The sequence below is a fragment of the Hyperoodon ampullatus genome (assembly GCF_949752795.1).
Source record: "Hyperoodon ampullatus genome assembly, chromosome: 4".
In the NCBI taxonomy this organism is placed as follows: domain Eukaryota; kingdom Metazoa; phylum Chordata; class Mammalia; order Artiodactyla; family Ziphiidae; genus Hyperoodon; species Hyperoodon ampullatus.
Window position 1 is genome coordinate 131,804,060 of NC_136917.1, and position 72,089 is coordinate 131,876,148.

At 39.1% G+C, this 72,089-nt stretch overlaps 2 protein-coding genes across 2 annotated transcripts in view; one reads left to right on the forward strand and one right to left on the reverse strand.

Annotated features, from left to right (window-relative positions):
* Positions 1-31,915: 31,915 nt before the first annotated feature.
* On the forward strand, positions 31,916-58,863 carry MIER3 (MIER family member 3; the record flags this gene model as incomplete). Its single annotated transcript, XM_079703636.1, has 13 exons — positions 31,916-31,975; positions 32,824-32,848; positions 35,806-35,951; positions 44,806-44,940; positions 46,156-46,276; positions 47,548-47,633; positions 47,824-47,896; positions 49,664-49,815; positions 52,257-52,338; positions 53,670-53,764; positions 57,941-58,068; positions 58,152-58,294; positions 58,406-58,863. The coding sequence occupies 13 exons, from the start codon at positions 31,916-31,918 to the stop codon at positions 58,861-58,863; spliced, it is 1,704 nt and encodes a 567-aa protein (XP_079559762.1).
* A 7,706-nt stretch (positions 58,864-66,569) lies between these two features.
* The window catches only part of SETD9 (SET domain containing 9), a gene marked incomplete at its 5' end in the record, with an annotated part of 7,018 nt that continues 1,498 nt past the window's right edge, over positions 66,570-72,089 (reverse strand). The window contains 5 exons of the mRNA XM_079702977.1: positions 66,570-66,981; positions 69,033-69,138; positions 69,860-69,975; positions 70,198-70,321; positions 71,546-71,913. Coding sequence (XP_079559103.1) covers positions 66,894-66,981; positions 69,033-69,138; positions 69,860-69,975; positions 70,198-70,321; positions 71,546-71,913 — 802 coding nt within the window. The 3' untranslated portion in view covers positions 66,570-66,893. The remainder of the gene's footprint in view (positions 66,982-69,032; positions 69,139-69,859; positions 69,976-70,197; positions 70,322-71,545; positions 71,914-72,089) is intronic.

Consider the following 72,089-nt stretch of genomic DNA (forward strand, 5'->3'; position numbering starts at 1 on the left):
ACGGGTGAGCCTAGCATATCTTTTCTTTCCCTCAATCAGACCATCTGACCAATTTCCTAAAACTGGTGCTTTGCCCTTTTCAGAAAACAATTATGTTCACTGGTTAATATACATTTTTATGCTAACCTCTCTGAATTCTCCTGCAATTTCAGTTGCCATGCTGAGCCATTAGTTAGACGTGTGGTATTGGACAAGTCACTTCACTACTCTGGACCTAATTTCTGCCATTGAATAAGATCACTGGTTGAGCTCTAAGGCCACTTCAAGCAAGGAGGGGACCAAATCTCTCCAAATTCTATGATTATAAATATATGTATTGAGCCCACACTGCATGGTAGGCATTCTGTCGGGTGCAAACAACTTCAGATCTAATTCCTTGTGCTCTAGTAGCTTATGTCTCAGGCAGTAAATACCAGAATCAGGGCTAGGATGCCTGGGGCATGTGAAGTTCGACAAAGCTCTCCAGGTGATCCTGGTACTCACTCCCTCTATCAGTTGAGAACTTGATGTTCATTCTGAAAAGGTTATCCACAACAGGCCATTAGGATACATTATTCCCCTATATACTGGCTAGATAAAATCAAGCTGGAAGTCACCCCACTCTTCACAGCCACAGTTTCACCACTCCACTGCCTAGTGTGTGCATCAAGTACTATTTTAGCCAATGCTGGGTAGCTGGCTGGTCTTTCAGAGGCACAGGATTTCATTTGCATGAAAGCATTAGTTATAAAATCTGTGAGTGATTCTGTTTCTTTTTGTAGTATCAGGGAGTAAACATAAGGGGCTTGTCAGAGAAAGGACTGGTTTAGTGGAGCATCCTTTGACTTGGGCCCCTCTTTGCTCCATATCCCATGGGGGAAGGAGAGAGTTGAACGTGACAGCCGTCGGCTATCAGGATACAGCTGCCACACATATCTGTTGCCATCGAGGGGTGAGGGTTTCTGAGGCAATTTAGGTCTTGTTACTCCCCTTTACTTTGTCACCAATCCCTCTCTAAGAGCCAGAGTAGCCCTCTGTGTACCTATTATACCCATCAACCCTCTGAACTCTTCCTCATTCATACACACACACACATATACACAATCATACACATATCTGTATAGTGATGGTTGCACACTGCCATTTTCCTATCCTCATCAGTCATTTGTTTATCAGTCCACTGATTCTTTGAATCATTCACTGATTTATTCATTTGTCCATTCATTCATTTATTCGTTCCTTTGTAGATCAGCATCAAAAAGATTTATACCCAAGGATGACTCAATCCTAGCACAGAATGCTTTGGAGGGCAACCTGCAGTCTCTCTTTATACCGCTTACTTTTCAGTTTCCTTCCAACTTTGACTTCAGTTAGAGCTGGTCCTTTTCCCTCCCCCGTTCCTTTCATCCAATTCTCTCTCCCATTTAGACACCTCTGATGGGCTTTGTTCAAAGAGAATGCTCACAGGTTTAGGAGGTCGGGGCTGGCTACCTAGAAGGAGCTCTAGTGGCAGGTGCAAGGTGGCACCAGGGAGCAAAGAAGTCGACTGAGAATCAATTGCAGAGAATACTGTAAATATTTAAAATCTCAACCCAGAGCGTTTCCCAAGTTTTCCTTTATCTCTTTAGTAATAGCTCTGCGGTATGACCCATGGGGCTACTCCAGGGGCAGCAGGTGAGACGGGAATGTTCTGCAGCCCAGAGACTCTAGCATGCGGGGTACTGTGCTCACAGTGGGGCAACAGAGGCGATCAAGGGTCCCACTGCCTCCTGACAGCTGACAGCTCCCTCCTGCTTTGTCCAGTCTGGAGCCTGGTTTATTCCTTTTTCTCTCCCCAGAGAGCAGTCTTTCTACTCCAGCTGAGCAACCCCCGTAGAGGTCCATAAGCAGTGCCTAATTTGTTCCTGAATTCTCCATCTTCTTTCACAGGCCCCATGTCTTGAGCCTGGGCTTCTGTATTTGAGCCTGTTCTCAATAACCTGGTGATGTCCCCATCTCCTCTTAGAACAGGAGCCTCCCTTGGCCTCGCCAGTCCAGATCCCAGGGATCAGAATCACAAATATCCCCAGTGCTGACAGATTCCTGGCTGGGTGTCCCAGACTTCTAAGGGTGCTCCACCTTGAATGCCCCACTCCTGTACTTCACATGCTTGCTGGGGTCCTCTTCCTTCTCAGCTGCCTGCTCAGCTTTCTCCAGTTGCACCCGCCCCGGCAGCGTGCACAAAACTGGAATTCCCTGCAGCCGCAGCTGCTGGTTCCCTCTCCCTCCCTTGTGTTTGACCCGCTGGACAGAGATGCGTCCAAGTCCTGGTGCCTCCTTTCCTTCTATCCATCCATGAGTATTGTCAGGCCTGGCTGAATCCCACAGAGTGACACAGGAGACAGTCATGCGTGAATTAAAGGTTATGGCACTTGCTGTTCTGTAGATCCGTGCCACAAAAAGAGTGGCCAAAACTTGAATGAGCAGAGAAATTTCAGGGCCACGTGCAAATCCTCTCTGAGCGGAATGTTTCAAACCAAAAAAAAAAAAAAAAGACAACTAGCTGCATAGTTTCACTGTTTCCCAATTTTACATCTGGGACATGACTATAAAAATATCCTTAGGGTGTATGCTGTGCAGCTTCCTTTCATGCCAAACCCTTTTATAATGTGATTGTTTTGTATTACTTTATCAAAGTCATTTTCACATGTCTTCAAAGGACCTGCTTAGTAGCCTAGTATCTTAGTTGAAAGAGCATTGGTCTGTGTCCCGGCCCAGTCTCTCTGGAACATACCAGCTGTTTGAACTATGCAAAACATTAACCTGTGAGGGACTCAGTTTTCCCATCTGTGAAATGGGAAGAGCATTTCTCTGCCTGCCTGGGAAAATGCCAGGGCGTGGGGATGTGGTCTATAAATATACATATATTTATATTTATTTATATCCATTTTTTTAAAAGTTGGTTTCTTTGACAGTTACTAAAGACTTTTAGGTTATTTGTAAACCTTTCTGAAAATCACCTTCATGTTATCATTTTATTACAAACCACTTTATAAAATAGGTTGAAAAGCATTATTGTTTCCATTTTATGGATGAAAAAACTGAGGTAAAGAAAAAGTAAATATGAGATTTTACCCAAGATATTGCTGATAAGCAGAAGAACCAGGGTGAGAACATAGTTCTTCTGCTTCCCTGGGCCAGACCTCTTTTATCCTCTTCATTCAGGACCTTTCTTTAACCAGTTATAATAACTGTGTTCTCCCTTCATCTAATCTCCTCACAGCCAGGGGCAGAGCTGAAGCAAGCATTCAGGTGCCAGGCAGGAGGGTGAGATGCTGAACACTAGTGGATGGCAGGGCTGCGCTCTCCAGAGAAGTGGACCAACGTTGAATTTCAGGGTTAGAGCAAAGTTCAGGTATCTAGCCAGAGATCAACTACCAAAAGAATAATAATAAAATTCTTAGTGGGTAGATATGACAGGCAAAAACAGTATAAGCAGATGAGGATCAAACCAACTACAGCTGACCAGCTGTAATATGCAGAAGTTGGATCAGGAACAGAGTAGTCTAGATTTTTTTAATAGATCTTTATTGGAGTATAATTGCTTCACAATACTGTGTTAGTTTCTGTTGTACACTAAAGTGAATCAACCATATGCATACATATGTCCCCATATCCCCTCCCTCTTGCGTCTCCCTCCCACCCTCCCTATCCCATCCCTCTAGGTGGTCACAAAGCGCCGAGCTGATCTCCCTGTGCTATGCGGCTGCTTCCCACTAGCTGTTTTACATTCGGCAGTGTATACATGTCGATGATAGAGTAGTCTAGATTAATTTTCTGGGAAGGGGTCTGTTTGTGCCCCTTTGAAGTCTTGGGCCCCGACTCTGGGAATGTGCCCTCAATTCTCTCAAAGGCTTCTCTCTCATTTAGTCAGTTTGCATGCATGCACCAACACATACTTATTATTTACTATGGACCATGAGATGTTAAGTACTAGAGATACAATTGTGAATAAATACCTATGTGGTTACTGTTCTCCTGAAGTGCATAGTCTAGTACAGGGTTCTCCACCTGGGCACTATTGACATTTTGTTGTGAGGACTGTCCTATTTAGTACCTTTCCACCAGACACTAGACCACCTCTCCAGTTGAAACAGCCAAAGAAGTCTCCAGACATTGTTAAATATTCCTGGGCTGGGGGACAGAGTGGCAGGAGCAAGAGACAGGTTGCCCAGGGTTAAGAACCACTAGTTTAGGGCTTCCCTGGTGGCGCAGTGGTTGGGAGTCCTCCTGCTGATGCAGGGGACGCGGGTTCATGCCCCGGTCTGGGAAGATCCCACATACCGCGGAGTGGCTGGGCCCGTGAGCCATGGCCGCTGAGCCTGCGCGTCCGGAGCCTGTGCTCCGCAACGGGAGGGGCCACAGCAGTGAGAGGCCCGCGTACCGCAAAAAAAAAAAAAAAAAAAAAAAAAGAACCACTAGTTTAATATAATAATGATTAACAATTACCGAGCACTTACTAGGTGCCAGGTGCAGTGTTCAGCACAGCCAACCAAAAGGCAGATAACAATGGAAACTCCTAAGCAGAATCCACTAAAATAACTCATCAGATTCTCCAGGGCTCTCCATTTCCTCCATGACCCACAAGGATGAATTCCGAGGACACATGGAATATTTATAGCTAAGGACTCTGGTTTGCCTGTGTACTTCTGCTCCCCCATGTTGAGTCATATGCTTATGAAATTATCTTTGTTCTCAAACCTGTTTGTGCCTATTGTGCTTGTTACAATTGTGCAATTTGATTAATTAGTACATAAACATTAGATATGAGTGTGAAGAGTTGTTCCTAAGAAAATTAAGTGGATTGCTCTGGAAAGGTATTATAAAAAAAACTTTCTGTCGATTAAATATGGGTAAGAATAATTGTAACAGGTAGAAAAAACTTGTAAAAATATAGGAGATACAAATTCTTGATATACCTTAAAGAATCCCAAACTGGAAATTATTGCCAATGCATTGTGGATTGGATTAGGTAAGAAGAAAGATGTGCAGTATAGCCAAAGAAAAAGCCTATGCTCTATGTAAAGATGTATAAATAAATACATATTTGTATGTTTTAAGTTAAAAGAAAATGTTTAACATAGGTATGGCATTTTATGATTCTCCATTTTAAGTTGATCTATTTATCCCAATTGCTTCAGATGGGTGGGATTCTCTTATATTATCCCCATTTTAGAGATGAAAAGTTGAAAGAGAGGTAACTTGCCTAGATGTACACATCTAGGAGATGGTGAGCCTAGAATGAAGTCTGGATATTTCTGGCCATGATTCAAATTTTTGACCATGATGTGATATGTTAACAGCTCTCCCCTTCCCCAAAGATGTTCTTGTATTAAAATGAATGATTTCTGTTCAGTCAAGGATATCATGAGCAAAGTTACTGGATGGTAAATTGTGAGATGTTTGCAAAGCCTAAAATCAACAGGGGCTCAGTATCCAGAATATACAAGAAATTCCTTAAAACCAAAAAGGAAAAGAAAGCAATCCCAAGATAAAAATGGGTAAAGAATGTAACAGGCAATTTACAGAAGAGGAATTCCTAAAGACTAAAAAGCATATGAAGAAATGATTGGTAATTTTAGCAATCAGAGAAAAGAAATTTAATACAACAAAGAGATACTACTCTACGCTTGTTAGATGGACAGAAATGAGTGGATAATGCCACAGAGAGCCAGAGATGAGAAGATATAGGAATCCCATGTATTGCTGTTGAGAATGCAGATGGGAGCAGCCCCTCCAGGGAGCAATCTGGTCCCACCTTAGGATTCAACAACTTCCCTCCTAGATGTACGTCCCCAAGAAATCTTTACACAACTTAATAGGGGACACGTAGGAGGATGTTTGATACAGCATTATGGATTAGCCTGAGTCTTACAAAAAACAGATGCCAAGATGTGGGTTAAGTCAATTAAATGTACAAAGATTTTACTAGGGAATATGCCTGTGAGCAAAAATGGGGAGGGTTGGGAGGACTGTCATACCATGTTGCAAGTCTGATCCCAAGTGAAGGAGAGAGGGAAGGACTGTTGGTGGAAGTGTCCTAGACTGCTGTACAAACTAGGGAAGGTTATTTGAGTCCGGCAGGAAGTCTTCAAGCCAAAATCAGCTGTGACAGGAATCCCATGTCTCCCAGGAATGGGCCTGTCTTAGTGTCCCTGCTGCACTTAGTCACTGGCTGGGAGCAGCCCGTGGGAAACACGACCTCAGGTGAAACGCAGTGCTGGATTTCAGAGTACAGCAGCTGGGGCCTTTGCTCAGTTACCCTGACTGTGGCTGGAGATCTGTGAGGAGCTTTCTCACGGATGCCACACATTACTGGGGGTAGCAGAGAGAGGAAGGCAGCCTATATGTCAGTCACATATAGGAGAGAAGTTTGGTAACATGTAGAGGATGCACACCAGTTAGAAGCAAAGACGTACACCGAACAGCATGGCTAGGCCTTAAAAACAGTGTGCTGAGTGAAAAAAAAGGGGGGAGAAAAAAGAAGAACCAGAATGAGCTGTCCAATGCAATAATATTTGCTAAATTTAAGAATACTTGCATACAAATCAGTAACACTCAATATGCAAGTATGCACATACTATCCAAAAGATGTTCATTATGCCCACTAGAATGGTTGCTTGGGTAGAATATAGGAGTAAAAAGGAATAAATATAAAGGAATATACCCACCACCAAAGGCCTTATATGGGATCAAAGAGGATAAAATGTCTTAAACTGAGTATGAGTGAGTCAACTTCCTGACTCTGAGGACCTAAATAAACAAACGAACATGGGGCTCACCATCTGCCCCCTAAAAAGACCTGAACACAGAAGCAGCCTCTTGGCACTTTTGCGGTACGCGGGCCTCTCACTGTTGTGGCCTCTCCCGTTGTGGAGCACAGGCTCCGGACGTGCAGGCTCAGCGGCCATGGCTCACGGGCCCAGCCGCTCCGCGGCATGTGGGATCCTCCCGGACCGGGGCACGAACCCGTGTCCCCTGCATCAGCAGGTGGACTCTCAACCGCTGCGCCACCAGGGAAGCCCTTGGCACTTTTTAATAGCAACTATAGAAGCAGTCGTCTGCCATAAAAACAGCAGCTTGCTGTGCAGTAGTGTCTAGCCCATCCCTGGCCCTTTAAATTCAGCTCATCCCATCCATGCCTCATGTTGTAGCAAATACAGACCGACAGCAGGGGTACTGTAGTGTGGCCTAGGAACTGCCTCAGGCCACCTGCCTGCTTCCTCTTTCCCTCTGGCTAATTTCCGGGTGTTCCATTCCTGCCCTGGTCCCCTGTATGTTTTGGGTATTTTTGTTTTTCTTATAATAGCTTTACTGAAATATAATTCACATGCCCTACAATTCACCCATTTGAAGTGTACAATTCAATGACTTTTAGTGAATTTAGAGTTGTGCAACCATCACCACAATGAATTTTAGAATACTTTCATCACCCCAAAAAGAAACACTGCACTACTTAGCCAACAACCCCCAACCCTTCCATGTGCCTGTTCCCCCTTGCTACTCTAGGCAATCACTAATCTGTTGTACTTTCTGTCTCGATAGATTTGCCTATTCTGGGGGTTTCATTTAAATGGAATTATACAATATATGATCCTCTATGACTGGCTTCTTTCATGTAGAATAATGTTTTCAAGATCTATCCATATTATATCAGTGCTTCATTCTTTTTTATTGCCAGGTAATATTCCATTGTGTGGATATACAACATTTTGTTCATCCTTTCTTCAGTTGATGAATATTTGAGTTGTTTCCCCTTTTTGGTGGTTATGAATAATGCTGCTCTGACATTTGTATATAAATTATTGTATGGACACATGTTTTCCTTTTTCTTGGATATACATCTAGGAGTGGAATTGCTGTGTTATGTGGTAACTTTGTTTAACCTGTTGAGAACTGCCAGGATGCCTTTCAAAGCAGCTGCACCATTTTACATTCCCACCAGTGGTGTATGAAGGTTCTAATTTTTTCACATCTTCATCCAGAGTTATCTGTCTTTTGGATTATGGTCCCCGTAGTTCTTGCTATTGACTCCTGGCTTCCCCTGGGCTTCCTGACCTCAGTTGTCTTGCACTTCCTTGATATCAGGGCTCTTCACATTTTCCTACAAAAGACATTTTCCATCACAGAGGCATAACTATCTCTTGCTTCCCCAACTTAAGGAAAAGGGGTTGCAGATAGTGAGGTTCTCAGATTCTACCCTCGAAATAAAAGAGTAGAGAAAGAGGAAAGTTGAATGTGACTGACAGTTATCTTAGCCCTTTTCTTTCTCTTTTGCTCTTGTTGCTGGAATGACAAGCTGAGGGGTGCAGGAGGGGCTGACTTGGGGGCAGCAGCTATTCTGGAATTCCAGCCTGAGAGTAACAAGGATGAGAGCATGGCCAGTGCAATTACCAATTTAGAGGTAGACTCTCATTTCCTCCAGTCTTTTCATTTTCTGCAAATGCAAAGATAAGAGAGAGGAGGGTCAGCATTAGGCTTGGTTATAAAAAATCACAGTTCTTACTGACAGTAACTTACAATTGATAATGTTGATTGTTCCTCTTATCAACAACTTCTCTTTTATGGCTGGTTTATTTAGAAACAAGTGTTGCCGTTTGTACCATTTCTATGTGTTCCAGGCTGAAGTGTCCTAGTTCAGGGTGAGACAGATATCAAGATTATCGCAGCTAAAGAAGAAATGCTTTCAGCACAATGAGAAAAACCATCAGAAAAGTCATGGATTGTGTTTCTGTTTAACCCTTTATTCTGAGGCTGAGATCACTTAAGTAGAGGTTTCTCCCTTGGAAAACTGACTTGGGTTTGGATTTCTCAAACATAGTTGAATTTCACCCTGGGAAAATAGGCCCAGTGAGTACACTTCCCTACAGTAATGATTCTATACACAGCAGTAGCCTTTACTTAACAACCATTTAGACTTGGAAAATAGATTAAATCCATTAACTAGGCCAGTGTTTTCTCTTTTACTGTGGTCATTAACCAAATTGCTAGCTTTAGTTGTAACACAGATAACCATGCTTAAAGATAACCTAAACCTACTATTTTAGCATTTTTATTTTAATGGGCATGACAAGGAAATACATTCTCAACCTATTTAGTTTCACAGAATTCAAGTATAAACTTTTAAACATCAACTCTCTTGAGGTGAAATTCACTTACATTTAAGTGCACCCATTTTAAGGGCTTGATTAATGAGTTATACATTTGTATAACCACTACAAATATAAATTTGTATAAGCACTACCATAATCAAGATACAGAATATTTCCATCACCATTTCCTCCTGCCCTGTGCTGTCAATCCCCACCCACTTTCTGCCACCAGGTAAGCACTGACTTACTTTCTGTCTCTAGATTAGTTTTGCTATTTCGTGAATTTAATATAAATGGAACCAGAGTGCTTTTGAGAGTCATCCATGTTGTTGCATGTATCAGTTCATTCCTTTTTAGTGCTCAACAAGGTGAATGTATTGTAGAGTGGGAATGACAAAGTAACATTTTATCCCAGGAATGAAAGGTTGGTTAGACGTTGAAAATCACCATATTACCAGAATAAAGGTGAAAAACCATATGATCATCTCAATGTATGGAGAAAAGGTACTTGACAAAATTCAACCCTCATTTACAATAAATAATCTTAGCCAACTAGTAATAGAAGGGAATGATGATAAAGGGCATATACAGGAAACATTATGATACTTAATGACTGTATTATTTATCTATTGTTGTATAAAATATTACCCCCAAAACGAACAGCTTAAACAATAAATACTTATCATCTCACAATTTGTGAGGGTTAGGGATTTGGGAGCAGCTTAGCAAGGTGGTTCTGCTTGAGATTCTCTCATGAGGTTGCATTCAAGACATCAGTTAGGGCTATAGTCATCTGGAGACTTGACTAGGGCTGAAGGATCTGCTAAGATGGTTCATTCATGAAGCTGTTGGGATAAAGCTTCAGGTTCTTACTCACTGTTTATAGAAAGCCTCAGGTCCTTACCATATGGATCTCTTCACAAGGCTTCTTGAAAGTTCTCACGACTTGGCAAGTGGCTTCCCCCAGAGTGAGTGATCCAAGAGAAAGGGAAAACAAGGAGGAAGCCACAATGTCTTTTATGACCTGGTCTTTTGGAAGTCACATACCATCATTTCCACCAGAGTCTATTCATTAGAAACAAGTCACTAACTACAGCCCACATTCAAGAGGAGAATATTAAGGCTCCACTTTTTGAAGGGAGGAGTGTCAGAGAAATCATGAATATATTTCATAACCACAACAGTAAAAAATAAGATGCCTTCCCCCAGGAATATCAGGAACAAGGAAGGATAAGTACTCTTAACGCATTTTTTTTTTAAACATTGTCCTGGAGGTCCTAGCCATTGTACTACAGCAAGAAAAAGAGAAAGATATTTGGATTAGAAAGACAGAAGTAAACTGTCTTAACTATGGATGACAAACTTGTGAACATAGAATATTCTACAGATGCTACAAAAAGCTACTAAAACAATAAATAAGTTCAGCAAAGTTGTAGGATACAAGGTCAATATATAAAATTTAAGTTTTTATATACTGGCAACAACCAATGGTGAAATGAAAATTTTTAAATGTCATTTAAAATAGTCTTGAAAACACATAAAATACTTAGGGATAAGCTTAATAAAGGATGTGCAAGACTTGTACACTGAAAACTATAAAACATTCCTGAAAGAAAGTTAGACCTAAATGAATGGAGAGATATGTCATGTTCGTGGATTGCAAAACTCACTGTTGTTCAGATGTCATTTCTTTCCAGATTGATCTGTAGATTCAGTGCAATCTCAGTGAAAATATTGGTAGGCATTTTGTAGAAACTGATGAACTGATTCTAAAATTCATATGGAATAAGCAAAGGATGTTGAATAGCTAAAATAATTTTGAAAAAGAGCAAAGTTGAAGGGTTTACACTACCTGATTTCAAGATTTATTATACATCTTATTACTATAAGTCATCGAGACAGTGTGGAATTGTCTTAAGGATGGACATATAGAACAATGAAACAAAATATGAGGCCCAGAAATAGACATTATATATATATATATATATAATGTATATAATGTAATATAAATATCTCAGTTGATCCAGTTGAATATATATATTATATATATAGTCATCCCTGGGTATCCAGGAGAATGGTTCCAGGACTGCCTAAGGATACCAAAATCCACGTATGCTCAAGTCCCTCATGTAAAACCGCAGAGTACAGTCTGCCCTTTGTATTGGTGGGTTCCACATGCACACATTCAACCAACCTCAGATCAAAAAAAATTTTTTTTAATATTTATTTATTTATTTGGCTCTGCCACGCCTTAGTTGCAGCATGCAGGATCTTCACTGTGGCACACAGTATCTTTAGCGGTGGCATGTAGGATCTTTAGTTGTGGCATGCAGGATCTTTTAGTTGTGGCATGCGAACTCTTAGTTGCAGCATGTGGGATCTAGTTCCCTGACCAGGGATTGAACCCGAGCTCCCTGCATTGGGAGTGTGGAGTCTTAGCCACTGGACCACTGGGGAAGTCCCAGATCGAAAATATTTTTTAAAAATTCCACAAATTTCCAAAAAGCAAAACTTAAATTTGCCACACTTCTGTAACAATTTACATAGCATTTACATTGTATTTGCAACTATTAACATAACATTTACAGTATCAATATTAGGTACTGTAAGTAATCTAGAGATGATTTAAAGTGTATGGGAAGATTTAGGTTATATGCAAATACCATACCATTCTACATAAGGGACTTGAGCATCTGTGGATTTTGGTATCTAAGCAGGGGTGGGAGTCCTGGAACCAACCCCCAACAGATACAGAGGGACCACTGTACTCAGTTGATTTTTGACAAAAGTGCCAAGTTATTTCAATGGGGAAAGCTTTTCAACAAATGGTGCTGGGACAACTATATATCTATATAGAAAAAATTAACCTTGACCTTTAACTCACACCATACCTAAAAATTAACTCAAACTAGATCATATACCTAAATGTTAAAGTTAAAACTATAACATATTTTGAAAAAAAGATATTGGAGAAAATCTCTGAAAACCTGGAGTAGGCAAAAATTACATAGGCTACAAAAGTACCAACCATTAAAAAAAAATGGATACACTGGACTTTATCGAAATTGAAATCTTCTATTAAGTGTAAATGTAACCAAGAGAATAGCAGGGATCGAGGCAGATAAGGCTGTGTGTACACCACATCCTCGGTGGGTGAAGGGCACTGGCCAGGCAGTCAGTAAATGACAGTGACGGGGGCGAAGGTTGTATGACTGAGTGCTAGGATTCTCAGAGGGTGCAGCACCCTGCTTCCTATCAGAAGAGCAAGGCCATAGACCTCCCCTCCTGACTCTGAGGTCTGTGCAGTCTGAAAAGATGGTATCCTGGAGGGGGGGGCAGTCAAGGAGAGGAGGTAGATTTCAGTTAAGGCAGGTGGTGGAGGGAAATGCCTGGGAAGTGATTCATGGTGTAGGGGTGTGTTGATCACAGAATATAACTTCCAGGGGCTTAGTGGAAGGGCTTGGGAAGCAAATGAGACAGGTTAGGAAGAAGGAGTCTTGAGGATACAGGACAGAAGAGACATGTTTTAGACCATGGCTATAGGAAAACAAGGAAAAACCCAGGAAAATCTAGTCTTCTTATTCTCCTAAAGCAGTAGTCTGCAACATTTTTTGCTTGAATACTCTCACAAAAGAATTTTGGAAAAAAAACTTTACTTTTTTCTTGCTTTTATTAAAATATAACTTTTCTAAAGTACACAGATTTTAAGTGTAAGGCTCAGTGAATTTTTCCGTATTTATACACTCACGTTGCCACCACCAAGATCAAGACGTAGAACATTTCCATCACCTTAGCAGGCTCCTTCATGCTCCCTTCTTATTGATACCTGCCCTCTCTTACCCATAGGTAACCTCTATTCTGGCTTCTATCACCCTTTCTCTCACATTTTTTTAAGTTGAATTATAGTTGATTTATAATACAATGTTGTGTTAATTTCTGCTGTACAGCAAAGTGATTCAGTTACACATGTATGTACGTTCTTTTTATATTCGTTTCCATTATGGTTTATCTTAGGATATTGAATACAGTTCCCTGTGTTGTACAGTAGAACCTTGTTTATCCATTCTATATATGATAGACTGCATCTACTAACCCCAGACTCCCAATCCATCCCTCCCCCGCCTCCTTCCCCCTTGGCAACCACAAGTCTGTTCTCTATGTCCGAGAGTCTGTTTCTGTTTCATAGATAGGTTCATTTGTGTAATATTTTAGATTCCATATATGAGTGATATTGTATGGTATTTGTTTTTCTCTTTCTGACTGACTTCACTTAGTACGATAATCTCTAGTTCCATCCATGTTACTGCAAATGACATTATTTCATTCTTTTTTTATGGTTGAGTAGTATTCCATTGTATATATGTACCACATCTTTTTTTTTATCCATACATTTTTATTTTATTTTATTTTATTTTTTTAACATCTTTATTGGAGTATAATTGCTTTACAATGGTGTGTTAGTTTCTGCTTTATAACAAAGTGAATCAGTTATACATATATATATGTGCCCATATCTCTTCCCTCTTGCATCTCCCTCCCTCCCAGTCTCCCTATCCCACCGCTCTAGGTGGTCACAAAGCACTGAGCTGATCTCCCTGTGCTATGCGCCTGTTTCCCACTAGCTATCTATTTTACATTTGGTAGTGTATATATGTCCATGCCACTCTCTAACTTTGTCCCAGCTTACCCTTCCCCCACCCTGTATCCTCAAGTCCATTCTCTAGTAGGTCTGTGTCTTTATTCCCATCTTGCCCCTAGGTTCTTCATGACCAGTTTTTTTTTTTTTTTTTTAGATTCCATATATATGTGTTAGCAGACGGTATTTGTTTTTCTATTTCTGACTTAGTTCACTCTGTTTGACAGACTCTAGGTCCATCCACCTCACTACAAATAGCTCGATTTCGTTTCTTTTTATGGCTGAGTAGTATTCCATTGTATATATGTGCCACATCTTCTTTATCCATTCATCTATTGGTGGACAGTTAGGTTGCTTCCATGCCCGAGCTATTGTAAATAGAGCTGCAATGAACATTGTGGTACATGACTCTTTGTGAATTATGGTTTTCTCACAGTATATGCCCAGCAGTGGGATTGCTGGGTCATATGGTAGTTCTATTTGTAGTTTCTTAAGGAACCTCCATACTGTTCTCCATAGTGGCTGTATCAGTTTACATTCCCACCAACAGTGCAAGAGAGTTCCCTTTTCTACACACCCTCTCCAGCATTTATTGTTTGTAGATTTTTTGATGATGGCCATTCTGACCGGGTAGTTTTGATTTGCATTTCTCTGATGATTAATGATGTTGAGCATTCTTTCATGTGTTTGTTGGCAATCTGTATATCTTCTTTGGAGAAATGTCTATTTAGGTCTTCTGCCCATTTTTGGATTGGGTTGTTTGTTTTTTTGATATTGAGCTGCATGAGCTGCTTGTAAATTTTGGAGATTAATTCTTTGTCAGTTGCTTCATTTGCAAATATTTTCTCCCATTCTGAGGGTTGTCTTTTTGTCTCGTTTATGGTTTCCTTTGCTGTGCAAAAGCTTTTAAGTTTCACTAGGTCCCATTTGTTTATTTTGTTTTTATTTCCATTTCTCTAGGAGGTGGGTCAAAAAGGATCTTGCTGTGATTTATGTCATGGAGTGTTCTGCCTATGTTTTCCTCTAAGAGTTTGATGCTGTCTGGCCTTACATTTAGGTCTTTAATCCATTTTGAGCTTATTTTTGTGTATGGTGTTAGGGAGTGAATAATCTCATACTTTTACATGTACCTGTCCAGTTTTCCCAGCACCACTTATTGAAGAGGCTGTCTTTTCTCCACTGTATATTCTTGCCTCCTTTATCAAAGATAAGGTGACCATATGTGTGTGGGTTTATCTCTGGGCTTTCTATCCTGTTCCATTGATCTATATTTCTGTTTTTGTGCGAGTACCATACTGTCTTGATTACTGTAGCTTTGTAGTATGGTCTGAAGTCAGGGAGCCTGATTCCTTCAGCTCCGTTTTTTTTTTTAACATGGATCATCATAGCATCTTTATTTTATTTTATTTTTTTATTAGTTTCTGCTTTATAACAAAGTGAATCAGTTATACATATACATCTGTTCCCATATCCCTTCCCTCTTGCGTCTCCCTCCCTCCCCCCCTCCCTATCCCACCCCTCCAGGCGGTCACAAAGCACCGAGCTGATCTCCCTGTGCTATGTGGCTGCTTCCCACTAGCTATCTACCTTACATTTGGTAGTGTATATATGCCCATGCCTCTGTCTCGCTTTGTCACAGCTTACCCTTCCCCCTCCCCATATCCTCAAGTCCATTCTCTAGTAGGTCTGTGTCTTTATTCCTGTCTTACCCCTAGGTTCTTCATGACCCTTTTTTTTTCTTAAATTCCATATATATGTGTTAACATATGGTATTTGTCTTTCTCCTTCTGACTTACTTCACTCTGTATGACAGACTCTAGGTCTATCCACCTCATTACAAATAGCTCAATTTCATTTCTTTTTATGGCTGAGTAATATTCCATTGTATATATGTGCCACATCTTCTTTATCCATTCATCCGATGATGGACACTTAGGTTGTTTCCATCTCCGGACTATTGTAAATAGAGCTGCAATGAACATTTTCGTACATGTCTCTTTTTGAATTATGGTTTTCTCAGGGTATATGCCCAGTAGTGGGATTGCTGGGTCATATGGTAGTTCTATTTGTAGTTTTTTAAGGAACCTCCATACTGTTCTCCATAGTGGCTGTACCAATTCACATTCCCACCAGCAGTGCAAGAGTGTTCCCTTTTCTCCACAACCTCTCCAGCATTTATTTTTTCTAGATTTTTTGATGATGGCCATTCTGACTGGTGTGAAATGATATCTCATTGTAGTTTTGATTTGCATTTCTCTAATGATTAATGATGTTGAGCATTCTTTCATGTGTTTGTTGGCAGTCTGTATATCTTCTTTGGAGAAATGTCTATTTAGGTCTTCTGCCCATTTTTGGATTGGGTTGTTTGTTTTTTTGATATTGAGCTGCATGAGCTGCTTGTAAATTTTGGAGATTAACCCTTTGTCAGTTGCTTCATTTGCAAATATTTTCTCCCATTCTGAGGGTTGTCTTTTGGTCTTGTTTATGGTTTCCTTTGCTGTGCAAAAGCTTTGAAGTTTCATTAGGTCCCATTTGTTTATTTTTGTTTTTATTTCCATTTCTCTAGGAGGTGGGTCAAAAAGGATCTTGCTGTGATTTATGTCATAGAGTGTTCTGCCTAAGTTTTCCTCTAAGAGTTTGATGCTGTCTGGCCTTACATTTAGGTCTTTAATCCATTTTGAGCTTATTTTTGTGTATGGTGTTAGGGAGTGATCTAATCGCATACTTTTACATGTACCTGTCCAGTTTTCCCAGCACCACTTATTGAAGAGGCTGTCCTTTCTCCACTGTACATTCCTGCCTCCTTTATCAAAGATAAGGTGACCATATGTGCGTGGGTTTATCTCTGGGCTTTCTATCCTGTTCCATTGATCTATCTTTCTGTTTTTGTGCCAGTACCATACTGTCTTGATTACTGTAGCTTTGTAGTATAGTCTGAAGTCAGGGAGCCTGATTCCTCCAGCTCCGTTTTTCGTTCTCAAGATTGCTTTGGCTATTCGGGGTCTTTGGTTTTTCCAAACAAATTTTGAAATTTTTTGTTCTAGTTCCATGAAAAATGCTAGTGGTAGTTTGATAGGGATTGCATTGAATCTGTAGACTGCTTTGGGTAGTAGAGTCATTTTCACAATGTTGATTCTTCCAATCCAAGAACATGGTATATCTCTCCATCTGTTTGTATCATCTTTAATTTCTTTCATCAGTGTCTTATAATTTTCTGCATACAGGTCTTTTGTCTCCTTAGGTAGGTTTATTCCTAGATATTTTATTCTTTTTGTTGCAGTGGTAAATGGGAGTGTTTTCTTAATTTCACTTTCAGATTTTTCATCATTAGTGTATAGGAATGCCAGAGATTTCTGTGCATTAATTTTGTATCCTGCTACTTTACCAGATTCATTGATTAGCTCTAGTAGTTTTCTGGTAGCATCTTTGGGATTCTCTATGTTTAGTATTATGTCATCTGCAAATAGTGACAGCTTTACTTCTTCTTTTCCAATTTGGATTTCTTTTATTTCTTTTTCTTCTCTGATTGCTGTGGTTAAAACTTCCAAAATTATGTTGAATAATAGTGGTGAGAGTGGGCAAGCTTGCCTTGTTCCTAATCTTAGTACCACATCTTCTTTATCCATTCATCTGTCAATGGACATTTAGGCTGTTTCCATGTCTTGGCTATTGTGAATAGTGCTGCTATGAACATAGGGGTGCATGCATCTTTTTGAATTATAGTTTTGTCCAGATATATGCCCGGGAATGGGATTGCTGGATCATGTGTTAATTCTCTTTTTAGTTTTTTGAGGAACCTCCATACTGTTTTCCACAGTGGCTGCACCAGCTTACATTCACACCAACAGTGTCACCCTCCTTTCACATTTTTAAGTTAACATGTAAATATTTCTATTATAAATCTAAATAATTGAAAAAGATGTTATTTCTGGCCGTTGTATATTGTACCTTGGTCTGCAGATTTAGCCAATTTAGTTTATGGAAATGTATGCTGTATAATTGAAATGGCGAAGCCAGTCCTCATTGTCAGACCCATTAACCAGATTGAATTTTCAGTCGGAAAAAAAAATATGGCTTCATTTATCAATTAATATAAATGTGTTCATATGTCTCCCTGTGATCACCTTATCTTTTGGATTATAATTCTAAGACATATAGATGGCTGCATAAGGTTCAGAGGCTTGCAGGAGTTTGTCACCTGCAAGAAACAAGATGCTGCTGCTTTAGTGTTTTTATGAAGCTCTTTTGCTTTGCACCCAGGGAACTGCCTCACAGTTCCTTCTCACAGGAGGGAGCTGTAGACTCAAATTGTCCCTTACGGGGTGTCTTGGAAGTTTTTATACCTGGGAATGTTTATTTGGGATTTGGGGAAAGGGTCATTGTAAAAGGGAGGTGGGGGGCTTCCCTGGTGGCGCAGTGGTTGAGAGTCCGCTTGCCGATGCAGGGGACACGGGTTCGTGCCCCGGTCCGGGAAGATCCCACATGCCGCAGAGGGGCTGGGCCCGTGAGCCATGGCCGCTGAGCCTGCGCGTCCAGAGCCTGTGCTCCGCAATGGGAGAGGCCACACCAGTGAGAGGCCCGCGTACCACAAAAAAAAAAAAGGGAGGTGGGAAAGGAGAATTGGCAGACCATGGAAGACCAAATTTAGGAAAGATTACAAATGGAATTGAAGCTAAATAACCAATCAGCTTAGAACAATCTGCCTGCTCACCCCTGGGAAGCCTACATGTACCCTGGGGGTCGGGTTTCTCAGTCTCAGCACTACTGGTGTTTTGGGTTATTTAATTCTTTGTTGTGGGGACTGTCCTGTGGATTGTAGGATATTTACCGACATCCTTGACCTCTGCTTACTAAAATGCCAGTGGCAACGCCCTCGCCCCAGCTTGACTACCAAAAACATCTCCAGATATTGTTAAATGTTCCAGGGGCCAGGCGGGGTGGGGGGGCGCGGCAGAATCGCTGCTGGTTGAGGCCCACTGCCCTAGCATCCTCCAGTTTGAGGATTGCTGTCCTGGAAGATAGTAGCTTCACAGAACTCACCTGCTGCCTGGAGAAGGGGCCCACAGTTGCAGTGTGGGACCCCGTTTTCCTCCTTTTCTGGTCCACAGAAGTGGAACTCGAATCTCATTTCCCCATAGGCTGGGTGGCAGCAGGGACAGGGAATCAGGAGCATGGACCACGTGGTCCTTCTTGCAGGGGTGAGCAGAGGGGGTGGGCAGTCGTCTTCACCCTCGCTTCTAGCCTTCAGCACTAAGGAGAGGGTGGGGACCATCTGTAAATGTGGTTTGATGACATCATCAGAGATGACCCTTAGAGACCCCAAGAAAAAACTGAGGAAGATTTTGGAGGACTAGGGATCTTTTAACGACAGAGAAGGGCAAATGTTAGAAAAATTCTTTCTTTACCCTTAAAACAAGCCATTTTTTAAACCCCATTCAAGTGTGGTCTAGGGTAGTACTACTCAAAGTGTGGATCCATGAACTGTTGGTCTCTGACTAGAGAAGGAGCTTGAGCCAAAATATGAATCAACACATATTGCTTCCTTCATTGAGAATATATTGCTATGAAAAAATGTCAGCTGAATTTAGTGCTTAATGACTTTAGTGCATAGTAACAAAGTTTATTTACATTCTGGCTCCAGTTCCTTAACTTGTCACGGCAGCAGCCCACACTTAGAGTAGCTAAGAAAATACACTGAGGGTTTTAGAGGGTCATGAAATCAATTTTGTGACTTGCAACCTTTCTTTAAAAAAGTCTAATGAAATAAAAAGATATCAGAGTCCATGCTACTTAGAATAAATATTGTTTAATGAAACTTTTGTTTAAGTTATATATAAGTATACAAGCACACGTGTACTGGATCACAATGTAAAATTATATTTCTAACTGTGGATATTGGTCAGAAAAGTTTGAAAAGCACTGGTCTAGGGAAACATGAAAGCACAACTGTGCTGATTTAAGGCTGGATTGTGGTCCATTATGATCCCCAGATCTTTTTCAGTTCTATATCAGCAACAGATACTGCCAATGTTTGATCCATATTCCTCAGTCTACCCTGGAGTTGTCTTTGGACAGTACCTGTTCACACCTGGTTCCCACATCTCTCTGCCTAAGGTGGTTCTTTGCCTGAGACAGTGGGCCTGGCCCTCCTGAAGGAAGGTCAGGCCAAAAGTGCCCAGGAGTGAATGCCAGGAGTGACCTTCAATGGGGATGGGAATTAGTGGATAAAATTCCAACTTCCTCACCCCTCAGTGGGACAATTCTAAAGCATTACACATCGTTTCTAAGAGGGTTACAACACAGATTGACAAGAGGAAACTGAGGTTCAGATAAATTAAATGACTTTTCCAAGGTCACATGTGCAAATAACATTTGAACTCAGGGCTGTTTTATTCCAATGTCCACTATGCTATAGCTGTGTTACATATCTATTTTTCCCCTAAGGTACAGTACCCTGACCTGTAAAGTTATTGACCTTATAACAACTTCTCCAAGTTATTGACCTTCTAACAACTTCTCCAAGTTAACCTCTCTTGTTTTCTGGGCCAGTCCTTACCCTGTGCTGTTAATTTCACTCTATATCCTTCCCTTGAACTGCTCCATATGACAGGCGCCAATTCCTGCAGGCTGCATTTCCCAGGCTCCTGGGTCAGCTGGCTTCTTCCCAGTTCAGGTAATGGGAGGCACTGGCAGGAAATTGGAGGGGGAAGAGAAAAACCAGGGTATTTGTCCTTTTCTCTCTATGCCTAGTTGCATCTCCAGCACAGCTGTCAGCTGTAGCTAGTCAAGCATACAGTAGTACCAGCTTCCCCCAGTGACTGGCCTCTGGGCTGTGGTAACATTGATTCTTCCTTTTGTCTTTCCAGCTTAGAAGGCGTAGCACTTTCTGCTTTTGCAAATCTATGGATCGCTTCACAGTCCTCTGTTTGGCATCTCAGCCAAACCTATGGCCTATGTAACCAATTCATGGATTAATTTCCTTTGTTTTAAATCTTAGAATGGTTCCCAGTTGGAACCAACTGATACACTTTCTAATCTCATATTTCATAAAGAGTGATGAGTCCTCTGAACATGATGTATATAATGCAGGAGCATGTTATTGATTACATGGTACTCAGCTCAGAATCAGCCCCAAGATTCCTTGTCAATGTTTGTCTTTAATTAACAGGGTTGTGTTTTTGTTTTTGTTTTTGCTTTTTCAGTCTCATTTTCCAGCTGGCAAGTATGCCAGTGTTCTATCCTGGGTTCCCTAGAAAATAGAGCCCGAGACAAGGATTAAGAGATGATGATTTGGGGAAGTGCAAAGCCATGGTAGCAAGAGGGAAGAAAGAGGGAAGGATGGGAAGCAGTGCAAAGTGATACATAACCATGCCGGTCATTGCTTCTTGACAAAGCCACAGGAGACCCAGCAAGTCACTCAGCAAGTACATCTGCTCAACCACTGGACATCTCAGGGACAGGCTGGGTGGAGAAACTGTGCCCCAGAGTCATCCACCCAAGGGAGGGAGGAAAGGGAATTTAATTGCCTGGCGCCCTGCAGTCTCCCACATCCCCATTCATCTAAGCTTGCCTCCTATGGAATTCAAACCTCCACGTTTTTGGCTTACACCATCCAATCCCCCAACAGTCACTCAGGAAGCCAGATTCCATGCTTTGCAGCTATTCATTGTCTGAGTGCAGAAATGGCAGAAGAAGCCAGATACCAGCAGGAGCTGTGTGCATGGAATTGGTCATCCACAGTGGAGGCTGCAAGCGTGAGAGGCAGATTGGGTGGAAATAATCTGAGGGGGCGCCTGTTATGGTTTGAATCATTTCCCCCCTCCCCCGAATTAATATGCTGAAGTCCTAATCTCCCAGTACTGCAGGCTATGACTATATTTGGAGATAGGGCCTCTCAAAACATGACTAAGTTAAAATGAGGCTATTAGGGTGGGCTTAATGCAATCTGACTGATGTCCTTATAATTGGAAATTTGGACACACAAAGAGACACCAGGGATACATGTGCACAGAGGAAAGGCCATGTGAGTATACGATGAGACAGCAGCCATCTGCAAACCAAGGAGGGAGGCCTCAGGAGAAGGCAAACCTGCCGACACCTTGGTCTTTGACTTCTAGCTCCAGAACTGTGAGAAAATAAATTTCTGTTGTTTAAGCCGCCGAGCCTGGGGTACTATGTTATGGTGGCCCTAACACAGCACATAAGATGTTTCTGATACAATCAGTTCCTAAAATTCCTTCTTTCTTTCTTTTTTTTTTTTTTTTTTTTTGCGGTACACGGGCCTAGCTGCTCCGCAGCATGTGGGATCTTCCCGGACCGGGGCACGAACCCGTGTCCCCTGCATCGGCAGGCGGACTCTCAATCACTGCGCCACCAGGGAAGCCCTCCTTCTTTCTATTGAGAGAAGTTCTCCCAAAGTATAGGCTTGTTCTTGTACAACTTTGACATGGTAATTTTGGAGAGAAATCCACCCAGTGGTGGGGTGGATTCATTTGTGTGCAAATATAAATGTCGGGGCATAAGTATTTCAAAAGTTGAAATACAAGTTAGTGCATGAGGAGAGCTGTTTTGCAGTGTAGACTTATGATGAATCTCCTTATAGATCCCAGCACAGTGAGATCATATGTCCCTTCTTCTCCTAGATGGAAGGCCAGGTAGAACTGATGTGGCCAGTATGGGCCAGGAAAAACTTTCAGTTATGGGTGAGTGGAGGTCTCAGGGAGATGCTGAGAGTAAAAGCCAAAGAAGCATGTCCCAGTGAGTCACACAAGTAAGGGATCCCTGTGAGACGTTACTCTGTGGTATGACATGGAGGAGAGTTGGGTATCTGAGGTGGAGGAAGGAGAAAGGACCACAACAGGTCAGAACAAGTGAGCAGTAGGGCTGCCTGACTGCACAGTGAAGTCAGAGGGCTGGTGTCTGTGGCTGGGCTTCCTGGTACGTGTACCACATGGGCAGTCCCAATCTAACCAAAGTCCAGGGATGGAAATGGTTTGTAAACGGATTAATAAGTGAATGACTGTTGCCTCTGTAATACTGTTCCTAATGATGCATTAGGACTCATTACCTATTATCATCATTATTGTACACCTTAGGTCATTTCTCTCTAAGGAAGTGGCTACCGTTGAACTAGATCCTGATTCATTCATTAAAATATATCTACTGAGTGTACATGCACTGTGTGCCAAGCAGTATGCTAGGCCAGATGTTTGCAAAACAATGGACTGAGACGGACACGGTCTCTGCGCCCTCCGCTTATCATCTTTTAAGTACTGTATAACTCAGATTATTTTCCTTACTGTATTGTTACAATAAGTTGATCTGATACACATTTTTCTTTTATCCAGTTTCACAGGTTATTCTAAAAGTTGGTCCCTTAGTTTAGCACTTGTTTTTTCCCAAGAGAGATTGCTTAGTCTCGTTTATAAAATTATCAAGATTTCACTTAAATGCTATCTTTTTGTTTTCTAATGGTTCTTGGTTCACTCATTAACATCTTAATATGAAGAAAAGAGCTCAGGCTTTAAATTCAAGCAGACTTGAGCCCAAATTCAGCTCTGTCATTTAAATGCTGGATAAGTTTGAATTTCTCTGAGCCTTAGTTTCCTTATCTATAAGGTGGAGACAATAACAGCTACCTCCAAGGTGATGATGAAGAAGACTATACGAAAAAATATGTACTTAGTAGGTACTCAAGGAACTTCCCTGGCTGTCCAGTGGTTAAGACTCTGCACTTCCTCTGCAGGGGGCACGAGTTCGGTCCCTGGTCGGGGAACTAGGATCCCACATGCCGCACGGTGTGGCCAAAAAAAAAAATATAGGTACTCAATAAATGCATGTAATGTGGAATCACACTGTATTTACATTTGGTTGTGCAACTAAATGAAAAAGGAGGAAAAACTATTTAAATAGCATATATTTTGATGTTCCTGAAACATTTCATGATAATAATTTTAGAAGAAATTGAACTGGCTTAGGAAAGTGTCTATACTTTAAGCCTAAATACTATGGCTTGTATTTATAGGTCATACCAAAAAAATATATATATGTATCTTTAAACACCAGAATTATACTCAGGGCAGCAAGGTGCTCACACTGTGAGAAGCCAACCAAGAGTACAGAAGATTCGAGTCTCCCATTTCAAGGTAAACCCAGAGTATATTGATGGAGGGGAATGGAGAGCAAAGTCACTGGCACTCCTTGAGTTGTGCATTCTTTCTTCAAGATAATTTATGCAGCCGTTAAATTAGTTCTGCTAATACTTGCCTTGGGAAGTGGCAATGTTCCTCCATCAAGAGAAGTCCCTATATCCTTGCCCTGTGTGTTCCATCTCAAACCCAGTTCTCCAAGCTGGTTGCCCCAGTTACTTTTTGCTAAAATTCTGACGTTGTTGAGTTCAGCTTTTTCAGAACTTTCTCTAGCTTCCATTCTAATACAGTACAACGTATAACTACAAAACAATTGTCAGTACTTATGGTTGTTTTGTTCAACCTGTTTTGGTCAATCTTAGAGAAATAACAATTTTTTTTCTTAATGTAACTAGAGTTAATAAGATGTAAGAAGAAATTTTCACAATATATTTTTTGAAATAAAGGAAATATAATAAGCTTTTAGGCCATTTTTAATGCATGTTAAATCTCTCTGTCTTATATAATATAATTTTAGTTAAAGGTTAAGCATGGTGTGAGGAATGGGGTATTTCTCTCCTTGTTGGGATTTTCTGATATCAGACATTATGTTGTGGAGTGTAGGTAGTAAGAGGGAGAATAAGTTTTATTTAATGACTTTCTTTCTTCTCTCTCTTGACCATTGTCAAAGAATGCATTGCTCTTGAAGGAGGGTTCTTGAAAGAGCAGAGTAAAGAATTGGTAGGAAATACTAAAAACTATTTAAATTTAAGCAAGTATTTTCAACTAGTCTCAATAATCATCTGTAGGCCATGTTTTTGAGAGGAAACTGAAATGTTTTCAGAGACTTCCTCATTTCTATGAACACTAGATAAAAGCTACAGGTAAAGATCCTTGTATGATTTCATCTTATAATATTTGTCCACTTCCTATTAAAAATGAAATGAAAGGCCAACTCCTGGACTGATTATTTTTAGTAGCATATACCTTTCTCTGTTATCAAATACATAAGAAAAGTTTGAATGCAAATAAAATTAATGGAGTATTTCTGATTTTTTACTGATAATTCTTTTTTATTCCCAAAGCAAATACTAAGATTCAATACATACATGTACACATGTTTACCAAAGGAATACTATGCCTTTTATCATATTCCTTATAAATAAATTATGGATTTTTAGCTACACATTACATTGAATGATAAACTGATGAGGAACTGCATATTGATTAGTCTTGTTTTTTTAACTTATTATAAAATGAATAACTCTATTAGATCTTACATCATTTTAATCTTGAATTGCCTGCTTTTAGTAATATATCTTATGGTACATGGTTTGTAATTTATTTCTTAATGGTTTTTGACATGCCTCAAAATAAGATATAACATGCTCATTAAGACCGAAAAAGGAAGTCAGGCTTTTTCTGAAAGAAAGCAAGTCTGACCTGGCACTTTGGTTTGACAAAGAAGACAGTCTTTGCTAGTTGGGTTTATGGCAGACATTTTCCACAAACTGAAAGGGCTAAATTCACAGCTCCAAGGTTTTAACAAAAACATATGTAAAACATGTGACACAATAAAAATAAATAAATTTTACTTAAAATACGGTATTCGGAACAAAGTATTGAAATTAAGAATATTTCCATTTTCCCTCCCTTTTCTGTATGTGTTGGGTTACACAGGTGCTTCTAAGTGAAAAAAAAAAATAACTGTTACAATTAAGAGTCATTTGATAAGTCTTGGCAAAGTCTTTTCTGGTATTCTTCATCAGAATTAAAGTGATTATAGTGCCGGATTATAAGAGCAGGGTAACAAGTCCTTTTGCAAGTCAGGTAGCTTTTAATTCTTTGCTTTCATTAAAACTGAAGACAGGGCTTCCCTGGTGGCGCAATGGTTGAGAGTCCGCCTGCCGATGCAGGGGACGCGGGTTCGTGCCCCGGTCTGGGAGGATCCCACATGCCGCGGAGCGGCTGGGCCCGTGAGCCATGGCCGCTGAGCCTGCGCGTCCGGAGCCTGTGCTCCACAACGGGAGAGGCCGCGACAGTGGGAGGCCCGCATACCATAAAAAAAAAAAAAAAAAAAAAAAAAAAAAAAAAAAAACTGAAGACAATCAAAATATCAGTGTAAGATCATTAAAAATGTTTGACAGATCACAACATAATATATTACTAAAGAGTTCAAAGCATTGAGTGATGGCTTAATAATAAAACCCTTCCACTCCTGTCTTCTTATCATATGAATATGGTTTCTCAGAGCTTACTTCTATACAAATAAAAAGAATATAATTGATGTTAAACTTACTCTTATTCTAGCATTAAGAAATATTCATCCATAGGTACATGAACTAATTTTTTTAAGGTTCCATTCATCTTATTAAGAGATTGGTTTCCAATGTAATTTGTATTTTTGTTCAATAAGATTTAATCAAAACTTTTAATACATTTATATTATTTTGATCAATTATGAATTAATAATTGTACTGATATTGTAGAGGAAAATTATTTAATTTTGAGTGTCAATTTATAGAGATATTTTTGTGGCAGAGAATGATAATGGGGTATCAACAAATGACTTCTAGGCATAAAGCATATTACACTGGGATAAAATTCTTTGCAGGAAATAGAATGAGAATATGAATTCAAGGAGAAAAAGAAATGTAAAATTTCCTATTGTTAAAGAAGAATTATGTTCTTTTTTATAGAATGATGGATATATCAAATTGCTATGGTATTTAGATTCCATTGCATACATTTTGTAGTGTTATATAACAGCTTTATTTTTATTTAATTAAATTAATTAATTAATTTATTTATTTATTTTATTTATTTCTGTCTGAGTTGGGTGTTAGTTGCAGCCTGCAGGATCTTTTGTTGTGGTGTGCAGGCTCTTTGTTTTGGTGTATGGGCTTCTCTCTAGTTGTGGCGTGAGGATTTTCTCTTCTCTAGTTGTGGCGCGCAGGCTCCAGGGCACATGGGCTCTGTAGTTTTGTGGCATGCAGGTTCTCTAGTTGAGGGGAGCGAGCTCAGTAGTTGTGGCGCGCTGGCTTAGTTGTCCTGCGGCATGTGGGATCTTAGTTCCCTGACCAGGGATCGAACCTGCGTCCCCTGCATTGTAAGGTGGATTCTTTACCACTGGACCACCAGGGAAGTCCCTAGCTTTATTTTTAAATGACCACCATTACAATATGTTGGAAAGTATTAATATATCCTTTGCACCTATTTACATTTATAATAAAAAAATTAGATGTCAACTTGGATATGTGGAAAGGGATACAGTTATTCAAAATTCTTTTGAGAATGGCCCTTAAATTAAGAGACATTACTGTTATAAGATCTTACGATTGGGTTGCCTTACAAAGGTATGTTAGCCTGATAATGTCCATCTTGTTTCAAGGACATCCTTGACTCATGGGTCCAGTAGATTCTCATATCAGTGGACCAGGTTCTTTTTTTCTTTGTAATGAACTGAGGATTCATTCTCTCTTTTTTGTCTCTGTGAAAGCTCTTTTCTTTTCTTTTTTTAAAAAAATAACTACATAGACCATCTCCCTTCTCTTAACAGTCTTTGTCTAGGCAAAGCTTACTACAGTGAATTAGCTTTCTCAGAGAGTAGCCATCCATTCTGTCAAGAAATATTTGAGTTTCACACAGGATAAATGGATATGTTTAGAAAAATGCAAGAAGTTTGATGTGATAGTGAGCTGAAATGTTGGTATTACAGTCTTACCCGAAGCCATGTTGAGAGGTAAGGTTAAGAGATTCTAACAGTCTGCAAACTGGAAGCTCACAGTTCACGTGATTTATTTAACGTGGTTTATTTAATCTATATTGTGTTGAACATTTTTTTAAATTAGTTGATAAATTTTAAAAACCAGGAGATGTCACATACAAATCTGGCTTTCCAGATGTTCTTGGAAATTGAGAATGCCTGGAAGCACTGGGCCCACATTCTCACAAGGCTAGAGCCAGTCTGCTGAGACTGAGTTAGTGGCTGCTCCATTCCGGTAGGGTTACCGTCTACTGGTTTGCTATTGCCCCTACTCTAGTCTTCACAATGGCCAGCTTCACTTGTTCGTTGCGCCTGCCTGACTAGCACAGGCACTTGAGATTGAGACATTAACTTTGGATAGTCTATTTGGGTTAGATGGAATCTGTAGGAAGCTAAATATTTGTATTGCATAACCGTGGCCCTGTTAAAACTGCTTTCAGTATGTCATACATTTATAGGATGCCCTCAACTTTCATGGATGGTCACTAAAAGAAACAGTGTTGCAAACCCTACCAGTGCCCTTTGAGGATCTGGCAGAGGATATTGCCCTCTACAGTACTACATTATTATGTAGCTCAGGCAAGACATTTCTTTAAAGGTTCTGAAAAGCTTTGTTTCCATGGAAGAATTTGTACATTTCTTATCAAGGACAGTGAGAATCAAGCAAAGATTGTATTTATTTTTTATTTTTTGCTTTAGCTCCAGAAAGCCAAATTTATGGTTTAACTCTCATGTTGTGTATCACACCTCATTACCTGCATATTCTTGTTCTAACTTCTTCTCTGGTGTTAATCTCCTAGGCTAATTAGTTTCACTGGCCCTCATTTTTTATACGTACATTTTCTTATTTTATTGTATATATTTATTGTAAGACATCTTAAACCATACATTTATAATCTTTTCTTATTTCATTTCTAAAGATGGCTGGAGGATGTTATTACATTTTGGTTCTCCTTAGGTGTTACTGTGGTTTCAGTTTCGAGTTTTCCTTGCTCTGATTCCCATCCACCACGTATAAAAATTACTCAGTTACATGGTAAGCTTTGACAAGAACTTTTACGGCGATCCCATCATGCCCAGTGTCCAGCATAGGACTTACTTTCTATATAATGCCACCTGTTGTGTATAATAATAACAACAGTAAAAAGTAATTTTTTATTTCAACTCCCTAGAACAAGGGGACTTTTTATCTGTACCAACTGCTAGAAGCCTTGTCATCAAAAAGAATGAAAGATCCATGTACAAACAGTAGACTTTACACACTTTATCATAAAAGGAATGTGTTATGTAAGACTGGGTGGTATACTTTTACTCTGGGGATTAGGAGTGGCACGTGGCTCTATTTTCTTAATCTGCAAATTAATTTAGCTGCACTTATCTTTCTATGAATCCTTATTTAATAGCCTGGACATAGACTACATGAATTACGTACTAGGTTGGAGAGAATATAAGCAACCAAAATTACAAGTGCCTATGCAAAATCTTTATAGTTTAATAAAAACACAATCTGCAGACACTCTACTAAGTTTAAGCAAGTGCAGGAGTCTGTATATTTCTTAGGGCAAAATGGAACCTAAGGCCACATTTATAGTTTGGATTAGCCACGTTTTGCTATGAAGGAAACATTTCTCCTTAGTGTTAAGTATGACAAGACAGGCTGCTGGAGACACTTTCTTCATGACTCGATCCCAACCCCATTCTGTGGTGGCGTGGCCTGTGGTCCAGCTCAGGGTATTGTTTAATGGCTCTGTCCATGGGATGTGTTCACTACCACTTCTCTAATCACTTAATTTCAAGCCATTTTTTACTTTGAAAACTCTAAACGCCTCATTGAGGACAGTACATACAATGTGTGCCAAGCCCTCTGGTTTCAAAGTTCAGCTGTTTTTGAGTTATTTGACTGGACAAAATGTCGAAAGATATCTTTCACAGCAGAGAAAGTGTAATTGTCCATGTCTTTATGATGTTTTGAAATGGTTGAGGTGACTTTTCTCCTAAAATTTCCATAAATAAATAACTCACCAGTGGAATAACTTTAATTTTGAGATGCCTTGCTTAAAAAGGTTGAAAGTAATCCTCTCCCCTCCTATCCATAATCCAGTCTCCACCGTTGGAGGGGAGAATCGAAGGCAACCTCGGATTAAAATCCAGACCTTTCATGTTTGGACTAAAAGAATGGAAAGTTTAAGCTTCTAAAAAGTCTCTCAATTTGTGAGATTACGGCAAATAACCTCAATTCTATTATTTAATATTACACATTTTAGCAATAGTTGATAGAAGAGCTCTGGTGTCTGAGATTACACTCTTCTCCAAGTTTCTATAGGGCCCTGCTATATTTTTCTAATTGTGTTTGCATCTCACTTATCCAGGACCTTACAGTCCACTTCTCTTTTCCACTTTTTTTTTTTTTTTTTTTTTTACTTTGTTTTCCATACATATTATTTCTGGCCTCCTGCCTCAAGACATCTGTGTGCCAAGGCAACTAGGAATACGGACTCGAACTTCTTGCAGGATTTACCTCTGTGGGCTACCAACGAGTTGTTGGTGAATATTTTTGTGTACTTTGCTCAGAGTTGTTCAGTGTGAAAAGGGAACTGCCAGGAGTTAGACTTAGGTCTCCCAATGAAGACCAAACGGCCATAAGACATGCCTAGGAGAAGGTACACCTCTTAAACCTTGTCCTCCATCCTCAACCCATTCACTTGCCCACAGGTCTAGTTTCCCATTTGACCCTAAGCAAATGTTTGACCTTTTGGGAGGGAGGTGGGAGGTGGGAGGTGGGTCAGTTTCAGGCCCTTGAGTATTCCTGCTCTTCCAAAGGTCTATCAAGTGTGTACCTCTGGGTCATCCCTATTTGGGATCAACCCTATTCCCTTATCACCCTATTTGGCGATTAACAAGCTCTAGTACTGTTCTAATTTTTTTTCCCGAACGTGCAGAGTTTGTATTTTATAAGCATCTTCTTTGAATCGTGCAACTCTATTCACTATCACTTCTTTGCCCTGTTGATCTTTTGCTTTTTCTTCCGTACTGTCACTATCTTCCAGAGCCTGTTTGGCAAATGACCACTTCCACCGTCCACTCCATGGGCCAGTGTACGCTGATCTGCATCCATTCCTGCAGGTCTCTTAGGGGAAACCGCAAAATGCCTGGTCGCTGTCCTCTCATTCTGGACTGACACTGCCGTCCATCAGCCACTTCTTCCATTTCTCGGGGCTTCCTCTCGGCCATCCACCACCTCCTCTCTTCTTACTTAGGGAAGTCTGTCGAGTTGTCCCTCCAAGTCTCTTGCCCCTCTCCCCAACGCCCTCCCGGACCGGAGCGTCTGTCGGTCGGTCCGCAGCCGCCCCGGCCGGTTCTTGGGCCTCGACTGGGTGGACGTGGGTCTGTCCTGCGCCGATGTTTCCATCCGTCCCCCGTCTGCCTCCAATTCGGCAGGAACTTTACTCCAGCCGAGAGGGGAAGGACGGGTGAGCGCGGGTGCGGGTCGAGGCACCCGTAGCGGGCGCGGGGCGCGGCGAGGGGCGCCGGATGGGGTGGGCTTGCGAGCGGGCCGGGGGTGTCGCGGGCCGCCCTGCCCTATAAGGGGCCGAGCCGCCTCCGCCGCCGGGCGGGTGCCGGGCGGACCGCGGCGGCGGCGGCGGCGGCGGCGGCTGCTATTGGCTCAGGCTCCCCATCCGGGGACTGGGCTCGGCGCTGCTCGTTCGCCCTAAAGGTACCAATATGGCGGAGGTGAGCAGGGGAACCGGGCAGGAGCGGCCGGGCTGGAGCGGGTACCCGGCGGCCTCCCGCGGTCCCCGAGCCGGCTCGGGGGATCCGGGGCCCTTCCCGCGGCCCTACGGGGGGCGGCGTGGCGGCGCGGGGCCGCGGGGCGGCGACGGGCGGCGGCGGGGCCGGCCGGGGGGCGGGAGCGGGCGCGGGAGCTGTCTCCCTCCGGGACTAGGCCGCGGCGGCTCCTGCCCCGACACGGCCGGGCGATGGGGCCGGACGGGAGGCGGCGGCCGGCGGCAGCGAACCCCGGCCCGCGGACGCCGCCGTGCCGTGCCCCCGGGCAGCTGACGCGGGCCGCCGGAGCCTCCGCGCCGCCTCCTGGGGCCGGGGTGGGTGGAAACCGGCCGATCCCCCCCCCCCCCTCCGCGGCCGGATTGCAAAGCGGGGAGCGGGCTGCGCCACTGCCCTGCTGGAGGAGTGTTCTGTGACCCCGGCCCATTGGGTCCAGGCTGCGGTGCGAAGGAGCCTCACGCTCCACTTTGCTCCGGGCGCGGAGGCGAGCGGGATGCGCGGCCGCTGGGCTTCTCGAGAGGCGAGCGGGACTCCCCGCCCTGCAGCCCGGGAGGTGCGGGAGCTCCTGTGGGTAAACGGGGAGGACCAAGACCCTCGACGCTCTCTCCACGGACTCTTGGTAGCCCCACTTTTCTCCGGGCTTAAGGGGGAAGGCAGGGCGAGCGGAGCTGGCCTGGCCGAGTGCCCCGGGACTAGTGAGCTTGGGGGGAGGGGGTGGCACAGCAGAAGCCCCTCGGCAGGAGCCCGCTAGGGCGAGGGGCTCGCTGGCGGGCCCGGGGAGCGACTGAACACCCTGGAAGGAACCAGCATCTCTGGGACTGCGGATCCGCGTCTCCGGACGCCGGAGAGAGTTGGGGGGGTGGGGCTTGAGCTTTGGTTTGGGGGCGAGTGTCCGGTTGAGAGCTGGCTACGCTCGGGGGCAGAGGACAGCCCAGGAATTGGGGCTACCGGGCCCCAGGAGGTGGACTGGATGCGCAGGGCGAGTCCCTTCCAGGAAAGGGTGTTAGGTTGCGAGTTGTTGTTTGGGGCCGTGGAGAGCCAGGTGGGATTTGGGGGACTCCTGAGATGCCGGGGTATGGGGGACCGATGCTGTGAGCCGACTGCTCTGGGTTCTGCTTCTCTACTTTGTAACTTGCTGAGCTCCAAGCGGAGTCTTGGAGTTGCCAGTTAGACACGGGCTTCGTCCCCGGTGTGCGAGTTTGTACATTACGGACTCGGGGAGGAAGGCGAGGCAGCCAAGAGGGGCCCGAAAGGGGCCGGGAGCGATTGGAGCGAAGCTACGTCTTGCACTTTTGGCAGCTGCGGAGGAGCGCTGGGCTCCGCCTCCTCTGCGCCCTGTTGCCGGCGCTGCCTCTTTCCCTGGCTGCGCGATCTAACCGCACGTTTTCTTTTCTCTCCTAGGCTTCTTTTGGAAGTTCGAGCCCAGGTTTGTCCCGTTTTCTTACTTTTCAGTGGGTCCCAAAAGGTGATGGGGACCGAAAGATCTATTGCTCAATTTTTCCAACAAAAATTTGTCTTGCGAGTTTTTCATCATTTGTTTTTAAGAGGTTTCAGTGTTCATTTTGGTAATTAAGCTGTTGGAGGAAGGAACAGTTATACTCTTTTCTCACTTTTATCTGGCATGTTGAAAAAAATACTTTTGTTACAGAGCTGCTAATTGACAAACGTTCTTTTTAAGTAATAGATCTTTAATTCTCACATATCGTGTTTTTTTCTCCAAGCCTGAAACGGTTAATCCCAAATCTGTCACAAACTTTCCACTAACTTTAGCAGTTTAATTTACATTTTAATTTTTTTGAGAAATTGTCTCTTTAATTTGTCAGAACTTTGGGGGTGCTTATATTGATCATTAATCCTGACTCTCCATCTCCTCTTATTTTGTCTCATACATTTTTCATAATTGAGAAGTGTCTGTGGATTGTATTAAATTCAAAATTGAGAGTTACATAAAGCTATCCTAATTAAAAGAAACACATACTTTCTGAGTTTGGCAAAGAAAAGTGATAATACAGAATTTTTGAGGTGAGACAACATTAGATCATCTAGGACAGTGTTTCTTAACCATTTTGGTGTTAGAAACCCCTGTCAGGATCTGATGAAAGCAAGGGACTCTGTCTTCAGAATTCTGCACATAATGGATAATTGCATATAACTTGGGGTTTGTGGAACCCCTGAAACCCATCTATGGCAGAGACCTTTCCTCATGTGCTGAAATGTTAAGGACAGCTTTGTTTCAGTTTCTTATTCTCTTTCCAGCCCCCTTTTGGCTTCCTCTTTTCCCTCTCGTAGTCTCCAGGAAAAGTGCCTCTGAACTAGTTCAACTCCCTTATTTTACACTTGAGGAGACTTCTAAATAACTCTACCGAGAGTTACCTAGTTAATAGCAGAGTCTGGATGGGCTCCCAAGTCTTCTGTTACCACATGTTGCCTTAGAGTCCATTTCATTGCGTATTACTTCGTGTCTTGAGTCAACCTTTAGTGTCTCACTTGATTATCGTTTAAGGTATTATAAAATAATTAACACCAAGTAGAAGAAATTTGTGGCTATTTTGAAAATAGCTATGTCTTTACATTTAAAAATTGTTTTAAGTTTCTCTAATTTTGAGACAAACATTTCTTTGTTATAGCTGATTTCAGGGAAAGAATATTTATATACATGATGCCAAACATCTGGATGATAATGGAATTTTTCCATTTTGCATCACTGTCTGCTTTTAAGAAGTTGCAATCTAAATAAAAAGCAAAAAGTGTGGTTTTAGTGTTTAAACAAACTTATAACTTGTTTATAATCAATTAGCCAATTTTTAAGAACATTTTAGAACCAGAAGAGACTAGAGGTCATTAAACCAACCCTATGAATTTTATAAATGAAAAACTGGACCCAGGTCCCGATGGTTTAAATGACTTGCCTCAGGTCCCAGAAAGCCAGGGACAAAGCCAAGAGTAGACCCTCAGGCCCTTCTGTTTCTGGCTGTTATTGAATGAACACTTTTCCTCTTTCAGGGGAAGCCTTAAAAGTGTGCCCAGTGATACGTGGATTAGAAAGAGGGTAGAGCTCTGCTTTCAAGGAGGTAGAAAAGTTACCATCTACTTCATACCGTACACTTTGGCATACCCCAAAAGTTTCCAGGAATTTCTCAAAGAAAATTTGTAATGGTTGTTCTGCTTTTCAGCTATTTAACAAATATTCATCTTTCTCTAAAATTAATTTAAACTACCTATACTTCAGGCTTTTAAAATGAGCAGGTTAATATCTTTCAGCATTCAAAAAATAACATAATGTAAACCTCCTAAAGAATAGAGTCACATAGGAATTTTATTATTTTTAGGGCTAATGATTAGAGTTCTCTGAACTCAGAATCAGAAACATTGAATTGTCTGTGGTTTTTTCCATGGTGAAAAATCTTTGGTCTAGTTCAGTGTTTTGGTAATGATCTTAATGTCCTTAAATGTTTAAAATTTTAAAATATTAAATAGCTTGACTAAAAACACAGCAAACTTTTTGTGTTGAATATGCTTCCTTCCACTTCTCCCTTTCTCCACTCCAAGATTCTAATACTTCTTTCCTTGCCAGCTCTGAGAGTGATCTAATTAAATTACGTAGTAGAGTAAAACAAATGGAGAAAATCCTGTTTTTCATAAATTTGACTTCATTTTCTCGGGATTATGGATAGTATTCATTTCTCAATTTGGTTTTCAGGGTATCCTGTTGACTTCAGATTTGCCATTAAAAAGCATTACCATCTTTTTTTTTTTTTTTTTTTTGCCACACCACGTGGCTTGCAGGATCTTAGTTACCAACCAGGGATCGAACCCATCCCCCCTGTAGTGGAAGTGCAGAGTCCTACCCGCTGGATCACCAGGGAATTGCCAAGCATTACCATCTTATAAACAAGTTGGAATTGACCAAAACAACTTGCAATGGGATACATCTTCCAAAGCTCTTAGATATGATTTTCTGTATTCCCTTCACATAACCTTAAGAACTTTATTAGTAGTCCAAAGAAAAGCATGCTCTTATGGTTTAATGCTGGGGAGCTTGAAATACTGTTTTAGACATGAAAAGTGAGGTAGTGCTTTTGAAGACTGAATTGCTGTATAGCTGCTTCACAGAAATTTGTATTTGTTCTAAAAACCACATTTCTGTTGTTATTTGAACCTTTATTTGAGGGTTAGAATTTGAGTAAGGTTAATATTCCCTTCTACTGAAGCTTTTAGCCTCACTATATAAGACTCTTGTGAAGTCTTCCTTTCATAATCCTTCTCACATTTTTCTGCTGCTTTTAGACAAGTGTATCAAGGAACTGGCGGTAGAACACAAATTATTTTCTTTTGTAAATAGCCTTGTGAACCTGTAAAGTGATTCAGTTTGTTTCCTTCCAGTTGGGTCTTTGTCTTCTGAGGATCATGATTTTGACCCCACTGCTGAGATGTTGGTCCATGACTATGATGATGAAAGAACTCTTGAAGAAGAGGAAATGATGGATGAGGGTAAAAACTTCAGTTCTGAAATTGAAGACTTAGAAAAGGTAAAGGATTTTACTTTAGTATTTTAATACAAACTTATGGTAAAGATTTTGACATTCTATTATAAATTATTTATAACCTACCTGAACTAAAAATAGTATCAGAAGGACCTACTGTATAGCACAGGGAACTGTATCTTGTAATAGTGTATAATGGAAAAGAATCTGAAAAAGAATATATATATATACACACATATTTATAAGAATATATATACACACATATATATAAATATTTGCATCACTTGGCTGTACACCTGAAACTAATACAACATTGTAAATCAACTGTACTTCAATTAAAAAAATAGTATCAGGGCTTCCCTGGTGGCGCAGTGGTTGAGAGTCCGCCTGCCGATGCAGGGGATATGGGTTCGTGCCCCGGTCCGGGAAGATCCCACATGCCGCGGAGCCATGGTCGCTGAGCCTGCGCGTCCGCAGCCTGTGCTCCACAATGGGAGAGGCCGCAACAGTGAGAGGCCCGCGTATCGCAAAAAAAAAAAAAAAAAATAGTATCAGCGTATTTCCTTTTGACCTAACTTGTGCAGAAAGTTACTGATTTTCTTATTATTTTGAAGGATAGCCTAATAAGTACATTTTCATATAACTTTTAAAAATTATTTTATGTTTGTTAACCTGTTTTTAAGTTTATACCAGGACAATGAACTAGGTACATTTACAGATGAGAATATTGAGATATAGAGAACTGTAGGAAACTTAGTTCTGAATCCTAGCCCAGCCTCTTTGCATTATATCAAACTATTTTACTGAGGGGCAAACTTGAGTTTAACTAAGCACTGCAGTAGATACAGGGAGAAGTTTTCCTTCAAGAAACTTAAAATCTGATAGATTACTATAAGAAAATTGAGAGAGAAAAAGTTCTACTCTGTCTTTAAATGTGAATTAGTAATATCCTGTTTCCTCCCCACCCAGTCATCTTTTAGAAAGTTGGGAAGGTAAATGTAGTTTATAACTTTTAAAACCCCAAATCAGTATAAATTCAAATGAACTGGATTTTAAACATATATTTATACCAGGAACTACAGAGAGAGGGGTTCCTTGAAAAGATTATACTTATCTGTAAATTAACCTTATTTGCAAATTTCTAATCAGCCCAGAATAACAAAAGTTTTCAGGAGGAATACTGAGTTTTCATACTTCTTTTTCTTGAAGAAGACAAAGCACTTTCTTAAGTAATCTCTTCTGCTATCTTTGTGAGGCAGGGCTGTGCTATTATTGCATTTCTTCTTTCATCTTAACACACAGGGAAACAGAAGCAGAGTCTTCAGGGCCTAGACCCCAGGCTTGCTCCTGTAGACCTGAAATCTTCTAAACATGTTTATTCCTTTGGCAGATTAATCCACCATGGTTGCGGTTAGATTTAATCATTAAAAAAAATACATATATCTCCTGTAAAAGCCAAACAGATTTGGGAATATAGAGATAAAATTGTTAGGAAATAATCAAGAAGAAAAGTCTTACCTATCACTTCTTTCAGGGGTGATGATAAGTTGTTGCCTGTTGATGAGAAAAGATACCCAAGAGTCTCAAGCTCTGCCTTGACTTTATTCAGGGAATTTGTTTCTACCTCTTATGAGTAGGTAGCCTAGAATAATTGAGAATTATAATCCAGCTAGCATTATCACTAAGCCAAGGACTGTGGTGGGTCCTGGGATTGCAAAAATGCGCAATTGGACCATGTTTCTGATCTCTAGGAGCTTATGGTCTAGTGTGGGGTGACAAATGAGAGCAAAGATTTTTTTGATGTCCTCTGCTAAGAACTATGAAAGCAGTAAGCAGTGAGAGCTATGGGAGAAAGGATTTACGTCTAGTAAAAGGTGTTTAGCCTTGTGGAAGTTCATGGAAGGCTTCTTAGAATACATACTTCTCTTCTGTAGTTTTTTATGTCAGGACACTGCTGTGGGCTTGGTCCAAAGTCCCAGGTGACGGGGCTTCCCTGGTGGTGCAGTGGTTGAGAATCTGCCTGCTGATGCAGGGGACACGGGTTCGTGCCCCGGTCCGGGAAGTTCCCACGTGCCGCGGAGTGGCTGGGCCCATGAGCCATGGCCGCTGAGCCTGCGCGTCCGGAGCCTGTGCTCCGCAACGGGAGAGGCCACAACAGTGAGAGGCCCGCGTACCGCAAAAAAAAAAAAGTCCCAGGTGGTCTCATAATGTACCTTCCTTAATTATGTGTTTGCTGTTAAAGATAGGGAGACAGCAGTCTATTTACAGCATGACATAAGAAAATAATGTGCTAGACTGTGCTTTAACCACACAAATAGATGTTTTGTCAGTAAACTAGTAAGAATTTAAAATTCATTTAATGTGTTAACGTAGTTACTACTTGAGTATGGGTAATCTGGTAGAGATTTTTATGGGCTGGTAAAATTTTGTTTTTCAGATTTGTAGGTTTTATTCTTCCAGAGATTATAGTAATAGCTGCTTTAATCTGTGTGGTGAGTTTTAAAAGAAAATTAGGGAAGATATAGCAAAATAATCAACAGCAAAGAGTTACTCGCTTGGCTATTCACAGAAATACCTAGTTTCTATTGCTATGATTTTCATTTTGTTTAGTAAACTCCAGTAATTAAATCTTTGTAATGACACCTGTCACTGAATTTGTAGATTCTGAAAAATTACAGGCCTTTAAATGTTTCAGCTTTTCTGTACTTAGGCAGTTTTGCTTCTTGGCATTTTGTCGCATTCTTGGAAATTGAGACAAAAATCCAGGTGATTGTTAAACAAATTCTAGTGAAGACCTAAGAGCTGTGTCCTTGCTCAGAAGGCTAATCCTTCTCTCATTGAGCAAGGGACAAGAGGAGCTGTTTCTAAGAGTGACTGACTGCTCACTTCATCTGAACTGTGATTCTTATCTGCAGTAAAGCATAACTGTGTCGATGTGGTCTCTATTCTTTATTGATGTTTTAATGAAACATGAAAACAAAGAAAAGAAACAGTAGATAGAGACACAACTATAAAGAGTAAGGATCATTTTATTTTTAGAAGAAGTTTGAAATTATTTCTATACAATTTAAAATAATGTATTCTATTAATCTTATATTGTTGGAACAGTGATTTAGGTGTTGGTACATGGTAACAGTCTTAGAGCCTTGGTGTTAACGTTTTAAAAAACTACAAGTTGTTATGCTCATAGTAAATAAATTTGATAGTTTGTAGTCTATACATATGGCCTTTATTTTGGTACTTACAAATTTTTAGTACATTATATGTTATGGAAAATAAGAGCGGTACAAAATCAGTTTTCTTACAGTAGCACTTTGGTAAGTATAGAGAATAGATTATGTGACAAGATTTTAGTTATTAACCATACTAAAATAAGGTTTATGTTATATCGTTCTACATTTTAATTTATTCATGTTACTGTTTCCTGAGAGGTTTTAATTTAATAATCCTAGATTTAGACCTATAACTTTTTAAAAAGTAATTTACATTTCTGCCTTTATTAATATATAGATTTCTCCTCTGACATGCATTGCGAAATGAGACTTTGGTCTAGGTCCTTATTGATTTATTTTTAAAACATTTAAAAAAGTTATATGTATGCTGTTTTGCATCCTGTATTATAAGATACCAGACTGGTGTTATGTGAAAATTAATTTGTACCTCACTTAGACAATGTCATTTGACCCATTCAGCAACACCATCAGGTGTGTCAGACAAGTATTAACGTTATTTCCTTGGCTCAGAGGCCTTGTTGATTGTAAGATGTACCATAGATTTAGAAATAGCATAGATGGGAGCAGGGAGGGACATTACTGTGAGAAATCTCTACAGTGGTAATGACATGCATCCTGATTTCTGATATGTGAGGTTATGCATCATAGGATTAATGAAATAATGTGTTTTTCTATTTACAGATGAGGAAATAGAGGTGAGAGGGGTTAGGTGATGTGCCCACAGTAGTAGTTAGCAATTAGGGAGTCCTCTGCCTCTAAATATTGTGCTCTTCCTGTTACAAATCCTTTGACTTACAAAACAGTTCATTTATAAGTGTGACTGGACTCAGATGTGTCCCTTGAAATTTAAAAAGGTTCAACAAAATGCCTGAGAAATATTGTAGAAGAGAAAAATCCTCATCCCTGGGATAAGGTGCTAGATCAAACTTCTAAGCTGATCTAGCCACCACAGATCCTCAGAGACTTTGAGATTTGCTAATTCAATTTTGAAAACATTTCTTCTGTGCCTCAAAGGACTAAGTGCTTTATTAATAGGCTCTAACAGAAAGCTCATTTGTAAAGTGCTTCAGAGACTGGATTAAACTTTTCCAGTTTTGCTTTAAAGTTTTAGTACAGATAATTTCTGTGTTTTAGCACCAGCCCCTTCTAGGGGTCATTACAGTGTCATCCTTTGACTGTATTAAGGAGGTTTCCACTAAGATGGTCCCCTTCTCCCTCAACGGATGATCATGCTTGTATGTTTGCAGAGAAAGTAGGATTTTCATGAATGACTACCCAGAACCTCCTGTTTGCCCCACACATGCAAACTTAACTTTTATGCTAATTCTTCCTTCCTTCTCTCCGGTCCCAAAAGTATCTTCCACACTATCTTCCCAAGCTAGTCCCTAGATTCCACCCCTTTAGCCCTCAGTTTATTCTTCTACTTATTTTTTTATTCCAGTAAGGCCTCCTACTCATATATTTCCCACATTTGGAAATTCTGTTTTGACCCTGTGTTGCCCTTCAACATTCTCTTTTTATAGTGTATGCACTTTCTCCCCTCCCATTCAGTCCTCAGCTTTGCTTCTCCCAACACGTTGTAAGGTCACCAATAATTCTTGATTGACAGATACAAAGAATTCATGTCTGCTTTATCTTGCTTGATCTCTCTTTGATATTTGACCCAAGTGACCATCCGTGGTTTCTCCACCCTTGCTTCTTTCTTAACTTACATAATCCTGCATTTTCTCCTAGTTCTACTTCTTCCCTCTGGTGTTTCCCTCTGTAGTATTTATGAACTTTTGTTTCTTTACCCTCATTTTGATTGATGGTATTCCCCAGGGTTCTAGCTTTTGTCTTCTCACTCTGTATTCCTCTTCTGGATAACTCATTCAAGCCCAGTGCTTCGACTTTCACCTTAAATCATCTACTGTCCCACCCTCTACCCTTAAGTTTGTTTGTCTTTTGTTTTGGTCTTATAATGATGCTATAGCTATTTAACCTTCTCAGGCCAGAAATGAGCAATCCACTTAGACTCCGGTGTTACCTGCATTCCCTCTATCACGTAAGTCAAGAAACATTTTCTTTAATTCCCTTCTTAGTTCAGGCTCTTATTCTTCTACTCCCCCTAGGATGTCTTTTTCAAAATACAAATCATATCTAAAATTTTCCAGACGTGTCCCATTGCCTATAGGGTAATATATCTGAAAATTCTTCTAATAAAGCATAGATCCCCTTCTCTTTACTCTCTCCCTGAATGAGCTCATGTACTCCTGTGGCTTTAAATATCATCTAGATGCTAATGAATGCCAGATTTATATCTTTAGCCCAGCCTGATCCTCTGAGCTCCAGGCTCTTAGCCAACTTGACTTTTCCACTTGGATGTTTCATAGTCCTCTCAAACTTAACTTTGTGTCCTCTGCAGAACTCTTTTTTTTTAAATTATGAAATTCACCATATTCTTCTCCTCTCAAACATTTTGGGTTTTTTTTTTAATAAATTTATTTATTTATCTTTGGCTGAGTTGGATCTTTGTTGGCTGCACACGGGCTTTCTATGGTTGCGGCGAGCGGGGGCTATTCTTCGTTGCGGTGTGCAGGCTTCTCATTGCAGTGGCTTCTCTTGTTGCGGAGCACGGTCTCTAGGCGCGCGGGCTTCAGTAGTTGTGGCTCGCGGGCTCTAGAGCACAGACTTAGTAGTTGTGGCGCACGGGCTTAGTTGCTCCACGGCAGATGGGATCTTTCCGGACCAGGGCTCAAACCCATGTCCCCTGCATTGGCAGGCGGATTCTTAATCGCTGTGCCACCAGGGAAGTCCCTCTGCAGAGCTCTTAATTTTTTTCCTTCATAAACCTTTCCTTACTTTAGTCTTTACTATCTCAGTAAAAGTTATCACGATAGGCAGTTGCTCAGATAGAAATCTGGGGAGTTGTCCTTCTTTCTCCCTTTTACTCCAGTAGCCCATTTGATTCCACCTCAGAATACATCTCATCTATTCACTTCTCTCCATGTCTGTTTCACTACCCTAACCCAGCATGCAACTCCTAAGTGGTCTCCCTGCTTTTCTCTTCTCTCTTCACCTCCCCAAACTTATCTTCATACAGCTGCCCAGGATTTAAGAAGAAATAAAGTCATGTCACTCCAGTTTTATAATTCTCCAATGGCTTCCCATTCCCCTGGGAATGTAAAGTCCAAGTTTCTTTCCCATGAGGCCTTTTGTGATCTGCCTCCGCTTGTCTTTCTAATCTCCTCTTGAGCCATTCTTCGTTCTACTCTCCGTGCTCTGGCAGTTGGCTTAGTGGAAAACCATATTCAGGCCTCAAGTGTGTTGTTTCCTTTGCCTGGAATGCTCCTCACGGGATTGGTCACTTCTCAGACTTCGGGCCTCAGCTGAAGTCATTCAGTGTCTTCCTCTGTAACCCTATGACAGTAGGCCCTCCACATAATTCTGTATCTCAGGACCCTAGTGATTTCTTTTGCACTCATCTTAACTGGCAGTTCCGTATTTGAGTATTGTTGGTATCCCCCTAGTCTGTAAGTTGTAGAAGGGCAAGACCTGTGTTTCATACCAGCACCTGGCACAGTGGGCTCCTGGCAGAGTCACTGCTCAGTCAGTGTTTCTGACGATGAACCACAGGTCCCTAGCACACAACCCTCATCTGTTAAAAGCCTCTTCATCTTTCAAGACTTAGCTCAGTCTTTGTCCTCTGTGTGATAGTTCCCTACCATATACTATTCTGTGATAGTTCCCTACCATATACTATTATTCCTGGAGCATAGGTCTTCCCTTCTCTGTACCTACCATTTCATAGCACCAATTCCAGAACTGATTAAAGCAGCTATCACAGTGTTTTACAATTGTTAACTTATCAGTTCCTTCCACCAAGACTGAATTTCTTGAGAGCAGGGATTTCTTTTTATTATTTTTGGAAATTTTATTTCTTTACCCATAGCCAGTAGTCCTCCACATGGTACCTAGAGCTCAGTAAATGCTGTATTGATGGGAAGGCGGACTATCAGTGCATGATGAGTGAAAGTTGCCATCTCCCCAGTTCATGGAGGGAATCTGAAACTGTAAAGTTTTGGAGAAATATTGCTAACAGGTGGTTGGCAAAGGCTGTAACCAGTCTCCTCTTACAACTAGTGTGAACCAAAGGGAATGGGCTGCATGGACTCTGCAAGGAGCAGGACTGGAGAAACTCTCAATGTGGTTCTGGCACCTTCGAGAGGTTCTTTCATTTGGGAGAAGAATACTTCATGCGGTTTTCCCGTGGCATGGGTGAATTTCTGTCCATCCTGACCGTCCACCTTAATTTGTGCTGAATTTGTCCATGCTCCCAAAGCAGCTTTTTATTGATTTCAGTTCCAAGCTGAAAAGATTTCATGAGTGGCATGGTCATTGGAAAGGTGCATGTCTGCTACTGCAAATTCACAAGTTAGCATTCTGTCATATACCTTATTCTAAGCTCATAACATGAATCTGTTTCATTCAGGCATAGTGAAAAATGTGAGTTCTATACTGCAAAGGTGAAGGCAAATTCTTAGGGACCCCCAGAACCTGTGTCCCCTGTGGGCCCTGGTGGGCAGCCAGCTGGCTCTCTGGGAGACATCACTGGCTCTCCTCAGCTCACTTTGTGATGAACTGTTGGCATGTTTTGCATACTCTGCTTTCATGTTTTCATGCTGTGTGCTTCATGGCTTAGACATTTTTTTTTAAAGGGAAAATTAAACCGTAAGCTAGTTTTAAAAGTGAATCTCTTAATAGATGGACATAAACGTCTTTAAAATATTTAAGAAATTAACTAGTTCATGAATATATGGTTTTGAAGTTATTTAAATGATAATTATAAATAGTTCTATGCATTTTAGTGGTTGAATTAAAATACTTTAAAAAAGGAAATATAGCACTTATTTTCAGATTAGTGGAGGGAAAAAACAATGACTGGGTGCCACTATGTGGCATGGCATAAGTATTCATAACACAGGTAGCCCTGCAGCCAGAGTCTGTAATTTTATCAAAGCAGCACTGCCAGTAAGAGAACTTGGGGGCCTGGGATTCGAACCCAGAACTAAGCCTCAATTTTCTCATCTGTAAGATGGTGGTAATGCAAACTTCATCAGACAGTTGTGGGAAAAAAACAACTGGTACAGAATATAGATATAGTAGTAGGAATATCAAAGGATAACTGTGTCTTGAACATTAATATATAAACATAATAGTGTTAGTAAATGTTCAGCAAAGGTTTTCTCATTAGGTATCTTCTAAATAACGTGAAGAATAAACCAAGTGGTCAACTGTTAATTGCAAGGAAACAAGCTAAAAATTATGTGAAGGTATTGACTGATTAATTGGAAGTGTTTTCAAGGCGAATCTTTATAGTAATATAAAAGCAAAAAAAAAGTCTGCATTAAGGCAAATATTTGAGGAAGTTTTTAAAAAGTAAAATAATGCTGGAAAATGAAAACTAAGATGTTAATTGTTAGACTTTTGTTCATATATTAATTATAGCTCTAGGTGTTTGATCTTGTTTTCTGGATACAGTTAAAAAAAGCAAAACTAAAACTTGGTTTTGATTTGGTACTGCTGTTTTGATAATGTGCTTTATGAACATTAATGGCATCAAGGTTTATCTGAGGTTCAGCATTGTGGCATCTGCTGAGTTCATGTTTGTGTTCTGGCTTGAATAGGAAGGAAACATGCCTCTAGAAGATTTATTGGCATTCTATGGCTATGAACCTACAATTCCAGCAGTTGCAAATTCCAGTGCAAATAGCTCCCCAAGTGAACTTGCAGATGAACTACCAGATATGACACTAGACAAAGTAAGTACAAGCATGTAGAAAAAAATTCCAGATCTGTTACCATTGACTGTTTTTATTAGTTTATTTAATTTAAAGCATTTCATAATTCTGAATTGTGAACTTCTTATGGATGCATTGCTCTTATCATTTTGGTGACTGATTTGAATATTGTTTGGCTTTGATCTCACTACTTTAAAAGTAGTAATAGCTTCATAATACTTTGCATATTTGAGTATTCTTCCATAACTTTTTATCTTTCCTGTGTAGACATACTATATCTAAACTTAGATTTTGCCCTAACTTCTTTTGATCCTGTGGACGCTTGAATGCATTGATTAATGAATCCCCCAGAAGTTTTCAAACCAATCTGGCTTACGCATGGAGTGGATGGAGAGAAGTTCTCTTTTCTTGGGCTCTGGGAGTGAAAGAGACCATAGCAGCCAAGGCCTCAGTGATACGTCTTTAACATAGGCTGGTTGTAGGGGAGGCCTAGTCCCTGCCAAGGAGAATTCAGTCATGGTCTCTGCTAACAGATCCCTGGGAAACTTTCCTCATCTTTCAGGTCTCAGGCAGGGAGAGGACTCCACACCTTCCTGTGAGTTATGTTGTTCCCACTTTTCAATTAAATGTGATATTAATGTACCAAAAACCTTAATGACCATAGTCATTCAGCAAATATTGAGTGCCTACTATGTACCTACCAGGCACAAGGATGGCTATATACTTACATAAAAATTAATTCTGAACTGTTTCTTTTAAAATTATATCACTAGTCGGAGTGGTGCATTAGTTGGACTTCTAAAAAATTATCGGAAGAGTGGAGTTTGGAGACTTTTTTGTTTTCTTTTAGTTATTTAAGTTGGCAGAAAGTGAGTTTAATTTTTAACTACTTAGAAGTAAGATTATTTTTGTTGTAAATTCACTAAAAATTAGTCTACCACTTCAGATAAGTTCTCTACATACCCACATATTAAGCAAATTGTTTGTTATATCATAAATGTATAACAATATAGCATCAATATTATATATAATTAGTAAATGTTATTAACTAATTATGTACATGAAGTAAATTATAGGAGAATTTCAAATTTACTTTTCTCAAAACTGAGACTTCAGTTAGTTCTTAATTGTATTATAATACCATAATGTTTATGAATAATGTTATAAAGACTTTTTTTTCAAAATTGATGGGATGTAATCATTTCTAACCCTAGCATTGCATTCCTATTCTTATAGGAGGAAATAGCAAAAGACCTATTGTCAGGTGATGATGAGGAAACTCAGTCTTCTGCAGATGATCTGACACCATCTGTGACTTCCCATGAAACTTCCGATTTCTTCCCTAGACCTTTACGATGTAAGAAATCCAATCATTACTGATTAGTAGTAGCACCGATACTGTAGCTTGAGTACATTTTGTTACATTCAGTAGTTATGTCAGAATATCTGAGTGTTTTACTTAATTGAAATAAAATAGTATTATAATCTGAACAAGATTATAACGTTTTTTTATTGGGGGAGATGTAAGCTAATATGCTCTTTAAAAACAAAAGCATTTGCTTGGTTTTGCAGGGCAGTTTTCTTTCCCAAGACTCATCTGTTGCTATGGCAACCAATCTTAGTTCAGCCATGAAATTTTTTTTTTTTTTACCTGTTTTATTATACTTTAAAGAGTATAATCAAAAAGTTTAGCTCTTTGCCAATCTGAATGGTGAAAATGGTCTCTTTTAGTTATAATTTACATTTTTCTTGTTATGAGTGAAGTTTTATATTTGAGTCATTTGTATTTTCTGCAAACTATTGTTCTATTTTTTTTTTTTTTGCTTTATAACAAATTTAATCAGTTATACATATACATATGTTCCCATATCCCCTCCCTTTTGCGTCTCCCTCCCACCCTCCCTATCCCACCCCTCCAGGCAGTCACAAAGCACCGAGCTGATCTCCCTGTGCAGCCATGAAATTTTATAGACATTTTTTGGATTTCTGTTAAAAGGCTCTTACTCTCCTGATAAACTACCGTCAGTTTGAAAACTACCATCAGTTGCTCCAAAAGTATTTTTTATTTTTAGTGATTTATTTAATCCTTTTCTTTTAGTTCTTGGTGTTATCCCTTAATGTAGATCAGTAATATTTAAAAGGTCTTTGAACTGAAATATTTTCTTATATGCAATCTTGCTTATTTCTCAGGTATTTTTATGGTAGAAGAACTGTTCAGATAATAAGTTCCAATACACATACACATATGTGTGCAAAAAGAATTTTTATGGACTCAATGTGCAGCTCTTTGTGTATGTCTCACTCTGGATTAACGTAATCAGTTTAATCTAGTGCTTTACCTTCTTTTTTTAAGGGGACCATAGTGGTTTTCCTCTTGCCTCTCCAAACTATATGACCGTACACCAGATAATTATAAGGATGCTGTGCAGTTTCTTTGTGTTTTCAGTGTCTTGTTTTGACTAGTTTCAAAATGTGAGAATAGTACAAGAGGTTTAGTATATTTGTGCTGATCTCATTTATTCAACAGATTTTTATCATAAGTAAAATATAAAATATCAGGCACTCTTTCAAGTGCTGCAAAAATAGGCAACAAAACCCTTTTTTAAAATTTAACTTTCTTCTTTTAAGCAAATACTACGTGTGATGGAGATAAAGAATCAGAGGTTGAAGATGTTGAAACAGACAGTGGTAACTCACCTGAAGATTTGAGGAAGGTATGTTAAGTTACCATCATAATTTAGTAGACCATTTGGATTAAAGTAGCTTTTAAAAACACTTCTGAAATAATTTATGATAATTTTGTGAGATAACTTTATATTTGTAGTAACTGATTAATGAATTGGAACTTTGTTTTCAGTATTTATTTTTGTAATAAGTTGTTTTTACTTCTGAATTTTCCTGTAGGAAATAATGATTGGTTTACAATATCAAGCAGAGATTCCACCTTATCTTGGAGAGTATGCTGGTAATGAGAAAGGTAAGGAAGGCTTTTAATTTTGATAATATTTGGTAAGCCAAATTACCGCTTAATATGTTTATTTAAATATCTGATTGTATGCTCATCCTGTGAGTATAAAGATAGATTTGTAGTCAGGGAAGAATTAGGCCTGACTTAGGAGTAATGTGTCATGAGATTAATTAACCATGAGACTCAGAGAACTACCGCCCCCTTCCCCCCAGCCCTGGCCCCTTACAGTGCTTCTTACTCAGTATGCGAAGCACCTGTTAAAATAGTGGAGCTGCTCTTAAAGTGCAACTCTTTGGCCTACATCCCACTGCAGTGGAAGTTGGTAGCATCCTATCACCTGAGATAATGAGAACATTAGGAATATAATCCTCTTGGGAAGAAACGCTTAAGGAAAAAAGAAGCTAGAAGAAATTCTCTTGCCCCAGCCCTGAAAGATAAGGTGGTAGAATGTAAAGATTCTGTTGCTTTTGTTATATACCCCTACTTAAGTGTAATCAGTTTTCCTCACATTTTTGGTAGATTCCAACTATAGCTGGTTCTGAAAATATGGAGGGGTGAGGTGGTGGGAAGTAAAAATCCAGGTACACTTTCCTAGCCAAACTTGGGAAACATGTAGATTTGGCCATGGGCAAAGTACATGCTCAGCAGCTCCTGGTCCTTAGATGAAACATAGCAGAGGTAATATTCTCTCAGTTCTATACCTTCAGAAAGGGACGTATACCTTCTCTATCTTTTGAGGAAATAAACTCAAACTATATTACCTATTTCAGTTTTGAGCGAAGTTTCTTTATGAAACTGGTTCCAGAAACTTACCTCAAAAGTCAGTCTTATTGCTTCACAGGCACGCTTTATTTTTAACTTTCCTGCTCATTGGGAATAGAAATGCCTGCCTTAAACAGTTGTGAATGTAAAGCACTTACCACGGTATCTGCTGCATAGTGAGCTCTCAGTAAATTACTTTTATTCGCTATATTTAGTAGTTATTTTACAATTGAAGGATGGATTGCAGTTGAAGCAATGGGATAAATACTTGGGCTATCTGTATGACTTTATTGTGTGAAGTAGAAACCTTCAGTATGGCAACAGTGTTTGCGTTAATAAAATATAGTTTGTTTTAGTGTCATTTCGCTTATTAAATATCAGCTTCTCTAAGAGGTGGAAAGTTTACTTATCTTACTGTTTATCATTTTTTCCCATTTTTAATTAGTCTGCTTCCTTTTTATTTTTTTGCTTCCTTTTTAAAATAAAAATTTACCTTTTGGGAAGAAATCAGTGAAGGAAAAATATATCTTTCCTAGGTATTTCAGTATTGGCAGATATTTTGATTGTTATTTATTTTTGTTTGTTTTAATTTGTTTGCAATTTTTAACCTGTAGACATTTTCATAGAGCCATTTAGGGAGTTTAAGAGAAAATTGCAATAAGGTTATTAAAGAATTTACACAGGTTATTTTTACCCCCTCATTAGAAGAATGTAAGACACCACTACCAGGTTTTATATTAGACTACTAGGCATAGAAAGCCTTCTAACTTGTTAGTAAATCCAATCACTGAAAAAGCTACTTGCTCTAGTGACTGGAATACTTGGACCTTAATAAAGTTAAAAAAAAAAAAAATTGTTTTAAACCTTTACTAATGAAAGACTCAGCTTGCCAGACAATCAAATTACTAGTGTCCTCAAAGTTAGTTACTTGTATAGGAAGAGGAAAAACAGTTTTGTATACATCTCTAAGTGTGTTCACTACTTTTAATGTGTTGATGGGATTTTCTTTAGCAGTGTATGAAAATGAAGACCAATTACTTTGGCGTCCTGGTGTGGTTTTGGAGAGCAAAGTTAAGGAGTACCTTGTTGAGACCTCATTAAGAACTGGAAACGAAAAAATAATGGACAGGATTTCTGCAGGAACACACACAAGGGACAATGAACAGGTATACATCAACTTTTGTTGAAACAGCAGCTAACTGATATAGTATCTTCTAGATTTTCTTATATTTGATTCAAATATTTCTCACATACGAACTGGCTGTCTCTTTCTGATTTTTAAAACTTGGAAAATACTGGTTTAAAAAAAATCCCAAGACCTGATGATGACCATTCTATTGTTTCATGTCTTCTGGCCTTTTTTTCCTGTATACACACACATATATTTTACTTTATCTACCATGTTATATCCTTTTAATCACTTAGTCTTATTTTCTTTGCCATTGAGATTTCTTTAATACTTCATTCTTGATGTCTGTATGTTCCATTGTTTATTTAAACATTCTCTGTGGTCGGACTTTTAGATTTTATGTTAAAGTTATTTTTTGGATTATTCTTGAATTTTATTCAGGATGTGATTAAAGTTTATGTCTATTAAGAGTGTATAGGGCTTCCCTGGTGGTGCAGTGGTTGAGAGTCCGCCTGCCGATGCAGGGGACACGGGTTCGTGCCCTGGTCCAGGAGGATCCCACATGCCGCGGAGTGGCTGGGCCTGTGAGCCATGGCCGCTGAGCCTGCGCGTCCAGAGCCTGTGCTCCGCAACAGGAGAGGCCACAGCAGTGAGAGGCCCGCGTACCGCAAAAAAAAAAAAAAAAAGAGTGTATAAATTTGCTTTAGGAGCATTCGTTAAATACTGTGTGTGCTTGTAGATGGAGTACGCTCCTGATGGTGTGTGGGTTAAGGGTGGAAGTATTGCCTATTAGGGTTTTTTCTCTCTGACGTTGTTTGCCCCTCTCATATACCTTTTCACTCTATCTCCAGCCTAGCTAATCCCAACTAATGAGTGCCCAGAGATAGGTGGACTCAAACTTGAATTTCTGAATAACATAGAGAAGTCAAACTAGCTGAACTTCAAAGTAGTTTTGTCAGCTGTCAAAAAGAAATCCCATTGGCTTTTTGTACTGATATTCCATTAAAACTATAAATTAATTTTGGAAGAATTAGTACCTTTAAAACATAAAACCTACTTCAAGAACATGTTCTGATTCTCTATGTATTTGACTTTTTTTAATCACTCAAATGTTTTTGCTTGTTTAAGTATAACATGCATCTAATTAATTCCTCATTATTTTTAAATACAGTATTTAGCACTGTTGTAAATGGGATCGCTATTATATTTGTATTTGTATATTGTTGATTTAGAGAAATATAAATTAAAATTTTTTTTTCTCAAGCTACTATTTAATTTAGTATAATGATTTTTCAGTTGTTTCTCTTAGGTTTTCTAGCTTTAAAGTCATTACTGAATTATACATTTGTTCCTTCCTTACCATTATTATATCTCTTATTCCTAGAATATGTCTTACTGCATTAGCTATAACTATCAGAGACTTTTGGTAGTTACAGTGGTTTGAGGCCTGCTTTTGATGGAAGATAATACATGTAAGGTTTTTACATTAAGAATAATACCAGCCTTGGGACTTCCCTGGCAGTCCAGCAGTTAAGACTCCACCTGCCAATGCAGGGGGCATGGGTTCAATCCCTGGTGAGGGAACTAAGATCCCACATGCCACGGGGTGTGGCCAAAAATTTTAAAAAAAGAATAATACCAGCCTTGGTTTGATACAGGCTGTCTTTCTTATAGTAAGGTAGTATCCATCTACTTATAACTGTTACAGGTTTTGTCTTTTTAAAAATAGAAATGGGTACTGATTTATCTGAAGCTTTTTTAGCAGCTGTTGAGATTGTTTTTAATGATTGATTATTAATGTATTGATTATTAACCTATTGATGTATTAATAGGTTTACTAATATCCTTGCCTTTCTTGAAACTTACTTGGGAAGGTGGATTATTATTTAACTTTCAATTGAGTTCTGTCAGCTGCTATTTAGTATATTCAAAATTCCAAACAGGTTTAATGGGAAGAAATTCTAATTTTTAGAAAATGATATCTTCCATAGTAGATGGAAATAACTATAAACTCCAGTCACTAAAATATCCATCCTTCTATTCCAGGCCTGCTGCTATTCTCTTTTATTAAAACTCTAAAAGGCAGGCAGAAGGTGCTATCAAGAGAGAAGACCATAATTCTTGACTTTTCCCTACTAGAAATAATCATCTAAAATAGGGATATTCTCCCAGCTCAGAAGGCCTGGCAATAAAAAAAAAAGTGAGGAATGATACTGGTAGATGACTTCTGAGAGGTAGAATCAGAATGAACAAACTCTTCGGATACCAGAGTCAATCTACAGGATAGTTACGTAGATTAAATGTCTGGGCAAACATACGCTTCAAATGTCCTGAAATTAGAGAGCACTTCAGCTAGTATTTGTCAGGTCTCTTACAATACACCTGTTTTTGTTTGTTTGTTTGTTTGTTTTGGGGTTTTTTTTAAGTATGAACTTTTGGTAAGTTTTATTGAATAGTTTTTTTTTCCCTTGCCCTAAGGCATTATATGAACTTCTCAAGTGTAACCATAATATAAAGGAAGCAATTGAAAGGTACTGCTGCAACGGAAAGGCCTCTCAAGGTAAGAAACACTTGGGATCAAGAGAGGGAAATGATAGGGGATGGTCATTTGGGGATCAGAATAAGCAAAGTATAAAGGACGGAGCAATCCTATAACACTTTTGTATAAGATCTATTTTCATCTTCATAGCAAATAATTTTTTCCTTTTCTTGCCCTCTATTTTTAGACGTACCAGAGATTGTTCAAATACAAATTAGTTACCCCCCTGTCACCTCCAGAACAAAGCAGACCCCAGAGATGACAATATATCCAAAGTAATTAATAAGAATGATTTTATGATTTCATTGGGGGAAAAAAGTTGTTTTTTCTTTTTCTTAAACCAGACAGGAAATGAAAAGGAGATTAAAGATGAAAAAAAAGAAATATGTATAATATATTCCATTCAATTTATTGCAAGAAGTGTATGTTTAGTAATCATGTAATAACATTTTTGCAGTGCTTAGGTTTTGGTTTGTGTGTGTCAAGGAAAATGGTTAACTTTAATTTCAGTATTTTTGTCATTATATAAATCACTTGCATGCACCATAGCTTTCATTAAGTATATGTAGAGTGAAATAATGCTTACTAATATTATATAAATGACTTGGAAAAATATAAAAGCTGGAAACAATACATTTAAACTTGTAGGTGAGATAGTCTATTGAAATGTTTCCTTGTAAAAGCTGCTTCTTTGAAAAAATTACTTTAAGCTCTCAAAACTCTGAACAAAGTTTTCACCTTTGTGATGGGCTACTCTTAATGGCTTTGGGGACCTGGTCCCCATTGTGAGGCACTTCAAGTCTCCTCTGCCCCAAGTAGATTTGATTCATCAACATTGACATATGCCAGGAAGTTGAATGGGATTTAGTCTTTTGAGAGCATGGGCTGTTTTTTATTCCCTTTATATTCCTACAGTATAGCACTCTGCAAACTGACTCTAAATAAATATGTGTTGATTATTTATGGTCTCTAATTAAAGAACTTATGGTTTTGACATAAGACCAAAGTAAGGCTTTTTTTTCTATAAAGAAAATAACCTTTTTTTTCCCCTAATTAAAAAAAATGCTCATTGCTTAAAAAAATCATAAAAACAATGTGCTTGAATTATAGAAAAAAATATAAAATTCTTGTCTCATCATGCAGAGGAAAAAAACCAGTTGTTTGTATTTTGGTATTCCAGATTTTTTTAGTTAAGATTACTAACTAAAATCTCCACATAAAGAACTTGTCTGTGTGTGTGTGTGTGTAGAAGTTTATAGCCTTTTTATTAGGAAAACATACTGAAAGTAAATCAGTCATTTGTATATATAAGAGTTTTGAGGCCAATTTATTTTGTTTTAAAATTTCTTTAGAAGGAATGACCGCATGGACAGAAGAAGAATGCCGGAGCTTTGAACACGCACTCATGCTCTTTGGAAAAGATTTTCATCTTATACAGAAGAATAAGGTAAGTTAGGCAAATTAGTATAGAGAAATTGCTTAGTAATTACAATGAATACAAGCAACTAATTTATGAGCCTCTAGGGTAGGGAATAGAAGCTATAACTTGTTAATGCTCCCCTGCTATTACCATTTCTGTTACTTTCTGATCAATTTTTCTGTAAACCCAAAACTGCTCTGAAATGTAAAATCTAGTTTAAAAAGCAATAGGTGGGGCTTCCCTGGTGGTGCAGTGGTTAAGAATCCACCTGCCAACGCAGGGGACACGGGTTCGAGCCCTGGTCCGGGAAGATCCCACATGCCGCGGAGCAACTAAGCCCGTGCGCGAGAACTACTGAGCCTGCGCTCTAGAGCCCACGCGCCACAACTGCTGAGCCCATGTGCCACAACTGCTGAAGCCTGTGCACCTAGAGCCCATGCTCCACAACAAGACAAGGCACCGCAATGAGAAGTCTGCGCACCGCAAGGAAGAGTAGCCCCCACTCACCGCAACTAGAGAAAGCCTGCGTGCAGCAACGAAGACCCAACACAGCCAAAAACAAATAAATATAATAAATAAACTTAAAAAAGAAGCAATAGGCATAGAATATTGACCTATCCACCTAAATATTTTAGAATCCTATGTTCCTTAGGACAAAAAGAAAGAATAAGCAAAGCATATTTTAATGAGGTTTAATTATCCCAAACTGTTACAATATACACGCACTTTTAAATAATAGACTTTATTTTTAGAGCAGTCTTAGGTTCACAACAGAATTGAGAAGAAAGTATGGAGAGTTCCCATGTACGTCCTGCTCCCACCCACACACGGCTTCCCCCCACCAGCACCCCCACCAGAGTGGTGCATTTGTTACAACTGGTAAATCTACTTTGCCATGTTTTTATCCCCCAGTGTTCATAGTTTACAGTAGGTTCACTCTTTGTGTTGTTATAACGACACCTACCCACCATTGTAGTATCATACAGAATAGTTTCACTGATCAAAAAATCCCTTGTCATATAGTTGGAATCATACAGTATGTAGCCTTTGGAGATTGGCTTCTTGACTTAGTAATATGCATTTAAGGTTCCTCCATGTTTTCTGTGCCTCATTTCTCTCTTTTTTTTTTAAAAAAAAAATATTTATTTATTTATTTGGCTATATTGGTCTTAGTTGCGGCACACGATATCTTTAGTTGCGGCATGTGAACTTCTAGTTGCAGCAGGTAGGATCTAGTTCCCTGACCAGGGACCGAACGTGGGCCCCCTGCATTGGGAGCATGGAGTCTTAGTGTGGTTCATTTCTTTTTATCACTGAATAATATTCCATTGTATGGATGTACCAGTTTGTTTATCCATTCACCATTTGGAGGACATCTTGGTTGCTTTCAAGTTTTGGCAATTACGAGTAAAGCAGCTGTAAGCATCAGTGTGCAGGGGTTTCTTTGGACATAAGTTTTCAACTCCTTTGGGTAAATACCAGTAAGTGTGATTGTTGGATGATATGGTAAGAGTATGGATATTTTGTTGTTGTTGTTGTTGTTTTGGGGTTTTTTTAACATCTTTATTGGAGTATAATTGCTTTACAATGGTTTTTTGTTTTTTGTTTTCTCTTTTTCTTTAAGCAAGTATGGATAGCTTTGTAAGAAACCGCCAAACTGTCTTCCAAAGTGGCTGTGCCATTTTGCATTCCTACCAGCAATGAATGAGAGAGTTCCTGTTGTTCCACATCCTTGCCAGTATCTGGTGGTGTCATTGTTTTGGATTTTGGCTATTCTAAAATGTGTAGTGGTATCTTGTTTTAATTTGCATTTCCCTGATGACATATGTGGGTCATTTTTTCATATGCTTATTTGCCATCTATATATCTTCTTTGGTGAGGTGTCTGTTAGGGTCTTTAGCACATTTTTTAATTGGGTGGTTTGTTTTCTTATTGTTGAATTGCAAGAGTTCTTTATATAATTTGGATAACAGTCCAAAAACATATGTGTGATTTTTGAATATTTTCTCCCAGTCTTTGGCCTGTCTTTTCATTCTCTTAAGTGTCTTTTGCAGAGTAGAAGTTTTTAATTTTAATTAGTCCAACTTATCAATTTTTCTTTCATAGATTGTGCTTGTATTGTTGTTCCTAAAAAGTCATCACTATCCCCAATGTCATCTAGGTTTTCTCCTGTGTTATCTTCTAGGAGCTTTTATGTAGTGTACTTTTAGGTCTTATAATCCATTTTGAGTTTTTGTGAAAGGTGGATATAGATGTCCACTTGTTCTAGCGCTGTTTGTTGAAAAGATGATCCTTCCTTCATTGAATTGCCTTTGCTCCTTTGTCAAAGATTAGTTGACTGTATTTGTGTGAGTCTGTTTCTGGGCTCTCTATTGTGTTCCATTAATGTATTTGTTTATCTTTTCACCAGTACCACACTATCTTGATTACAATAGCTTAATAGTAAGTCTTGAAGTTGGGTAGTATCTATCCTCCGACTTTGTTCTTCTCCTTCAATATTGTGTTGGCTAGTCTGGGTCTTTTGCCTTTGCATATAAACTTTAGAATTAATTTGTCAGTATTTACAAAATAACTTGCTGGAATTTTAATTGGGATTTCACTGAATCTATAAATCAAGTTGGGAAGAACTGACACCTTAACAATAATCAGTCTTCCTATCTGTGAACATGGAATATCTCTCAATTTATTTAAATCTTCTTTGATTTCTTTAATCAGAATTTTTTAGATTTTCTCATATAGATCTTGCATGTATTTTATTAGGTATATACCTAAGTATTTCATTTTGGGGGCGCTAATGTAGATGGTATTGTGTTTTTAATTTCAAATATCAATTGCTCATTGCTGGTATATAGGAAAGCAATTGACTTTTGCATATTAACCTTGTGTCCTGCAACCTTGCTATAATCATTTATTAGTTCCAGGAGGGTTTTTTGTTGCTTCTTTAGGATTTTCTATATAGACAATCATCTCATCTGTGAACAGACAGTTTTATTTCTTTCTTCTCAATCTGTATACCTTTTATTTCTTTTCTTATTACATTTAGCTAGATCTTCCAGTATGATGTTGAATACTTCAATGCTTTTTTGTATGTATGAAAACCTATTGTTTTCTCACAGATGAGATTAAGTGTTTAATTTATTGAAAGATGAAACAGTTGCCCTTTTAAGTCAAAATAAAACTTCAGTTTTGCAATAATTTATGAAATATATCCATTTATTTCACAAATAAGCTCTATCATTTACCAGATATTATTTTAAGCTCTAGAGATACATCAGTGAATAAGACAGGAAAGGTCTCTGTTCCCAAGAAGCCTATATTCTTTTTGAAGACTTATGGCTAATGTGTTTATTGAAAGGTATGCCTTATTTCTTGGTTTAAAAAAGCTTGTTCCTATATTATGATCTTATATCACAACATGCTCACTAATCAGGATAGAGATTCTGAAACTTCCTTATTGGGTACTGATTAAGCAGGGGAGAAAGTGTTTATTGGGTAAAGATACAGAATTTTGTCTGTACATCTGAACTCATACCTTTAGCTATATATAGTTAGAAGAGCCCTAGTCTGCATGTGGAACCAAGTTGAACGAGGCTCAAGTTTTATTGTTGTTGCTCTTCTTACCAAACTCTGTTGGCGCTAAGAGCCAAGTGCATGTTAAAGGAAAAAAATTCTGCCTTTATCTGGCAATCATCTTAAATTCCAGATGCGGTAGAGTACTGATCCCTTTGCAGACGGTTCTCAATCTCTTTGGGGCCATGGAACCCTTTGATAATCTGATGAAGCTGCACCCTTCCCCCCAGAAAAGTGTACCTGCATGAAATTTTGGGAATTAATAGGTCCCAGTGAAGCTCATTCATGGATCCCTCAGGGTTAAGAAGGACCCCTGCTACCGTCAGAATCACAGTGAAAGTTCAGTGAAGAAAAGTAAAGGATGTCAGTGTTTTAAGATTTTCAGTAAAGGTGTAAGATAATTTCTGGATACGCATTTATTATTATTATTACATTCTGATTTAAATAAAAAGCCTTGGGCTTTTGAAGGCAGCCTCATTATTAAATAGTGTAAATGTAACGACAGTTCACTAATAAAAAGTTCAGAATTTCATAATTGGGAAGATAGAAAACAAGACCTATGGGTTGTAAAAAAATAGTTATTAAAAAATGCATAGATATGTTGATTTTTAAAAATGCAACTTTTTTTGTTAGGTGAGAACTAGAACAGTTGCTGAATGTGTAGCATTCTACTATATGTGGAAGAAATCGGAACGTTATGATTACTTCGCTCAACAGACAAGATTTGGAAAGAAACGATACAACCATCACCCTGGAGTTACGTAAGTACTGTGGGATTGACTTCTGGGATTTTTGTTTTTAACTGTGATGAGCAGTCATAAAATTATTGGGCTGTGTTTTTTAGGGACTATATGGATCGTTTGGTAGATGAAACAGAAGCTCTGGGTGGGACAGTAAATTCTTCAGCCTTAACATCTAACCGACCTGAGCCTGTTCCTGATCAACAGCTGAACATTCTCAGCTCTTTCACTGCCAGTGACTTGACAGGTAACATGAGCATCTTTTTGCATTTTTTACCATAGCTTGGGGCAAACTTACATCCTCTTTGTGGCCTGATGTCAGACCTCTTACTTAAACCATTTTCCGTCTCTTTTTTAGCTTTGACCAGCAGTGTGGCGACCGTCTGCGACCCAGCGGATGTGAGTTGTTTGGATGATAGCTTTCCTCCACTGGGCAGCACGCCCCGTGGACAAGTCAATCATGTGCCTGTTGGAACAGAGGAGTTACTCACCCTGCCCAGCAATGGGGAAAGTGATTGTTTTAACTTATTTGAGACTGGATTTTATCACTCAGAGCTAAACCCCATGAACATGTGCAGTGAAGAGTCCGAAAGACCAGCAAAGAGATTGAAAATGGGCATTGCTGTTCCTGAATCCTTTATGAATGAGGTTTCTGCAAATAATTTGGGTGTGGACTTTGAAAATCACACACATCACATCACCAGTGCCAAAATGGCCGTGTCTGTGGCTGACTTTGGCAGTCTGTCTGCCAACGAGACCAATGGTTTCCTCAGTGCCCACGCTCTGCATCAGCATGCCGCCCTGCATTCTGAGTGACCTGAGTGAGGGGCCCAGAAACAGTGGGTGTGCAGTACCAGTACCAGGAAAGTATCAGGTTTGCTTAGTCTTTCACTGGAAGTTTGAACTTTTTTCACTATGACATCAGTGATGTCAGTATGTATAGAACTATATCTTGATTTATCAAGAGTATTTTCATTTTCAATCCATAAATGTGGAAATGAACTATGATCAGCAGAGTTGGGGACTAAGATTGAACTCTGTGGTGCAGCTTTAAGCTCTGCTTATCTCTTCCTCATCCCCAGTACCTCTTCCCCACTCCCTTCTTTTTCTATTCTTTTCTGTTCCCCACTGCCCTCACTCCCAATTTTAAAACCTGTAGACAGAGGCCACCAGCTCAAAACCAGCACAGATGTTCTGAACTGAATGGAGTGGCTTCTATTCATGTAAATTCCTTTTGCCGTAATGGATGCAGTGGAATAACAATGTTTACAGGTACCGATCCTGATCCCTGCTCAATGTAGCATTTTTTGGTTTTATTTTCTTAATTAAATAAAAGCAGGGGTAGGTTTCTTTAAACTGCACAAACATGCAAGGATTTTTTTAAAAATGGAAACTTCTCTCATGTTGTTCAACTAGAGCACTTCAGTTTACAAAACAGCAAGTCCATCTTTATGGAAGCCAGCACGAGGAACTGCGTGCAAATTATGAAGACGCTTGCTTGGATCCTGTTTCAGAATTCTAGACCAGGGCTACCTTACACAGAATTGGTCATTTTACTGCCGGAAGATTTCTGTGTAACTTCATTTATTGGCTAAAAGTTTGGCATTTGAAGGTGTGATATTTAGATGGGGTTTTGTCCACCATTATCAAGATTGTAATCATAAAAATCATACCAGTCATTGATAATTTAGTTTATCCTGAGGCAGTTGACTTGCAGGGCACAGTCTACAAAGCCTAGGATGTTGCCACTCATTGGTTTACATTTTGGGACACCTCTTAAGTTTTTTTATAGCGGTGCAGTTCAAAGTGTTAATATTTAGGAGGGATTTCTAGATTTTAGACAAAAAATGCAGTAGAACCTTGAAGTATATTTAAACTTTTCTGTTTAGCTTGAACAGTTACTGGCAAGAAAAATGTGAGTTCCTATCTGAAATAGAATGGTACGTTACCACTTTAAGTTTTAAAAAGTGATTGACGTTCAGTTGCATCTCAAACTCAGTTTTATTTTTATTCCAAACATTGTGAATGAGAAGCCATTGTCTTAAACTTAGGCCATTTTTGCTGTATAGACCTGCATCTTTAAGTTATAAGGTGAATTCAAACAATATGTAATGCAGTATTAGGATGTGATAAGCTTTGCTTTTATAGTTCAGTTAAAACACAGAATTTTACTTTTTTTTTTTTTTTTGCACTGTCAGTTAAAATTTTCAATTTCTACTAGTTGTCTTGCTTTTCAGAAACTTAAATGTTTGGCTACATTGCTGATATTTCTAAGTATAAGTCGCTTCAAGGTTGTGCTGATGAATAGATAGAATGTAGTTACCTTAGTAGTGATGGAAAGGGAGGGTATTTATTATACAAACTGTGAACTGCAATGACATCCTTAGTTTTGGATGATGTGTATTCTTTTCTTTGCAGCATTTTAATGAAGATTGCTTTGAAGTGTTTACGCATTAGCACATTTACTATAAAAGCTAGTTTAGCACAGTGGACGAAAAGTAGTTAAATTAATAACTTAAAGTCAGTCTCTAATTTATACATCTAAAGTCTAGCATTCCTGTATGCACACAGTAAATAATGGGTAGCCTGGGTTCTATGTTGCTTTCAGATATATTTTTCCAAGTTGTCAGCTTCTTATTGCTGTGGTGTCGTGCTAAACTTTGAACCTAATTTCTTTTGTTAAAAATGAATACACCTATAATTTAGTAAGATACTGGCCATAATCTTCCATTGTTATAACTTTAATTTTTACTCTGGGTTTACAGTGGCTGGTCTGTATAAAATAATTTACACAAAGATGACTGAATGCTAATACCAGTTGCACTTAAATGAACATGCCCATTCTCAATAGCTGATGCAGTAATATATTCAGTTTATCTATGCATTGCTGGGATCTTGATATAAGATGGAAACAGTGTTTCTTATCTAAAGTTTTGATTATCAGCAAGTTGAATGGACACTTTAGTTATTTAAATAAAGGTTTTTGACCAAAATCCAGAAATGATATGAGAGAAAAATAATTTCCAGCTAGTTTAATAGATTTTTAAACACCAATCTGATTTTAGCCTCTTAGAGAGCGCTAACTAGCTGGTAACGTTTACTTTTAATTCCTTGTTAAAATGAGGCAATAATTTGCAAGATTTTTGTATATATATGTAAAGTCTTCATCTCTTTTTAGATCTAATTAAATATTTTCTGACTGCTTCCTCCATGTATAATACCATTTTTGTGCATGCTTGATGTGACATTCATGAATTGTACCACTATGACTTTATTCATGTAAAATAGCTATTTATTGAATTTCCTTTTAAATCTGGATTTACTGGGTTTTTTCCTTTCCGTTTAAGCATCTTGACAGAGAATTTGTTACTGTTTATTAGAAGAATTGCGTTTGAGAGCGTGAAAGTAACTGATTTGCAGTCATACGAAGAAACAATAATGCCTTTATTATCAAGTGTTAAGCACAATTCTTATAACAAACTGTGATAAATTCTTTTTTCTTTTTCCTTTGCCATATTATTTTTGTATGAACAAACCAAAAATCCATGGTGAGCAGTTGCAGGGTTGGCTGATGTGTCTTTTATGTACAGGGGGTTTGAAGAGGACAGCGGATTCATTTAGAAGTGAAACTGGTGCTGTGATTATAGCAATACTTTACTTTTGTTAGTTGTACTCCACTTTTCCATGCTAGCTTTTTCAGTGTTTAGTTTTCCTCTTGTCATGGTCAACTGCTGAATTTACTTGAAGGATGTAGAATACTGTTTAAACAATACTAAAGTGTGTACAATTAGGTCAAAGAATTGTGCAATTGTTTCCTTTTTAATTTTACAATTGAGGGTCATAATATTTGAGAACGTCAGATCTAATAGAGCATAGTGATACTCTTTAATTTAACCAAAGTCTCTAGTGAATACTTCAACTTTGAATGTAAACCAACAAATAAACCTGACCACCAAGGAGATTGTTTGCCCAGAGTTTCAAAGCACATTGTCTACAAATGGAAATTGAAATAATTTATAAAAATATTGACATTACTATGTTTTTTAAAAAGTTCTTAATTTTTTCACTAAAAGGAGGAAACTCTTAGTTTTATTGTTAAATATGGTAGATATTAAAACTCCTCTTAGATGACCAGTGATTCCAGTTGTCCCAGTTTGAAATAAGTACGCTGTGAGTATGAGATTGATTAGTGACAATCAGAACAAGTTTTAGTATCAGATGTTCAAGAGGAAGTTGCTATTGTTGCATTGATTTTAATATTTGTACATAAACACTGATTTTTTTGAGCATTATTTTGTATTTGTTGTACTTTAATACCTGGTGTACAGTTCCAGAAATAAAAATCTGGAAATCTTTTTTTTTCTTGGTTCGTGTGAGTATTTGCCACAAATAGATTTTTATTTAATAATCCTTAAGCTATAACACATGGGTAGATATTTAACCACTGTTAAGTTGGTTTTAGATGTAGTAAATAAGATATTTGATAGGTAAGTAATAAAATTGGTAGATAAAATAAGTTTTCTTTAAGTCCTCTAAAATAAATTTCCATCTATAATAAAATTCTAGTTATCCCAAAGTGGGGATTGTACGTACTTTTAGTTTCATTCAGGAAGTATTTATTGAATGTCTTATGTTTCAAACAAGGTTCTCAGTAACTGTTGTCATTTAGGAAGACATGAAATCTGAAATCTGATCAGATGTTATTATTTGACAATATATTTATAGTAACCTAGTCTGCCTTATCATAATATTCATAGTTTAGTAGACTCTAGAAATATCTTCCCTAAGTCTTCATCTTTTCAAGCTAAATATCTCACCTTAGCCTAATTTCACAAGTTTGTCCCCATATTTCACTTGCTCTGACCAGAGCTTTCTCTCTGTAGTTCCATTCTTAATATGCAGTGATCAGATTGCACATAATGTCCAGACTTTGTACAAGGACAAGAGGAGGATAACAACCTTGACGTCTCTCCTTCAGTTGCTTATCTAAAACCACATTTCTTCCTTAATGTGCAGGGCTATCTGGTGGACACATACACAGAAGTGCCCTCAAAGGAGGTACAAGGACCAGTGTTTTGAATACAGCCAAGAGGGCAGCCAAACGCCATATAAGAGCATAGCGCTTTAGTCTTTTAGGGGAGGGAGGAGAGCCTTGTGGGTGGGAGCAGAATAATCTAGTCACTTGTAGACCTTACCCATTTTGGCCATAATTTCCATCAGTGGTATGCTTCTTGAGCCAGCTGCTTCTCTGACTTATCAAAGATTTCATGTCCTCTGTAAATTGGGTATTTCATTATACACACTTTTTTTTTTTTTTTTTTTTTCTGGTACGCCGGCCTCTCACTGTTGTGGCCTCTCCCGTTGCAGAGCACAGGCTCCGGACGCGCAGGCTCAGCGGCCATGGCTTACGGGCCCAGCCGCTCCGCGGCATGTGGGATCTTCCCGGACCGGGGCACGAACCCGTGTCCCCTGCATCGGCAGGCGGACTCTCAACCACTGCGCCACCAGGGAAGCCCCACACTTTCATTTTTAATTTAGTCCCTGGGATATAGCACTGTTTACAATTTCCCACCCAGGTAAGTGATCTCTGATCTTTATTCTCTTTTCTGTGGCTATCTGGGTTCTCTTGACAGAACAGTGCACAGGGTAGTGACGTCATAGTCCTAGACCAGAAATGCTCACATTTTTCAAGGTTTAATATACTATAGCTGGCATATTCACTTTAGAGAGACACATGCTCTATAGTGTACCTCGATTTTGATGACATTGTTTTTACACAAAAAGCCAATACTGCCACAAAGGTGTTTCCTGGTGTAGAATTAATAAAAGCATTTCATAAGCATGTCAGAAATGATATGTCATTTATAAACCTTAAAAAATTATTCTAGTAAGGAGAACGTGGTTCTTTAAAAAAAAAATCAATGTTTTATTTTTTAAAAATATCTTCACCTCTCCAGTCCAGACCAAGTCATGGTACTGGGCACGCTTTATAGTCCGATTGTAAGCATTTTATCAGCAGGAACTATGTTTTATTCTTTGAATCTACCAGGACCCTTCACACAGTAGGCATTCACTAAATGTTTGATGACTCTTAAGCTGATGGTGACGTTTCTCCCAACTTAAAATAATAAAACTTTTAAGACAAAAGTTAAAATAACAGTATAAAGAACAATCCAGGTTGAACAATTAACTTTTTACCATATTTGTTCTCTTTCTATATAATATGCATTTTTTCTGACATTTATTTATAAATTTATTTTATTTTTATTTATTTTTGGCTGCGTTGGGTCCTTGTTGCAGTGCGTGGGCTTCTCACTGCGGCGGCCTCAGCTGCGGAGCACGGGCTCTAGAGAGCAGGCTCAGCAGCTGTGGCGCATGGGCCCAGCCGCTCCGCGGCATGTGGTATCCCCCCGGACCAGGGCTCGAACCCATATCCCCTGCATCGGCAGGGAGACTCCCAACCAGTGCGCCACCAGGGAAGTCCTCTGACTTATTTTTAAAGTCTTTGACATTGCAATACTTCACTCCTAAATACCTAATATGGCCAGAGGAGTTAAGTTTCTGTATTTTACATAAAGTTCTGAGTAATAGGATCTTATTTTTATTTATTTATTTATTTATTTATTTTTTGCTGTATGCGGCCCTCTCACTGTTGTGGCCTCTCCCGTTGTGGAGCACAGGCTCCAGACGCGCAGGCTCAGCGGCCATGGCTCACGGGCCCAGCCGCTCCGTGGCATGTGGGATCTTCCCGGACCGGGACACGAACCCGTGTCCCCTGCATCGGCAGGCGGACTCTCAATCACTGCGCCACCAGGTAAGCCCAATAGGATCTTCTTGGTCAAGCGGCTTGGCTTTTTTAACAATATGAGTCCCCCTGGCCTCTCAGAATCTTGGCAGCACAAATAAAAAACAAATGAGCCTGAGAAAAAGAGATGCTTCCATGGATTTACATGGACATACATGATAAATGCTACAGAGAAGGAATGGGAATTTTAGGGGTTGGCGGTTGGGCATTGTAAATTTCCATAGGTTGGTTAGGCAAGGTGACAGGGAATGAGCTATATGGCTATCTGGGGGGAGGTTTTTGGAGGCAGAGAACTAGTGCAAAAGCCCTGAGGTGGGAGTGTGCCTGGCACGCTCAAGGAGTGGCAAGGAGGCAGGTGTGGCTGGGTGGAGTGAGCAGGACGTGAGATCAGAGGTAATGAAAGACTGGCATTTACTCCAAAGCAAGAGTAGTCAAAGAGTTCTGAGCAGAGGCGGGTTAGGATCTGATTTGTGTTTGAAAGAATCCCTCTTGGTGGTCTACTCTGTAAAAGGGGCAGGAATGGAAACAGGGAAGGCAATCAGGAGGCCACTGAAATTGCAATAAACTGAGAAAAGCTGTTGGTGTAGCAGTGAAGATGGCCAGGATCCGGTTGTATAGGTGCCATGTTAGGATTTGAGGGGCCCAATAAGTAACAGCCCCCTCCCTATCCAAGTTTGGAACTGAGGGCTGGATGCAGGAGTCAGGTTGATGGAGATCAAAGTAACTCTTACTAATAAAACTGGAGAATGTGGCTTCAGACCTGAGGCCAGGTCAGCTCACTAATACTCCACCTCTGAACTAGACTCACTCCTTCACTGGCTGGGCTGACTACAGGATACTCCCTGCACAGGGCAGAGAGCAGCCCAGAACAGACTCAGCTGGGAGAGTCCACAGAGAAGGAACTAGAGGGGTTTGGGCCATGGGTGCCTAGTTCTTCTCTAAAGATAATCTCAGAAAATCACTCTTTCTCCAGTGGGTAGAGAAAGAGGCAGGAGAATTACTAATGGAAGCCATCCAAATATGAGAAATGTGGAATAGGGGATAGGTGTTCCTCCCACCACCATCTTTTAACTATAATTCCATGCCAAAACAATCTTATACTCTTAAACTGTGTGTGTGTGTAAATGTTCACATAAAGTAAATAGTATGATGACCCCCCATCTTTCCCTTAACCAGCTAAAACAATCTTTTTTTTGTTTCTGTTAATTTTTTTAAAAAAAATAAATTTATTTTATTTATTTTTGGCTGCGTTGGGTCTTTGTTGCTGCGCGTGGGCTTTCTCTAGTTGCAGCGAGCCGGGGCTACTCTTCGTTGCAGTGCACGGGCTTCTCATTGTGGTGGCTTCTCTTGTTGTGGAGCACGGGCTCTAGGTGCATGGGCTTCAGTAGTTGTGGCACGTGGGCTCAGTAGTTGTGGCTCACAGGCTCTAGAGCACAGGTTCAGTAGTTGTGGCTCACAGGCTTAGTTGCTCTGCGGCATGTGGGATCTTCCCGGACCAGGGCTCGAACCCATGTCCCCTGCACTGGCAGGCAGATTCTTAACCACTGTGCCACCAGGGAAGTCCCTAAAACAATCTTTATATCACACACACACAAACACACCCCAATTAACTCATGACAACACAACAAATATTTTTGGTTTTAGAATATTCAGGAAAAATTAAGTCTTTATGGAAGTTAGTACGCATCAATAGTACAAGAATTGCTGATGACCTGGCTAAAATTTGATAAACCACCACAGAGATAATCAAAATATACAAAAGAAAAGTTGAAACTGTAAGTTCAGACAGTGGGTTTTAATTTAGTAAACTACTGTGTACTTAGATGAAAACCAATTAACACTGGAATTGCATTACAAATTTGAAATTGTAATGAAGCAAATAGCTTTCATGATGGAACTGAAACACAAATATCAATAAAAACAAAAAAGTTCCCACTCCAATTAGGTTTCAAAATATTTGCTCTGCAGGTGGAACTCAGAGAAACAACAAAAACATTTAGAATTAACTCAATAGCTGAATAGAAAACCTTATTTCATACAGTTAGCTGACAATTGTATAGTAGTTTGAAAAAAGCTCTTCTCCTTGTTTGATGTCCCTGAGTGCGACAAGAATGACACATCGAAGTGGACTAAAAACAAAAAGAAACATAGACAAAATTAGGAGTATTAACAGATACAAGCTCATGTTTTAATACAACCAATATGGATTTTAGAGAGAGAATTTTATTCAGATTCCTTACTGTCATCTTACTTTATGTATTTGATTTCCATGAGGAAATAGTTCTTATCACTGATGAAGGCATTTTAGAGTATGTTTATTTTGTATTATTTAAAAAGACCAAAAATCAATTGTTTATACAACTGACTACTTCTTTTGAAAATGTTGTTTCTATGTTCAAGCCCTCAAAACTGGTATCACAAAAAGCATTTTAAAATGACATTTATTATAATTCAACACTTTAAAGAAATTAATTTGTATCTTTGTATTCTGCAAAGCTGGAAACATTACTTTATAATTTATGGGAATTAAAAAAAATACTTTTTATGGACACAACAAAACATAATGCACACCTTCAATGTTCCTACTCATTTAACTTTTCCTGTACTTGTTGAACAGTAATAATATTATGCCCCAGAGTATAAGGCTAAAAAAACCTCATTGTTAAATACACACACACATAGAGAGACATGAAAGTTATCAAGGTTTAAGTACAGGGAATAGTCTAAGTTTTAAATATCATTCATCTTCAAAAGACAATTTAATAGGACCTGTACAAAATAAAGTTTGCTAGCAATTGGCAGCTCAGTGAAATGATATAAAGACAATGTCTTCCTATAGCATTGTTAATAAAGAACTCTTAGCTCTACATAATTACTTATATTTAAAAATTGTTACTTGAGTATTCTCGGTAGACTTCCACTTAATGATCAATCAGAGAAGAAATGTTACAATAAAAATACAGGGACTTCCCTGGTGGTGCAGTGGTTAAGAATCTTCCTGCCAATGCAGGGGACACGGGTTCAATCCCTGGTCCGGGAAGATCCCACGTGCTACGGAGCAACTAAGCCCGTGCACCACAACTACTGAGCCTGTGCTCTAGAGCCCGCGAGCCACAACTGCTGACCCTGTGTGCCAGCACTACTGAAGCCTGTGTGCTCTAGGGCCTGCATGCCACAACTACTGAGCCCACATGCTGCAACTACTGAAGCCTGTGTGCTCTAGGGCCTGCATGCCACAACTACTGAGCCCACATGCTGCAACTACTGAAGCCCGCATGCCTAGAGCCCGTGCTCTGCAACGAGAAGCCACCGCAATGAGAAGCCCACGCACTGCAACGAAGAGTAGCCCCCGCTCGCTGCAACTAGAGAAAGCCCATGCGCAATAATGAAGACCCAATGCTGCCCAAAATAAATAACATTATTAAAAAAATACATATATTCTAATCACTTATATGTGGAATCTAAAAAATACAACAAACCAGTGAATATAACAAAAAAGAAGCAGACTTAGAGATACAGAGAACAAACTAGTGGTTACTAAGGTCAATATAGGGGTGGGGGAATGAGAGGTACAAACTTCTGGGTGTAAGGCCACAAGGGTGTACTGTACAACATGGGGAATATAGCCAATATTTTGTAATAACTGTAAATGGAAAGTAACCTTTAACAATTGTATAAAAAATAAATTGTGGTAAAAACAAAAGCAAATTAAAAAATACATATCTTCTGAATATTTCCCTTTTTTTGACTAAGTTTCTGAACCTAATAGTGAAGTAGGCAAAAGAAGTAATAGTGTAATTTGGTCCCTTTCTTCAACTGGGTGCTTCCATGTAAAATGGAGAACAGGATCCTTAAAATAATTAAAGTAAAATTTATTTGAAGATTTTGTAGGTAGGAAACACAACAGTCACCTGAAACAAACTTTAAGGTTGATAACTTATAAAATACTACACAGAATAAAAGTGGGTAATAATAAGCAGAATAAGCTAAGTTAATGGAAAATTTTTAATTTCAAATAACCTACATTAACACACTAAAGTGTGATGCACATAAAAATCTGTTATAATTTTTCACTAAAAAAAACTTACCCCAATCTCTATATAGTTTTTTCATAGAAAATATATATTTTTTAGGTACAGCATAAGACAGAAGATAGGAAAAGCTCTTCCAGAAGACTAACCTTTGTTTGTCATAGCTGTATGCAATGTTTGGAAGATATTGCTTCAGTTCTATAGGGAAAACTGCAGGCACATCAAATTCCTGATAACAGACATTAGCTGCTCTGTCTAGGAACAAGTACAGAATTTTTAGAAACAGACATTTTATAAGGTCATGGAAAACAGTACTGAATTATGGCACTTGATGTATGGTTTTCTAAGTTATCAGAAAATGTTCAAATTAATAATCACTATTATGTTCCAGGCACTGCTAGATTATATATCTATAGAAATATGTTTGGATGTTGTATTTACTTTTTGAAGATCAGGAAACAGGTTCAGAGAGGGTAAAGGTTAAGTAGAAGAATCAGGCTTCAAATTCATGTCTCCCTAACACCAAAGTCTATGTTAAATGTAGCCATATGATCAAACTTGTAGGAAAGTTAAGTCCTAGAGAAGGTAGGTAACTCACAAACTTAGCAACAGAAAGGGGATACCAGTCTAGTGTCTAGTGATTAATCTATAAGGCTATGTTGAGGCACTGACAAAATAATGTCTAAGTTAACTATTAAAAATATTAAAATAATAATGATCAAAAGGGCAGTTATCAATTGCCTATATTTACTGAAAAATCAGAATAAAAATAGTAAGTTAAAGAATTCCAGTTAATGTATATCATTATCTCCCCAAATTCTCTCTTTGATATCAGCTGTTATAAAGTTAGAGTTTACTCAAGGGCTTAGAATAGCTGAAATGTTAACTCAACTGCCTCTGGCACTCAGTCACATGGCAAAGGAGGAGCATTACCACTGCTGTATTTATATCTCACAGCCCCAAGGTGCCAACTTACCATTTGAACAATTGTTGACATACTGTCCTACAGCCAGTGGATTATGAATTTCTGACATTAGCCATGTACTATCACTCATTTTTAAAGGGCCAAGTTGATCCCTCCCATTGCAAGATCTGAAACAGGTGAAAGCATTAGCTAAGAGATTGTTCCTCTGTATCTTAAAATTGAAAGTTAACCCTAGAATTGAACAGTGAAATTTTTCTTAAAAAACTTTTGTCTAATCAATAGGGCAGCTGCCTAAATGATTTTTCTTTAAAGTACAAACGCTAGTGGTCAGAGTCATTGTGGTGTGGTTCTACCTCCTATAATTGAATTTGAACATGGCACCAGCTTACCTATACACGACTTTTGATATTCCTTTGTCATTTCCATCAATGAGTACCCCATCCAGGCATCTAAAAATAAATGGATTTCCAATGGACTGGAAAAAGATTGGCTCGTAGTTTTGATATACTGTACCTAGTGTACAAGACAAAGACATTATTATAGCAACCTATAAAAATCATAAACATCATGATAAGGACCTTTCTCTGGAACATAAACATAATGTGGAAGAATCTGTTTTAATTTCTCTGCCTTTTTCTAAAGTTTCACCTCCAGTCTAGACCATCAGATTCTCTTCGGCTACCTTCCCTCATTAAAGAGTGGCCAATAGCAGAAGGAGCACAGAACCAACTTGTCCACACAGCCAAATAAAATATGACTATTTTGGTTAAAAAAATGTGAACACCACATTTTAGGTTCAGTTTTACAAAGCTGTGTTTTTGTTATTATTTTTTAAAGTAGAGTGTGATTTGTCATCTATTAAAGAGCCTTTTAAGAAAAGTATTTTTATTAATAATCAATTAAATAATGTAGATATATACGGGAATAGATGAGTCTGACATTCAGGTTGTTTTTCCTTTCATTGGCAATGAAGGAAAGGAGAAAATTAATATTTACAGGGTGCTTCCTATGTTCCAGGCATCTTAATCTATTTAGTTTACTATTAATTTGTTTGTTGCTGGCTTGTCCTATTTAGTCTTTATGGAGTTAGGATAGTTGTGTAGGAGGAAACTGAGACTCACTTGCTTAGGGACACAGAATTAAAAAATAGTAGAATGACTTTTTAAAAACACAGGTCTATCTGACAAACATTCACGCAGACTTTCCACTACACCAAATAATATGTTTAACAAGTAACATTCTACTTAGCATTCTAGTCAATGATCTTTTGAAAAGAAGCTTCTTTACTTTTCAAGTTTAGAAATGGCAGGAAGATCTTTATTCAGTGATTTATAGGTTTAAATTTTATCTTTCATGTTTTAACCCATATCATTTTTTACCTTTAATTATTAATTAGCTAAGCCAAACTGACTTAATCTCTAGTGATTTCTAAGTAATCAGTCTTATCAAAGTAGGCCATACTATAATCTCCTAAATTTAAACGTTGATTAGAAAAATTTCCTTAAAAGAAAAATGTATTTATCCCAACAAATACTCCAGGATACTTTCTAATACATGAGATAACTTACAAACAGTTAATTTCCAAATCAGGGTTTAAAAATCTGTGGAAAAAAGAAATCTGTGGAAATCAGAGTTTCCAATACAACCCCTTACTCTAAGGATTACAGGGATAGGCATTTTGTTGAACTTATATTTTTTTATAAGAAACTCTTGGCCAAGTACTAATTATGTCATTACCAGGATACATAGATACAACCGCGCCTTTTGGTACCAATCCTTTGTTAACGAAGACACCTTTTCCAGCCGAAATCAGTGTGCTAGGTGCTCGGGTGACACTGAAACCCAGTGTCTTATAAAGAATTTCTTCTGGTGTAAAGGTATTTTGCTGTTGATGTCTGTATTCAAGCTGTTTCACCCCTGGATGCTGAACTGACAGTAGGTCTTGATATTTTGATTTAACAGGTTCTGGAAGCACAGTCAAGATATCTGATTGTTTATTGAAATCATTTACGAATAGAGCCTGGAAAACTTTCAGTAATGTTCCTAGGACCTCTTCATCTGAGATAACTTTGTCTTTGGATTCCTCTGGAACATATCGGAGGGTCCTGAAAATGGGAAAAGTTTCTATTCACTACCCTCAACTGATAAAAGCCAGACTGTCTTGATGTCTTCTGGGTTACTGGCCTGTATAAAGATTATTCTCATGTGTTTGAAGGGCATAAAACCAAGTAGTTCAGAAAAGAGTTTTTTAGGTTTAGTTCTAGTTACCTGACTCCCAACA